Source organism: Myodes glareolus, chromosome 13 (assembly GCF_982192425.1).
Source record: "Myodes glareolus chromosome 13, mMyoGla1.1, whole genome shotgun sequence".
NCBI classification, from domain to species: domain Eukaryota; kingdom Metazoa; phylum Chordata; class Mammalia; order Rodentia; family Cricetidae; genus Myodes; species Myodes glareolus.
In genome coordinates this window covers 42,375,146-42,436,093 of record NC_142038.1, presented here as the reverse complement: position 1 = coordinate 42,436,093, position 60,948 = coordinate 42,375,146, and the positions used below count along the sequence as shown (strand labels likewise).

The following is a 60,948-nucleotide window of genomic DNA, read 5'->3' as shown; positions in this document are numbered from 1 at the left end:
CAGTTGCCCAGGATCCAGGTTTGGTTTCCAGTTCCCTCACGGTTTATGTTACAGTTAAAAGTGATCCAACATACTCTTTGACCTCTGTGGCGTGCACATGGTGAACAGACACATGCAGAGAACACACTCTTGCACAAAAAAGAAAATAAATGAATCTTTAAAAAGTCAGTAGCATATAAATGCAAACCAAAAAGCACTTATCTGATCTACTCCAAATATCTTCTAAAATAGCACATAAACCAGATATAAGAGTGTAGTGCAGTAGCCCTGCTTTACATATTTACCAACTGTTGAAATGCCTAGCTTGGTAGAAGACGTTCTTATATCTTATATCTTCTTTACATGCGTCCTCAGGGAAAACGCCTCTCTCTACATATTAATGGAAATAAGCAAAAAAAAATGATGTTCTGCTCTTATTATTAAGACAGTTTTTGACTTTTTTGGATCCATGCCCCAGAGACCTAACCTCACTTCTCTTGCTGGATTGAAAATGGTTTGGTCATTTGTCTGTGATAGTTGGGGAGAAAAATCTAGATTGGGTTGTCTCTGTGCTCCTTCTACAGAGGTCACCCACTTTTCACATTCCAATTCTTACCCCTCATCTCTGCACAAACCCCTTCACCTTGATATTAGGATAATTCAATATACTTAATTGCTGAGATGAAATTGAGTCCTTTTCTTGGCAGGGGTTATTTTGTTTTTATTTGCATGTTCTTTTATAAACAAAAATTCTAGTTTTCCCACTGTGGATTGAGAGAGTCCTCTTCCTGCATTGTGGCTGATCTCAGATATTGTAACCATCTCCTTTCTTATGCATCTGAAGAATTTGCACTGGAGCACAGGTAGAGTGAGTGAGTGGTCAAGGCTTATTTCAGCAGGCAAGGAGGTCAGACAGTTAGTAAGTACACCTTCCAAAGTGAGGGGTAGGCAAAACTGGCAGAAGCAACAGCAAAGGGCTGCCTCTCATACCTTGACTAATGCTCCCCCATTTCTCCTCTCTTTGCCCACCCATGGGGCTGTCTGGGGTGATCTTTTTTCTTCAATAGATGGAGGTTTTCTTAGAAGCCTACTTTACCCACACTTCAGTAGGTTACAATTAGATGCAAGAGTATGTATAAAAGTGTAACTACCCGAGGCACTGCTGCTGAGACCCTTGTCTGGGTTCATGGCTCTAATGCAGCCCAGCTCTCTGTTGATGTCCACTGATATCACTAAAGGCTGAGAGGATAGGGCTGTAAAGAATTGGCCCTGCCCCTCACTGGTTGCAACACTGGGGAGAATTTTTCCTGTCCTCACCAGCTGAAACACCATTGAGAGAAGGCCCTACACCTCACCTGGGCAGCACAGTAGAGTTGACCCTGTAGACAGGGATGTGGGTGAGCCAGGCCCGAGGGCAAGAGAGAGGCACAGCTGGTACGCCTCCCTTGTGGTGAGGTGGTGGAAGCAAGGGAAAGGTGTACTCCCCCCCCCCCCCCACCTCTAGCTGGCAAGGAAGCTGATCCTCCTTTTATCTGCTACAGCACTCAGGAAAGTGAGCCCTACGTCTTGCCTGGGGCTCATAGCAAAGCTGACCCTATTGACAGGCATGGTGTGTGTGTAGGAGAGATGTACCTCCACCTCTCCCGGCCTGTGGTGGGTGGGAGAGATGACCCCGAGGTCATAAGAGTGGAAGAGTTGTCCCTGTCCCTCACCAACTGTAGCTCTCGGGAGAGTGGCTCCTATGCCATGCTTGGGCAACACAGGAGAGCTGGCCGTGATGGTCCAGGTGTGGGAGAGTCAATTTTGAGGGCATGAAAGCAGGAGAACCCGCCTGCCCCTTGCTGCAAAGGTTGAACAAGCCAGGACAATCAATGCTGGAGAGCTCACCTAGGCGGTGAGGGTGGGGGAGAACTGGTGGACTGACCAACCTGCAACTAATCAGGCCCAGAACCAAGCTTATGAGTTGGCCCACCCCAACATCCACCCCCATCTATGATCTGTGTGAGCACATGAAGGAGTCAGACCTACAGACCCAAAGCTCCAGGATCTCCCCAACACAGGGCAACAGGATATCCAAGAGGAGTCTCAGTGAGGGTCCAGCATCGATAGTGTAACAGAAACCAGAGGTCTCGAACCAGACCAATGGAGCTTGGCAATGAACACTTGCAAGTAAGACATAGGGACAAAGGGGTTTGCTGCATGACTCACTGTGTCACACTATAGCTTCCATGACGACAGTTTTCCTTTTTTTCTCTTAAAATTTATTTTATTTTGGGGGTAGGTGTTGCAAGGGCATAGGGCAAATATGAAGGGACAGGGAAATGAAAGGGACCAAGATGAATGATGTGAAAGACACAAAGAATAAATAAAAAGAAAGTTACAAAATCGGTATGGAGTTATATAATTAGGGGCTAAATTCTGAATCTAGATCTAAAGAAAATAGATTTGCTATATTCTGGCCAACTTGGAGAGTCTTTTCTTTGTCTCTATTAAAAATTGAGCCTTCCCAGAGTGAGAGCCCCAAAGCAGGAAGAGAACTCTTTGGGGTGGGGTGCAGATGGTAGTGCTGGCTCTTTATATATATATATATATATATATATATATATATATATATATATATATATATATATATATATATTTCAAGTACTTCTAGTTGAGAGGGTTCCCCTTATTGTTTTAAACTCAAGTCTGTGGGTATTGAATGGGCACACCTGTGAACAGATTATGACAGCATCCCCGCAGTTAAACAGCTTATGAGCCTGCATAAGGAGACAAATCTTCACAACTCACAAGGGAAAGCAGGATAAAAGAGCTACGCAAGTGGTCCAAGAGCTTTGGGGCGTGAGAGCTGCATGAAGTTCAGAGCAGAGTCAGTGTGATGAGCGACTCAGCGGGGGAGAAATATGTCATTAAAAATAAGTGGATGAAGACAGAAAGGGAAGAACTTCCCAAGCAAGGTGGCAGGCAAGAGCAAAGGGGCTGGATGAAGTCTATTCAGTGAATGAACATTGCTCAAATTGGCAACATCTGTGGGTGAAGGCTACAGGGAGATTGGTTGCGGCCACTACTTCTTAGACTCAAACCCCAATCTTCTACTCAACAACTGCAGTTGCAGGGGGATTAATACTTAGGAAATTTTCAAAGTACAAAGGCAGGTCCGCTACCTCTTTAGCTATCAGTGATATTGATGCTTCCTGTCCGCTCAACACCCTTGGGAGAGACCTCCTCGACCTTCCTTAACCAAGCTGTGTCAATGAGCAAACCCATCACAATCAGGAATTGCTTATACATTATTTAATTTTTTTGGCAGATTTATCGATTTTGTGTGCGAGGTGTTTTGCCTGCATGTGTGTCTGTGTGCCTGTATCCCTCAAGCCCTCAGAGGTCGGAAAGGGTATCAGATGCCCTGGCACCAGAGTTACATACAGTTGTGAGCTACCATGTGGATGGTGGGAGCTGAATCTGGGTCCTCCCAAAGAGTAACAGTTGATCTTAAGGACAAAGACTGAAAAGTCGAGTCTCTAGAATCAAGCTTCGGTTTCTCATAAAAGAAAGAAACTTACCTTGCATGCTTCACCCAAATCCAGAAGGTGGCAGTTTTCATCGTATTTCTTGTAAGTGATCGAAAAAGTATCAGCTGTGGACACCAAGACCAAGCTCTCAGCACAAAGGAGATTTCTTTGCCCAGAGGGACAGAGGGCAGGGAATAAGAGACAAAGACAGGAGATGGAGGATGAAGGAGAAGGGGAAGGGAACAAGGGAGAGGGGGCAGGACAAAGAACTGTCTGGAAAGAGAGGAGACAGACCTAGCATGTAGGAAAATGGTGGTTTATAAAGGTAAAGTGGAAAGCCTGTGTTAGGATGAGTTATTTAATTTTAACTGGGCGTGTTAATTGGGTGAGCCAAATTATGCAGAATGAACATTATCACATTTTATGTTTGCTGTGAGGATAGGAAAGGGGATTTCCAGGGATTAGGGAGAACAGGAAATGTAGGACTTGAGCTGTCTAAATACACGTGGATGACTAACATGGTAACTATAGGTGGTGACCAACAACGCGGAGAGGGAGTGCTGGGCTGATAGCCCTCTGCCGTCTTCTGGTTGGCTGAGAATTGGGGTGATAAGCATGAGCTGCGGGAATTCTCATCTGCTCCAGGAAAGTGCGCTTGTTCTGAACTGTTTTGCAGGCTTGATTGGGAACACAGACGACTGGAGGTTACCACCGCCTTCCGTAACCTCGGGGCTAATGAATAGGACCACAGTTCCAGAGTGGGACATTCTCACATTCCCTTCAAAGAGCCAGACATGGACCTTTGTACTTCAGGGATCAGTCAGTCTGATCACTCTTTCGCAAGGATCAGTGGCCAGAGAGTGCTATATAGGTCAAAGGTCTCCTTCCTGCGGCGCATCTAGGATGGCGGAGTAAGGTCCATTTGCAGAGACAGTCGCTATCTCAGGGAAAATAGGTTTTGAGAGCACAAAATCTGAAAAAGTAAACAGTAGGCAGAAAGCTTCTATTCTTCTCAGGGAGATCCCGAAAACTAGACAATGTGGGGTAGACAGAACATCTATTTATCTCATCATCCAATCTGCCTTAAATAGAAAAGGCTAAAATATTAGTCACCGCAAATCAAAATTACCCACGCTACTTAACAAAGTAAGCGCGTGAGGAAGATGTCCAAAGGCATACAGCTTTTTCGGGCCGGGCTGCATTAGAAGGCAGCCTGAAGAGGGTGCTGCCCCTCCTCCAGCCCAGGGGCTTCCTTTCCATTTTCAAGGCCGTGGATGCTTTCACGGGTTCACTGGGGTCAGGAGCACCTCCTGCAGAAGAGACCTCCTTGCTCTCCTGAAACCCCAGCTCCAAGAACAGGAACCACCTTTACTTCCACAACAATCCAAAATAAAATTTTTTTTTTTTATAGAAATGAGAAGGTTCTTGTGGGATTTCGTTTAAACTCTAAAATAATCCATCCTAATGAATATGCTTATTATGTATGTATTTTTAGTTCCAATATCTTCTTTTCCCGAATCCTAAAATAAATAAAAATACTTCGGATAACAGAATGGTGATGAGTCTCCTTATATAAAGTGGCTATAACTAGAGATTGTTTTCTTTTAAAAAAAAAATGCTGGCAATGTGATATCACTAAAAACATCCCCAGCCTGCAGAGAGTTTGGAGATGACGTGTGAAGTATTAATTCCAACCCGTTGCTTCCCACATGCCATGGAATATTCCTTAAAAATGTTGAAAGCTGAAAAAAAAATAGATGATTATCACTAATGTCAAAATTCTTTTTAGTCATCAAATGTCAATTATGAAATGCTTGTCATGTGTCTCTTGGTAATGTCACCCGAGAAAGATGATTAAGAGCATCAGCCCTCCCCCCACCCCCCAGCACTGTGCTGCTGTGCCTGGTGCAGTGTGCACCAGGGTCACTGGGCTCTTACTCAGGCTCCAGCCTCACCTCCTCGGCATGCTCTGTTTTCTTTTTCTTTATTTTCCACTAGGAGATATATTTTGAGGGGTTCTTTGCCGCTGCCACTCTCATAATTCATCATGGAGTGTAGGAATGCACAGTTAATATGCTTTGTGACCTAAAAACCCATTTTAAAACCGTTTTCTTTTGCTGACAAAGGGTTTGTTTTGTAGCTCAGGCTGCCTTGGAACTCGTGGATAGCCTCCTGCCTCAGCCTTCTGAGTATTGAAATTACAGGTTTTTATCAACATATGTGGCTACTGTTTTCTTTTCAAAAAGAAAAGACCCAAGCCATATTTGTCACATTTACACTGTATGTGGAAAAATGTGAATATGGCTCATTAGAATGACTGCCTTCCCGATTTCATGTTACTATGTCAAGTAATACATGAATAGACAGTTTATGAAAGTTGGTTAAATTAGACAAGATGGGTGCTGAAATAGCATTAGTTCCTAAATGTATGGGAGTCCTAATACCAAAGACTCCATTGTTTTCCTTTTGTTTTGTTTCTCTGCAGCTTTGGAGCCTGTCCTGGAACTCGCCCTGTAAACCCTGCTAGCCTCGAACTCAGAGATCCACCTGTCTCTGCCTCCCAAGTGCTGGGATTAAAGATGTGAGCCACCCCCGCCCAAAGACTTCATTTTAAGAGTTCCTCCCGTCTCACTGACCTGCAGGGTTCTCTGTACTTGAGGACACAAAGCTGTGATTTCAGGAGAGAGTTCTTCTGTGTGGAACAGTAAGGAGAGAATACAGGGGAGTCAGATACTGAGGCCACAGGTTTTCCTTGTGCGCAGTCTGATCTTTAAATAGGAAGAGGCGTTATATTGGCCATGCAGTTATAAGCCTATGCTTCTTTGTCAATGGGGATAGAGGTTTACTATGGTAGTTGTTCTGAACACAGATCTTTGGAGAAATTTTCTGTGGTCAATTCCATTCAGTCACATACAATGGCAAGAGCCGTCCTCAAATTTCACGGTGAAGCTCATAGAACAACATGGTAACTCCTCTAGGGGTGCTGGGGGAATTAGCGTGAGAGGTTCTGCAAAGTGATTTGAAGAAAGCCCATTGGATATAAATGCTAAATAACCCCATGTATTTCTGGGAAGAGGTGTAGAAACTGCAACGAAACTCTTCTCAAGATGAGCCGTCTGCTAACATTCACACTCATGCTTTGTGTTGACGAAGTTACTAGCAAAATTTCTAACCAAGCAAAGAGTCTTTCTTCCTCCCTCTGACAATGAAAATAATTTCCACAAAATCTAGAACACTTCGTGTTTTTGAAAGCGTTATCCAGAGCTTTCCTGAGTAGACACTCGTAAGTTTTTATTGATTTCACTGTAGAGTTCTACTTACGGGCTTTTAAATGCGCCTGAGGGTGCTACCACTAGGTGGCGCTCTATCACCGCAAGGACTGCTGGGCGCTGGCGGGGGACGGGAACGGGGGAGGGGTCGCTAATTTTGTAATTAGCCAACAGTGTAGATAACAGAGGTTTAATTTAAGTAATTTCCCTCTCATTATACTTTACACGAAATCATGACCTTTCAAAATAATGGAGGAGGGACAGGGACCTACTGTATTATTTTATCTTGCAGAAACCAAGTTCAATTTGATTTAATTCTCCCTTTGAAGGAGAGAAGGCCAGACTGCTGGCAGCTCTGCCTCACAGTGTGTGGCATTCCTAATGGGGTATGGCAGCGTTCCTTCTACCACTGTATCGCAGGAGCTGTCAGCGGTGACTTGAGATTTGTAGAAATGAAAGAACCGGGGTTCATCCTCATGACGGGGAGGTGCTTTCTAGTCCTTCCTCCTCTGGAGTCACTGCTTATTTAATTCTCAAATATAAAATAATAAAGTAAAATAAACGCTAAAGTGTTGCTGCTTCTCACGGTCCTTGAAAGTTGCCATAGTGGACTAAAGGACTTTCACTCTTTAAAAACAATTTATAATGATTTAAACTCTGGATGATTTCTAGAACCGTGGGCACCTAAGCCTTGAAGCAATATACTATATAAGAGTCAATTCTAGCAGAAGAGACCACTGACTTTCAATGTGATTTGAATTACTTTTGTGTGGACAGGGAATCGTTCCCCAGCCTTGCACAGATAACAATGTAAAGTGATATAGTATTCCAGCCTGCTAATCTATGGTGTGTTCATCATTCAAAACATTCCAAAGTGACGAGGAGGCTACAGGGAAGGAAATGAGTCCTTGGCCAGGATGTAGACTCCTGGATTATTAGTACCTCTTGTGATGAAGAGATGTTTCCGTCTGTATTTCTTTGCGAGTGCCTTTGCACCTGATCTTTATTAAGACTGTTTCCCTTTGAAAAGAAAGTCTGGGAAGTTACTGGGAAGCACAGAGGAGTTTTGACCTGGGAGAAGGGCAGAAGAGTCCCGTGTGCTGTCCGAGGTTCTTGGCTGTACCGGCATCCCTCTGGTGCGGCAGCACACTTGGGGGTACCCAGGGTGGGCTCTGTTTTCAACGAAAAGAGAGTAACATCTTCCAGAGAGGGAGCCAAATTCTCACGTGATTATTCAACGTTAGATTGTACTATATTTGTTTAGAGAACGTCTACGGGCAAAGTGGAGTTTTGGGACGTTGATGGGGTAAAAAGCAAATATTATGTAAAAATCAGAATGGAATATATTGCCACAAGGATGGAGGAAACCAGTCTGATTCCAATATTGGAGGGATTAGCATGCCTCCTCATCTATAAATAATAAAGTCTAGATAAGAATTCAATTAATGTACGAGTGAGGGAGTCAAGGTCATGACAAGAGAACTAACCTGGGCTCATGGGAGCTCACAGACTCTGGTCTGTTAGCTAGGGGGCCTACACATGAGTGACAGTTGTGTGCCTTGGTCTATTTGTGGGACTCCTAGGAGTGGGATCAGCGCTTGTTCCTAATGCTATGGTTGGTTTTGTGAATTTATCCCTCATATTGACTGGGGTGCCTGACCCAGCCTTAATTCGATGGGAGGAGCTTAGTTCTGCATCAACTTGATGTGCCATACTTTGTTGACACACAGGCATGGAAGGCCTGCCCCTTCCTGAACAGAAACAGAGGAGGAGCGGATGGGGGCGAGCATTGGGCAGGGAAAAAGAATTAAATTAAGTCGGGTTTTCCCCTCAATTTATTTATTTTGTTTTTTCAAATAGCTGCCAAGCTTTTAGGGCTTAAATACCTCTTAGATTTCTTCTAAAAGATGGAATTGTGTTTCTTTTGTCCTAGAGCGATCATAGAAGTTTGGGGACTAGGCGGTCCTCCCATCAGGAGGCGCTGTGACGTCCTGTGAGGAGGGGCAGGTGCATGCTGGTCCGAGAACCACCATTCTCACAGCTCCCTTCTGGACCTTGCTATTCTCAGGGAACTTGACGGCCCGAAATTATCACCTGCAGAAAATCTTTGCTTGTAGCTCGTATAAAGGAGGTGTAAAACCTACACCTCTTTTACACTGTACCCCATTCTCCCTTATGCTCGGTTGCCCTTCCTTATTCCTTTTCCCCTATTATTCATGAAACCATTTAATATACCATAAAACTTTGTTTACTTTTTTGTTACTTGTTTTTTTTCTTCTTCTCTCCAGTCTACTGGTGTCACTGTCCTTAGCTGACTAATAAATATAAATAAGTTTAGAGAAGTGCTTGGTACATGGAGTTCTTAGTAATACTTGCTGAATTAATCAATAATGGCATTTCAAACCTATTAATGTATGTTTTCTTATATAATATACAGAAATAAAATAGTAAAAAAAAACCCCAAACATAGGGTTCTTTCAAGTTTTGGAAATGCTTTGTGATTCACTCATTTTAAATTTAGTTAACGAATTCCTTTTGTTACTAATGTTGTTTAAACAAATCCTTACATATTTATGGTATAGAACAGTCTAGAGATTGTGCCTGATTCCATTCTCGCTTTTCCTAGTTCTCCATTTTTAATTCAAGGCTGCCATGTGTCTAGAGTTATACTTACTAAGTCCTTTTAGTTGCCTTCTATCTGTGTCTAGTATTAGTTCTGTGCAAGGATCGACAAGAATCTCCAGGAATTGAGCTGAAACTATAGCTTTTTTTTTTAAAGTGGGAAAAAGAAAGAAAGGAAGGAAGAAAGGAAGGAAGGAAGGAAGGAAGGAAGGAAGAAACCTAGGCAGAAGTACCATGTCTCTTAGTTCAGGGAACTGCAATCCTTACTAATAAGCCAGAGAGGGATGCTCCTAAAAGTTGACTGTTTCAAAGTAGAGTCCCTGGCTGTTGACAGTATCTTTATTGACTTGGTATATGAGTTTTTCACCGTGCATAGCAAGTTATCACAACTTAGTGGCTTAAAATGACGATGATTGACTTATCACAGTGAGGAGGCTAGGCTCAGGTGATTGCTTAGGACGGCTGGGATGGGGGGGGCAGTGGGGTGAGGAGTGCCATCAGGCATTTGCTCTGCCCTCTTTAGGCCTGGCTGAGGAAGATTCAGTGTCTAAGCTCACTTCACTTGTTAGAATTCTTGTCTCTGTGGTTGAGCAGCTGAGGACCCCAGTCAGCTGGCGGCTATTACTGGGTTCCAGAGCCCACATATAGCTCCCTGGCCTGTGGTCCTCTCCAGAATCAGTTCCTGGCATGGTTGTTGGTTTGGGAAGGTTAGAAAAAGAGTCTCCTGTGTTTGCTAAGGTGGCATCTTAAGTAACATAGCTATGGGTGTGGTATTCTGTCATAAAGCTCACCTGTGCACAAAGATCCTTGATGAGATGTCAACACAGGTAAGTGGAGGTTGTTAGGTCACACCCCATGGCTCACCAGCAGAAAATGAAACACCCATTATTTTCTGTAAAAACCCTATTCCCTGTTTGCTAAGTTATAATTTAAGAGCAACTCTCCTTTCTAGGTTGCATTTTCTCCTCAATGCCATGTTGGTCACTGAAAGGTCATTTGTGCTCTTGACATGACTTCAAAGAAGTCTTTGTATCTGGCTGAGACTTCCGGGCATAGGTGGCCTCAGCCTTCCTTCCCATCTGACACAGGTGGTTTGGTGTGGGACAATTGTCTATAGTCTATCAATTATGCTTTAAATAAATGCTGATTGGCCAGTATCCAGGCAGGAAGTATAGGTGGGACAACTAGACAGGAAGTAGAGGCTGGTCAATGAGAATAGGAGAGTTCTGGGAAGAGGGAAGCTCCCTCTGCAGTCCTGTCCAGCCACAGAAGAAGCAAGATGTTATTGCCCCACTGAAAAAGATACTGAGCTATGTGGCTAACATATACTAGAATAATGGGCGAATATAAGTTGAAAGAGTTAATAAAAAGCCTGAGCTAATGAGCCAATCAGTTTATAACTAATGTAGAACTCTATGTGACTTCTTTGGGACTTAACAATTGTGGGAACCAGACAGGACAGAAAACTCAGACAATAGTGGTTCTTCCTTATATCCTCTGCAGAGAAAATTCTGTACTTAGCAAAAATAAATGAAGACAGAGAGAGAGAGGTTCATGAGCTCCACCCCTAACTGAGGAGCAGTAGTTGATGGCTTGTGGGGCAGGGAGAGTCGGTTTGCTTAAGGCTGTGGTCCCTAGTAGGTTGACCACACTCCAGTGGCCTCATACCCAGAACTATATGGACAGCACAAACTGGAGTTGATGGATTACTAAATTAAACTGAAAAAAAATAACCCCACAAAGTTGTGGGGGCAGAGGGGTAGGGGTGTATATGAAGGAGTTAAGGAGAGAAGTTGGGCTTGACTATGATTAAAACATATGGGAAGAAATTCTTAAAGAATTAATACAGATACTTATTTTAAAGACTTGAGAATACATTGGAGTCTTTAAGGAATTTCTCTTTCTTTCTTGGAAAGTTAGTTGTACTTTCATGGCCCAATAAATTATGATATACTATGCATAGCAAAACATGTTTAGACCTCTCTAGATTACACAGTTCAGTGTAGACATTTTCTTTATCCGAATACAAAGCACACAGCTTTCAGGAACCCTACGGCTTGGCTTTGTTGTATAAAATAAATTGGGAGTGGACTTATTGCTCCTGTAGGGAATGAGATGATGTTCTCTTAGCCTGAAAGAACATTGCAGCAGCAGAAGGGTGTGGTAAGTAGAAAGATGGCCTCTCAGAGAGGGAAACAGAATCTCTAGTGAAAGACACTCATGGTTTTAAGTTGTCCATCTTTCTTTCACTGAAACACAATGGCATTAAATACTGGTAGTCGATACATTTTCAGCAGATTAATAGACACTACTATGTAGCATTAGATAAAGAGCCCAGAAGTTCATTCTTGCTTATATCTGTAACAATGGCTCCAATCTCTTGATAAACATTACTAATTATAAAAGTGAATTATGAAAGTTAAGAAAATAGCAAATACTGGAGTTTAATGTGCCATTTTGGAATTAGTATATGCTTTTTGTAATAAGAAAAATTTAAAGTTATTAGTAAAAAAGTTACCTATCAAAAGACAAGTGGGAGCTATTCAGAGAAAAGTAAAAAAAAAGTCATATTACTAAGTATTATGAGGTAGAATCTAATTGAGGAAGAACACTTGAATTATTTTCAGGACCCAGGAGACTCACAAATCCATGGAAACTGAGGAGTCTCATTTTGCTTTGGTGGAAAGAAAGAGAGCAATGCAAAGCTTTGTTCCTTCCCAGGGCGTGGATTTGCATTTGTTAAGGTGTCAGGAAAGCCTTACTTTTGGTCATCTTGCCCTCTTATGGCTTTTGCTGTGCTGTGGGTCAGCTCAATGACTTCTGAACCCAAGAGCCCACAGTATGGAGACACTCAGGAACACACAGAGCTCAGGATTCAACTATCCTGATGAGCGGACAGTGTTTAAGCACTCCCTGCCTATGCCCTAAGTGCCTTATAGGAAATGGCTTCTGTCTCCTATGGCCTCACAATTCGAGGTAAGGTCGCTCTTGCTCCTTCAGTTGTCCAAATACGAGGTGTCCCTGTACCTACGTGCCGAAGGACTTACGTGCACTTCGCTTTGTGAGCATGTTTGCTTTATTCTCTTATGTTCCGTAAGTTTGATATAGACATCATAGTTTGGGTCAGGTTTTCAAATGCTTCTTAAGGTAGAGATTTCCCGGTGCCCAGACTGAAATTACATCCGAAGGAGGCTTTGGGCTATTCATGGCAGGCAATTAGGGTTTGAGAAGAGACGGAATGATTACAGTTCCAGGGGTCGGGAACCACGTTGAGGCGGCATAGCGTACAGAACAGCCAGGCAGTCTACAGTAGCATTCGAAAACACAAGCCGTTATCAAAATCCCCAGGGAGGCATAGTAGGAGGAAACTTCCTTCCCTAACTTCCAGATTTTGTGTATTTGTATGTGGAACCTGAGGTTTTACATTTCTAACACATTTCCCAGGGGTGCCCATGTATCGTTTGAAGACCACATTTTGAGAAATACTGACATCCAGAACCAAACCACCCCCTGGGTTTGATTAGGAAATGTCTACTTGCCAGAGCAGGTCAAGGAAGCTGAAGGGAATGTCTACAGTGAGCGAGACATCAGGAGACTTGGTGTTTCAAGCAAGCCTGGAGTTGGCAGGGACTTCTATGTCCTAGTCAGTTTCAGCTGTCAGCTTGACATGGTCCAGCATCATCTGAGAGAGTCTCAACTGGGATTGTTGCCCAGATCAGACTGACCTGCGGCCGTGTCTATAAGGAACTTTCTTGATTGATGATTGATGTGAGAAGGTCCGGTCCACTGTGGGCAGCACAATTCCTAGACAGGCAGGCCTATACTATATTAAGAAATCTAGTAGGGGTCTGGAGAGATGGTTAAGAGCACTGAGGGCTCTTCCAGAGGTCCTGAGTTTTAACTCCCAGCAATCACATGGTGGCTCACAACCATCCATAACGAGATCTGGTGTCTTCTTCTGGTGAGCAGGCATACATGGAGGCTGCATACATAATAAATGAATGAATCTTTAAAAAAGAAAGGAAAGAAACATAGTTGAGTAAGGCAGAGAGCTCTCTAGGAGGCTGCACTCCTCCATGGCTTCTGCTTCAGTTGCTGCCCTACTTTTAATTGGTGACGGATGGTGGCCTGGAAGTATAAGCCAGTACAACTTTTCTCCCCAAGCTGTTTTTGTCATGGTGTTTATTACAGCAAAAGAAAGCAGCCTGTGACACTTGGGGACAATCCTTTCCTTTCCCCAAGGCACAGTGGCAGTAGCACAAGAGGGAAACAGTTCTCTTTGACTTGAACACAACTGTTAACTGTTCCACTCTGAACTGCTGGATCAGCAAGGTAGTTCCACAAAGCCAGAACTGCTTCCAGAGAGCTAAAGCCTTAGAACAAGTTTCCTCAAACAGCAGTGAGATAGATGTTCACCTCTTCTCATTTAGGGAATCTCCCAGAGAGTATAATTGTAAACCATCACTCCCTGTGTCCACTTCCAGAAACCATGGTGGTGCGGGAGAATTGTCTGTATTCTGCCAATCATGTTTTAAATAAACACTGATTGGCCAGGCAGGAGGTGTAGGTGGGAAAACCAGACAGGAAGTAGAAATGATGCAAGGAGAGCAGGAGAATTCTGGGGAGGAGGAAGCTGATTCCTCCCACTCCTGCCCAGAGCACCAAAGCAGCAGGATGGGAGCTGCCCCACTGAAAAAGGTACTGAGCCACATGGCTAACATAGATCAGAAAAAATGGGTTAATCAAGATGTGAGAGTTAGCCAATAAGAAGCCTGACCTAACGGGCCAATCAGCTTTATAACTTACAGAGATTTCAGTGTGATTTTTCTTTGGGACTAAACAGCTGGGGTGTGGGCAGGACAGAAATCTGAACAAGCAGGCCCCCTCATGTTACAGAATGGTGCCCAACATGGATAACTGCATCCACAGAAAGCCTGAGAAAGCTTGAGAAAGACTAGAGTAAAGCATTTCAGTTTTCACCCGTAGTAGGAAAAAAGCTGCACTGTTTTAAAATGCCGGCTTTCTGGGCCGTCCTGCCAGGGAAAACTCTGACTCTTTCAAGCAGGCGGTCCTGACTAGGGAAACAATGCTGCAGTTTGCTTTCTGGCAAGGACCTTGAAATGCCATAGGAGCTTTTGAGTGTTGTCTTCTCCATATTCCTTAGCAAATTAAAGACCCACATGGTCAGAAAGAGAGACATACACAGTAAAGAGAGATTCAAAGAAAAAAAAACTTCTAAATGGTTTAAAGTCCTTAGAAATAAAAAAAGAAAGAATGAGAATAGTTGGGTGTGGTGGTACACACCTTTAATCCCAGCACTGGGGAGGCAGAGACAGACGGATCTCTGGGAGTTCAAGAATAGCCTCGTCTACAGAAGGAGTTCCAGGACAAAGATATGCAGAGAACCTGTCTCAAAAAGCCAAAAGTTAAAAGTAAAAATAAAAGAAATAGAGATTAAAGTAAAGTCATGTAAAGATGGAAAATACACAGAGAATCTTGATACTGTATACTATTATGCTCTCTTTGAATTGTTTAAATGCTGAGGAAGGAGCAACAGCTGCTAAAAGATATTTACTTATAAATGCTGCAGAATTAACCCAAGATAGGTATTGGGTTAATACCCAATAGATATTGGGTATTAGATAGAACCTTGGCTTCAAAATTGAAGTCAAAAGGTATGTTACTTTGGAGAAGAGATTTTGCTTTTGTTTCCACAGAAAATGAGAGGCTCTGGATTTATTCTGAGTTAAGAAAAATCCAGTTTGACCAAGGGAGGCCACCTGAAAAATCTCTGACAGGAATAGATGGCCCAGATGTTTGAGTTCTTCATCCAGAACAGGTTCAAGACTGCTGCCTGAGATGATCAAGACTCACAGGATACTTCAGTTAGGACTTTATCATAACTCTAAACTTTCTTTAGGTGCCCATAAGATTATCAGCAGCCCCAACCAGCTGGAAGTAGTCTGGAATACTACGCCCACATTCCCAAAAATCTACTATGGATATTTTCCTTTGTTTTTTTTTTTTTTTTTTTTTTTAAGAAAAAAAAAAGAGGGGGAAGTGGTGCGGGAGAATTGTCTGTATTCTGTCAATCATGTTTTAAATAAACGCTGATTGGCCAGGCAGGAGGTGTAGGTAGGAAAACCAGACAGGAAGTAGAAATGATGCAAGGAGAACAGGAGAATTCTGGGGAGGAGGAAGCTGATTCCTCCTACTCCTGCCCAGATCACCGAAGCAGCAGGATGTGAGCTGCCCCACTGAAAAAGGTACTGAGCCACATGGCTAACATAGATCAGAAAAATGGGTTAATCAATGCTCAAAACTGGGTTATGAGCGTTAGCCAGTGAGAAGCCTGACCTACAGGGCCAATCAGCTTTATAACTTACAGAGATCTCAGTGTGATTTTTCTCTGGGACTAAACAGCTGGGGGGCAGGGTGGGAAAGAAACCCCCAAACAAGCAGGCTCCTCTCATGTTACACCATGGCAGAGGTACACATTACCCTGGTTTGACTATGTAGATGCTCTTTCTGGAGCATGAGGAGGAATGGGTGAGGGAACAATGATGAATGGAGGGTTTCCCTGTGTTGAAGTCGTGGGCCTTGCAGTGACATCTGCAGTGGCAGCAGCATTAGTGGTGGTGACAGCGAGTGTACTGGCAGAATTGCTCTGTACTTTCATCTCCTCTGTGACTTTGTCCAAAGGACCACTTCCTTGGCCACCTTCCCTGGCCATTCTTTTTTTCTTTTTCTTTTTTCTTTTTTAGTGTGAGAAGTCCTTCTACCCATGTTTTGCTTTTATTGGTTAATGAATAAAGCTGTTTTGGCCAGTGGCTTGACAGAATAGAGCTAGGCAGGAAAACTAAACTGAATACTGGGAAAAAGCAGGCAGAGTCAGTGAGAAGCCATGTCGCCACCGGGGACAGACTTTGCTGGTAGGCCAAGATCTGGAGGTGATGCACAGATTAATGAAGATAGTTTAGGATGTAAGAGTTATCCAGAAATACACTTAAGCTATTGACCAACTAGTATTACACATAATATAGTTTCTGGATGATTATTTCATGGTCTGGGCAGCCGGGAATGAACAAGCAGCCTCCCCCAACAGATTGGCATGCCAGTACAGGGCAAGAATGTCCACCTAAAGTCTAAGAAAGCTTTAAGAAAAAGGGGGGTTCTAGACCCACAAAAACATGTGCCAAGCACAGCTTCTTGGTAACAGTATTTTTCCAAATAGGCTCTGTTCACAAGGGAGGTGCAATAAAAACTGCACAGTTTCCTTAAAAAAAAGAAAAACCAATGGCTTCCTGGTTCTGCAGCACAAAGAACTCTGGTTCTTTCGGGGGGCTCCAACTATGGAGCATTTCAGTTGGGTTTGTGAGTAGAGTGCTAAAGCTTGCTTAATGGCAGCTGTGTGCCTGAAAATGGGGCTGTGAGCATGGCTCTCAGAGGCAGCGAACATGTGCCTCTGCCATGTTGGACTGGGCAGAGCCAACAGACGGAACCACGGAGTTGGCCCTAGCCACGCCCACATAGCATTACAAAAAAGCACTTCTGGTCAGAAAATAAATACAGATGCACAATAAAGACAGATTCAGATAAAAAAGACCTATAAATAGGTCATGGTATTGGATAAATGTACATAGGCTTGGGAGAAAGAAGAAAAAGAGTATAGAGAGTTATAAAAAGAAGTAAGTTTTTCAAAAAAAAAACCCAATATCTTTAATGAGACAGAGTACAGTCATAGATTAAAAATAGTACAGAAGAATAAGCCATGTAAACATGGAATATACACAGAGAGTCTGGATTATGTATATTATTGTGTTTTCTTTGAATTTTTGACTATGAAGAATCTAAGTACAGAGAGATATTTCATTGTATAGGCTGCTAAGCTAAACCAGCATGTATATTTTAAAGGTATCTTGACTTCAGAATAGGACTAAGGTTTTGTTGCTTTGGAAAAGAGGTTCTTTTTTTGTTTTACAGAAGATGAGAACCTGTGGATGAATTCCAGACTGATGTGGTTTGATGGACCAAGATCCTCTGAAAAGTCCCCATGAACACCCCCAAAAATTACTTTGCTCAACAAAAAGTAGGAAACAGCTTGGAGAGAACTATGCCCAAATTCCCAAATATTGTATATGAATTGTTTATATTTAAAGGGGGTTATGCTATAGAGTTTTGCATTGGTATGGTTCTTGGTCTATTGATACAAATTTTAGGTCAATTTTGTCATATGTATATTTCTGTTCTTGATTAAGGTATTGTGTTTGTGCAGTTCCTTTTAAAATGTAATGTTTAATTAAGAAACATAGGTTAATAGATAATCATCTCTAACAGTCAAGCTTGTAGTAATGTTAGTTAGATTTTCTAGCTGTACAGAGATATATTTCAGATGGATAGTTATTCTTCAAACATTTCAAAGACTACAGAATATGGCATTTAAAATGTTTTAAGAATTTAGGACTTTTTATGACAGTGAGATACATCTATCTGCTCCTGGCAACACCAACTACTTCAAGAGAATGATGGGCATTGAAGAGGCTCCTCATGGAGTTTGCTAGCCATTTGTGCAAGAAACTGCTCTTGTCTGGACTATTTGATGTTATGCTATATGAACTGGACATGTAGGACCCACAGAAAAAAGGCTGCTGAAGTTACCTGAAGAAGGCGAAACAGTCCTTCAGAATTCCTACTTCATAAAAAGACATTCTGCAGGACACAGAAAAAAAAGTGACTTACAAACTGCCTATATAGATGGAACTGTCTTTGAACTTTCCTGCTTTGCAGAAAAGTTTGGATACTATGGGCCTGTAGGCTGAAGATGGATGCCCCAACGGTACAGAAGAACTTTGTGTGACTGTCTGGGCAGCGAAATGTCTCTGTTCTAGAGTTTTGGAAGTTGCTTACAATGCACTTCCTATTTACTTAGGTAATGTTATATGCTTTTGGAGTCTTTGATGGGGTTTAAGAATAGATAGTTATAGTTGTCCTTAGTTATGATAAAAGATAAAATAGATATAAATATTGTAACTATAATTCTTGCTTGATAACTGTTTTATTATATGTAATTTTACTATGTTAAAGTTAAAACCTTCCTTTTTATTTAAACAGAAAATGGGAAATGGTGTGAGAAGTCCTTCTGTCTATGTTTTGCTTTCATCGGTTAATGAATATAGCTGCTTCAGCAGTGGCTTAGCAGAATAGAGCAAGGCAGGAAAACTAAACTGAATGCTGAGAGAAAGAAGGCAGAGTTGGTGAGAAGCCATTGTGCCACCAGGGACAGACTCCTGTGCTGGAGCTGCAAGCCATGACCTCATGGTGATGCACAGATTAATGGATTAATGGAGATGGGTTAATTTAAGATATAAGCGTTAGTCAGAAATACGCTTAAGTTATTGGCCAAACAGTATTACAAATAATATAATTTCTGAGTGATTATTCTGTGGTCTGGGAAGCTGGTTTCTCTGTAGCTTTAGAGCCTGTCCTGCTGTCCTAGAACTAACTCTTATAGACCAGGCTGGCTTTAAACTCACAGAGATTCGCCTGCCTCTGCCTCCCAAGTGCTGGGATAAAAGGCGTGCACCACCACCATCAGGCTCCCTGACCATTCTTATTTCACAGAGTGCTATTTGCTTCCCTGAATGCAGTCTTCCTTCCTCCTATACTTTGATTTTTTTCTGAAGCATGGCATCTGCTATGGTGTATAGTTTCCTTAGTTGGTTTTGTCTGACTTTCTTGTTAAATAACCAGCATAGGGAAAGAATTTATCTCATGTTCCTCCTGATGCCTAGCATAATACCTGATACAAAAGAACACTTGATAAGTATTTAGTGAATGACCCAACACTGTCAGCCTGCTATATTCATTGCCTTGCGAAATTTTGGACCATAAAATTCTGTTCCCATTCACACAAAGAAATTAACTTAATAATTTGATGTAGAAAAAATATCAAGTGAGGCTATTCTTTACTAAGCAAGTCATTGATGCAAATATTAAGAATATATGTATATTTTTCTTTTTTTATAACTATGAACTTTTGACAAATATTTTGTACCTTGAGAATATTTGGACAAATTTCACTGCTTTGTGAAATTTTGGGTCATGAAATTTTGCACCAGTTTAATATTTTAAAATATCCATTTCATATCCAATAGAAAAAATACACATTTGTCCCCAGGAAGCCTGGGTACACAGCACCCACATCATGAGGGGACTGTCGTGGCTGGAGTTTCTGCTGTGAGGGGACTGTCATGGCTAGAGTCTGACTTGATGTTTCTCTTCCTTCCTACTGTTGCCTGGGAGTTTTCTTTCTTTGAGTATATTGGAGTTTGGGTGGTTAGAGCAAAGGGCAAATGCTTGCCTCCTAGATAAAAATGTATTTCTTCCATCCTGAGCACATCCTCTGCGTGTAACGCCAGTTCTCTGACTGCATGGTGGTCAGTCCCCTGCAGCACAGCTTCAGCCTGCATGACTTCCATGCAGCCCATTTGACCTAGAGGATTCACAGTTACAGGCTGGAGGGTAGACTGGGCACTGCTGCCATTCTTCAGCCAGTCTCCTCCCTGGCACCGACTGCCCTTCACTCTCTGATGAAAACCACACGGAGGGAGAGCAGCACGGTCTCTCTGACTGGGGACCTGGTGTTGATCTTCTTACAGGTACTGCAGACTGACTCCAGCATGTGTAACTCAGCTTCTCTTGAGGAGAAAACCTCTGCCCTGGGTGGAAGTAGAAAAGACATAGAACTTACATGTTCTTCCAGTGTTTCTTTTTAAAAAGTTTCGTCTTTGAACATTTCATGCATGGATGCAATGTATCTTGATAATAGTCATCCATATTTCCTGCCTCCAGCTCCCTCCAGACCCCCTCATTGACTCTCCCTCAAACTTCATGCCTTCTTCCCCCCATTCCCTTCCCTCCTCCCTTCCTACCTCCCTCCCTTCCTTTCTCTCATTTAACCTATTGAGTCCAACTATGTCCCTATGTGTGTGGGTGTGATGTAAAGGAACAGCGGCATCAAACTGTTAGTATTCTTGTTGTGCTACTATTATGTAACTGTTTGTTGTGATAGTGATATCAAATGAACAGGAATCATATCGCTGGTTTTGTTGGATGATTTCTAAGTGTCCAGAATGTGAGCCTTAAGGGGAACGTGCTTCCTGTAATTTTCCAACCCACAGACCAAGTAAAGACTTAGCGTCCATTTCCTCCCGCAGTCGTATCTCTTCCCAGGCTTTTCTCTTTCACACCACACCTGACCATGAGGTGAGCAGACTGTACCACATACTGCTGACATAGTACCTTGTCTCTTGGCAGGTCCCAAATCAGCAGTGTCAACCGATCATGTCCCCAGAGTTTAAACTAAGTTAAATGGATTTTTTTTTCTCTTCATGAGTTCATGGGCCTAGGTATTTGTTGTTACAGTAATAAAAAAAGATAAAAGATAGTGAGATTTTTTTTAAGTTGTTGGAAAAAAGTTCCAAACTAAAAAAGCTCTATTTGTTAGTTTCTTCACACAAGGAAGTGTACTTCCATATTTAGGTATGATGGCTGATCTTGGTTGTCAACTTGACCCACTAGGGTAGAGGAAGCCACAATTGAGGCTTGCTTCTGTCTCATTTGCTTGTGGGCAGGTCTGTAGGGGCATTTTATTGGTTGCTAATTGATATAGGCAGTCATCCCCCGCAATACACATTGTAGGTGATGCTAGCCCAGGGCAGGTGGGTCTGGGCCACATAAGAAAAGTAGCTGGTTTAGTCAGTAGGCAGTGTAATGGTTTAAGTAAAATACTGCCGGTCCCTGAGTGGTAGCAGCGGGCAGCAGGCCATGAAACCATGCCACAGGTCCCTGAGTGGTGGCAGGTAGCAGGCAGCAGGTCCCAAGACCATGGCAAGCCACAAAGGCAGCCAGGTCCCAGGCAGGAAGTTGCATGACAGGTAAGACGGATAGGCATGCCATGCAGAGTGAAGTTGGATATTTATTTAATGGGTTATGGAAGGGGAAGGGGAGAAGGGGGAAGAGCAGAGAGAGAGAGGCAGAAAGAGGTGGGGAGGGGAGGAGAGGGGAGTAGGGAGAGACAGAAGCTACCTCTTAGAGAGAAAGAAAGGAAGGGACCTGGGCTGGAAGCTGAAGATCAGCTTGTCTCAATAGACAGGGGAGGGAGTAGGCATGGCTTGTCTCTTAAAGGAACAGGACAGACCATTGCAAACAGTGTTTCTGCTTCAAACTTCTGCTTTGACTTCCTGCCTTGGCTCTTCTAAATAATGAACTATAATGTGAAAGCCAAATAAACCCTTTCCTGCCCCACGTTGCATTATTTTTCCAGTGTTTTATCACAGCAATAGAAAAGCAAAGTAGGACACTGGCATTCCACCCATGTGAATTTCTTAAGAAAGAGAGCTCCTTGGAGTCCAGTCCTAGAGAGGGAGTAGAGTAACCACAATATGAACAAAGGAGTCAAGATCATGATGAGGAAGCCCACAGAAACAGTTGGCCTAAACTAGTGGGAGCTCACTGACTCTGGACTGATAGCTGGGGAACCTGCATAGGACCGAACTAGGCTCTCGGAATGTGGGTGACAGTTGTGTGGCTTGGGCAGTTTGTGGGGCCACTGACTATGGACCAGTATTTATCCCTAGCACATGAACTGGCTGTTTAGAGTTCATTCCATATGGAATGCTCAACCTAGATACAGGGCCTTGGTCCTGCCTCAAGTGACAGACTTTATTGACTCCCCATGGGAGGCCTTACTCTCTCAGAGGAGTGGATGGGGAGTGGGGTGGGGCAGCAGGAGGAGGGGCAGTAGAGGGAACTGGGATTAGGGAGCTCTTTTGTAAAGTGGATTTGACTTCTGGGCCCATTTGGGTCGATTTGTAGACTGTAGGCCCTTTTTAAAATGGGACTTCCTTTTGCATTTTGTTTAATATGTAATTGTTTTTATCTCTTTCTCCTTTCAGAGAAAGCAGAATTCTGCAACTAAGCTTCTTTTTTCAGTGGCAGAAAGAAACCACAATGTCATGTTTATTTGTTTGAGTCTCTTCTGTTTGTTCTTGGTAATGATTGCTAGGGAACCTCTTTCTTAATTCCCTCAGGGGAGCAGCCCCAAATTCCTGCGATTCCATCTTTCCCATAATTCTGCAGATTTCTTAGCAGACGATGACTATAAGTCGGGGAAATGTTGAGGGGAAACAGATAAATGAATGTGGGGTCTTTCTAGTGAGAGACTTCTGTGTGTACCGATATCGACACAAAACCATCACACATCATCCTGCACCTCTTTGGGTACATCTGTCTTCTGGACGAGGCATAATTAATCTGTAAATGGCAGTGGCCATGCTTGGCAGAGAGGTAGCAGTTAATTACACTTGCCTTCTGTCTGCCTTAAATGACCCTTTGACCAGTGAAATTGGAAAACACTTGGCAACTGATTTTCAGCCATTCTGATCACCGAGTGAGTCATTGCTTTACCTGATGTCCTGGCTTCCGGTCAGGTAGGTTAGCCACCACGAGTGTGGGACAGCTGTCACAAATTGACGGCTCCTGTTTTCCAGCCATCTGCACAGAAAGACCTTTTGCGTCCAAGCCTCACCTTATGTTGGGTTTCTAATGAAACAGACCAGATGATCTCACTTTTGGATAGACCTTGATGATGCTCTCCAGCAGTGAATAGGTGTGTGCAGACTCTTGGGGAGCTTCCGTCTAGCTTTGCTGCTGCGGTGGTTTCCAGGCACTTATGTAGATTCCCTGGTGACTGCACCAGTGAATTCTAAGTTGCATTTCACAGTGGCCTTCTGTCTTTGCTTGAGTTGACGAGGTTTTCTGCCATTTTCAGTGAGTGTGCTTCTAACAGAGAAAAGCCTGACTTTTGTGGCATGGGGAATCCACTTCCTCCTGGAATTCTGCAGCTCCACTCCCATTCCATACCTACCAATTATAATGCTTTCTCTGGTGTTTTGGACATCAGTCTTTTCATGTTTGTGGCTCTCTGTGACTGAGGCTGTGAATGGTTATGAAAGACTCGCCTGTCTTTGTTTACTTTTGTTACTTGGTGGCCTCTTTGTTACTGGCCATGTCAATTTGGGGACACTGAGGCAAGTTCAGCCTTGCACTTTTCCCGTTTCACCCCAGAGTGGTAGGGGTGATGTTTCCGCAGGATATTCATTCCTGGGCATCGGTATAGAATCTCAGCTTCAGGCTTCTGCACCACACATCTTCCACCGACTCATCCACCTGCACTGCCGAGTCTGTCTCTCCACGGACAGAGAATCCCACCCTTGGTTGCAGGCTCCACAGATTCGTCAGTGTGTCTCATGCTCTCCCTTTTGTCGATGCGTGTTTCCAGGAGGGGCAGGCACCTCTCTGGCAAAGACCACTGACCCTGTCTCAGGATAGGCAGCACAGTGTGGCTGGGTGCTGGTTGGTGGTTAACTTGGATGTTTGCTTGTGGAGATCTTACCTAGGCTTAATTTTTTGAGTGTGTGTGTTGTATATCCATGTGGAGTTTAGAAGTCAACCTCGCTTCCTAGTAGAGACTTAAATCAGTACTGGGCACAAGTGCAACAGATTTGTCTTGTCTCAGAGGAAAAATCTGTCCTTGAAGCCACCTGCCAGGGGAAAACATCTATTTACGATCTCATGTGTGTGCATGGCAGGGCGTGCATATGCTTTCCCATTATGCACACACAGACAGATCATCCAGCGTTACGTAATATTCCATCTGCCAATCAGGGTAAAATGCTATCTCATGCCTGTCTCTGGCTAGCAGCTCCTCCACATAAATTCATAAAGTGGCCCCATCCCTGAAGCACTCAGGAAGTCTGAGAAACATGTTTTCTGAAGCCCACTCTCATTCTGCGGACAATACTCTAGGTCTTGTCTAATTCACTGTTTGAGATGCAAAGAATTTGGACACAGTGGTCGTTTGAATGATAATGATCCCCCCACCCCGCCCCCATGGGCTCATATGTTTGAATGTCGGAGTCCCAGTTGGTGGTTATTCAGAAAGGATTAGGAGAGGTGTGGCCTTCTTATTGGAGTTGTGTTGTAGTTTGAATGTGCTTAATCTCACAGTTTCATAAGCAGTGACTCTATTAGGAGGTGTGGCTTTGTTGAAGTGGGTGTGACCTTATTGGAGGAAGCATGTAACTGTGTGGGTGGACTTTGGGGTTTCCAATGATCAGAATACTGATCACTGTCTCAGCTGACTTCCTGTTGCCTGCAAGATATAACATTCTTGGCTCCAGCACCACATCTGTCTGCATGCCATTATGATTCTCATCATGATGATAATGGGCTGAACCTCTGAACTGTAAGCAAGCCACCCCAATTAAATGCCTACTTTATAGCTTAGTTTACAAGAGTTGCTATGGTCATGGTGTCTCTTCACAGCAATAAAAATCCTAACTAAGACAAGGTGGTCTGTCACTGGAGGTGTGTTTGAGGTTTCAAAAGCCCACATCGGACCCAGTTTCTCTCTCTCTCTCTCTCTCTCTCTCTCTCTCTCTCTCTCTCTGCCTACAGCTCTAGTCCTGTGCCTGCCGTGTTCCCTGGCTAGACTAACTCTGGAACTGTAAGCACGTCCCTAATTCTTTTCTAAGTTGCCTTCATCGTGGTGTTTTGTCACAGGAATTAGAACTAAGACAGACATCACATCATGGGACACCCTAGACATCCTCCAGTGATGTAAGCACACATGACCTTGAATATGGCCTTTCTCCTTTCCCAGTAGCTTGTAATTTCTAGGACTCTTACAAGAATACCCACGTAAAGGAAAAGGCATCTTTTAACTACATCAGTAAGCTTCACTACCCCTGGTTTTACCATATCAGATTATAATCCAGTTCAAGGAACCTCCAGAAATAACCTATAATTGCCCTTATTGAGAAAGAGAAAAGAGATTGGGTGGGGGGGGGGCTTGACCCTTAAAAATTCTCTGAGCAACAAAATTCCAGAAGCATCCAAAATCTTGCATGAAGATACTGCTATACAGCTAAGGCACTAAACCCAAGTGCAACTCATTCTACCTTTTTACCCCCCTCTGAGACAGGGTTTCTCTGTAGCTTTGGAGCCTACCCTGGAACTAGTTCTATATAGACCAGGCAGGCCTCGAACTCACAGAGATTCACCTGCCTCTGCCTCCCGAGTGCTGGGATTAAAGACGTGAGTGCTGGGATTAAAGGCGTTTGCCACCACCGCCTGGCCTAGTAAGGCTCTCTTGATAAACTGGTATCTACATTCCTGGGTGTGTCAGCATTTCCCTGTGTACCTTTCTTTCTATTGATCCCCATACATAACTCTGTGTTGAAAAATAGTTTCTTAAAAAAGAAAAACTAGTTCCAATTCTGCTTCATATTGGCTCATCATGGAATTCTTTTCTGTATAGTCAAGAATGACAGTTTCCCTTGGATAGAGTCTCTGAGCAGAGCTCAGGCCGCTGCAGGTAGCAGCAAAACAAAATTTTTTGTTTTGAAGTAGAACAGATATATAAGTAGAACATCATACACACACACACACACACACACACACACACACATATACATACATACATACGTGCTCCTCAATCTGATTTGCTGAGTGGGTGCAGTTCACAGGGAATTAACTCTTCTCCCTATATTTATACATCCATCACAAATCACTTTGACAAAAAAGCAAACAACTAGGAGATCCTTTCAGATTTGGCAGTCTGGAAGTTTGAGGTTACAGAGACACTACTGACAACTAACTGCAAATGCAGATGAATTCAATGGAACAAGATCCTGGAGGAATTAGTTCTTAACAACACACAACAGCTAAACCTATTTTCATTATGCTAGGTTTCAAACCCAGGACAAATGGCTGAGGTGCTTATTTAGCAAGTTAAAGAGGACCCTGGCTGCCAGGCTCTCCCACATGTGTGTAATAAACCATCTCCCGCACCACACCTAGGAGCATTCACGTCCTTTCCTTTCTGTTTCTTTCTTCTTCTTTTTTCTTTCATTCATTTGGTGCTGAAACCCAGGCCCTGCCATGCTCCTTTTTCTTTTTCTTCCTTTTCATTCACCCTAGTGATGCTTGAACATAACCACAATTAAGAACTATTGATATTTTAGCCTAAAAGCTCATGGAAAAACCTTAGCGTTCCTTCCAGAGAGCCACATGTTAAATTGAGAAAGAGGGTTTCTAGTTTGGAAACAAATGCATAACTCTTGCATGGTCTCCAAGGTATTTCTAAAAGCCATACATTTGAAATGGCAGCAGCAGTAGTAGCAATAGCAAAAACAACATACCCTAGAGTTCAATTTCTAGTTCCAGAGATACAAGGAACTAAAAATAGGAAGAGTGGGTTGCCTGTGTGTGTGGTGTGGGGCTGGAGCCTCAAAAAGCTGGAGCAAAGGTCTGGAGCATCATGCCTCTGTTACTGTTATTCCAGGCAATTGCCAGTTTGGATCGATTGTAGATGAATTTGCAGTGTGACCAACTATTAATTCCCTGTGAAGCTGCAGGCCATGAGACTCCGGATGATACATGCATGGAATTGTGAATTTCCTGGAGCTACAGGGAAGGGCTGCAGGGTACCTTGAGCAGTTCTTTCTGGCTCCCCTCCTCTTTGCACAGTTTCCCCCAAGGGGGTTGCAAAACATGGATGCATTAAAAGAGACGTTATAGTAAAGATGTTATAGGAAAGTGGAAGTTGTCTTCCCCTGCAGACACAAGTTTACAGCTTACAGAAGTCCGGGTCACTGACTAGGAAACCAAATAACTGGAGATAAATGAATGGACAAGAGTCAAGAGGCTTCACATAAATGGAATCTCCTCTCATTGCTTCTTCCATGCTGGGGACATTAGGATGTGAACAGAAGCAAATCATAGGCTGGGTTGCCAGGTAACCAGGCTATCCACAGACTTCCACTTTTGTTTTATTTTATTTTGGTTCAGGAAAGTTGTCTCATTTTTGTTGTGGTTGCAAGAAAGTCATTTTGTTTTGTTGCTGTTGTGGTTGTGTGTGTGTGTGTGTGTGTGTGTGTGTGTGTGTGTGTGCGTGCACGCTAATTGAGAAAGAACCCTCCACCTCACCTTCCACCCCCACCTCTCTTTATCTGTTTGGATAAAATGGTCTAAAGAACACAATTGTTTCTAAGAGCTTAAACAGTATTTAAGCTCTTAGAAATCAATGGGAACCTCTGGATGAAAATCCGAGGGTGGTAATTAAAGGGCAGCCTTCTGCATGGGGAATTTAGGCAGCCAGAGGCGAAAACCCCATTGCTTGAGCTAATTAATCCTATAGCTCCAGTCTATCAGGGTCTTCTGCCCCCTGCCAGGTATTTAAGAGTCCTTAGAAAACCTTGGGCTTAGAGGTTCCCTCCAATCTTCCAGTGCCCTCCAAAAGTTTGTTGGCCAACCATCCGTTTCGGAAAGGAAAAGCAGATTTTAAAAAAGTGAATCATTAGAAAAAGAAAGAGAAGAAGAGGGAAAAGAAAAAGAACTAAATAGGATTTTATATTTCTTCCACCACCACCTACCCACCCACATATAAGGATTTAAAGCTTAAAGGCAGGTTGAATAGTCTCAACTAATTGAAAAACACCAAACCGGCCTTGGGTATCCCATGGAGTGAAGTATGGAGGGAAGGCAGAGTATGTCTGCAGCCTCCGTGTGTTTTTTGCTGTTGTCTATGCCTTTAGATGGTACAATTGGTGTCCTGAGTTTTTGTTATGTACAGCCTAAGTAAGCACCCATCTGTTGGTGTACCTGACAGGATGTCCTTAGTGCAAACAGAGGTAGTTTAAGGATTATCAATGGCATGTGATTATTTTTCCTCTAAAGCAGGAACTAGACTGGACAAGATTACAGAGCTCAGCAGTTCTGGTTGCTGAGTGAGATCAATGGCAGAGATCCTTGGTTCATCTTTCACCCTGGATTGAGAGGAAGTTTGCATCTTGAAAGCATGAGCAATTTTCCCAAATGTGGTGAAGGCTAACATCAAATGAGCCTTGGTCTAGCTGACAATAGCTATTAGCATCTTGAATAATTAACCTTGGATGTACCGATGAGCTGAATTCTATCTGGAAAAAAATCTCGACATTCAGAAGGTTCAACTGAAATGCGCATTATGACAGAATCATAGAAACAGGCGCTTAGAAGCTATTTTGGCAAGAAAGTATTGGCTCCTCACCTGGACCCACAAGGTACATAAAAGTAGAACGAGAACCTGATATTACTGCCTCCATTTTGTGTCTCTCTTCTTCAGTTTGGCTGAGGAAACAGAGAAGTCATTGTTCTTAACTCTTCCTTTTCAGTCATCTTGGAGTCTTAGGACAGCCAACCCCCCAGAATACATCAGACTTTAGACCAGTGGTTCTTAACCTTCCTAATGCTGAGACCCTTTAATACAGTTCCTCATGTGTGGTAACCTCCATAGCTATTATTTTGCTAGTGTTATGAATCGTAATGTAAACATCTGTCTGCTCTGATGGTCTTAGCTGACCCCTATGAAAGGATCCTTTAACACCCAGAGGGATGTGACCCACAGGTTGAGAACCACTGCCCTCGAGGAAGCCCGTTATCTGTGAGGACAAAGCTGCTCCATGGAATAAAGATGATCTAGGAACTGGATTGATCCCTGTCAGAACACGGTCTAGGAATGGAGCTGTGTGAGGAGCATTCTGAGTGCTTATGAGAACACCCCAAGAGAACAAGACAAGAGTCTTGTGACCTCAGCTCCTTCCAAACACATGCTTGCTCTTGGAATGTGTTTCCCTGCACCTCCCAGGTGTAGCAGGTTGGAGTGGGGTTGCTTCAGATTATCCATTGAGGCTTGCTGTTGTCATTCAGCATAAACAATAACTGTGGTTAGATAATTAGACTGTTTAAGGCAACAGTTACAAGCTTTGGCTGCCCCATCAGACTAGGCTCTGTTTGTCCCAATCTACCAATTAAAGGTAGAAGTGGTGCTAAAAATAACAAGTGAGGAGATTCATTTGAAGTGGTCACGCTGGGTTGAAGAATAGAGAGGCCCGGTCCTTCTGGGATCTTGTTCTGAACGCCTCTCAACTTCTCATGCCTTGTGATCTCTCTTTGGGGAATTCAGATGAGATGCACAAAGCCCAGTGCAGAAGAGAGTGTGTTGGAGAATAGAGAGAGTGTACGCTCGGGAGCAAGAATGGGGAATCAGAGCAATGCGCCATTCTCAGGAGGTGTGAGTGAATGACGGTCATCCTATAGTTTAGGCAGAGTTCCTATGATTTCCAAAGCCTCTGCAACACACAGCTTTTGCTAAGTAGCATTTTTTTTTGTCTGCAAGATTGACAGGCCCATTTGGATTGATTCTTGCTGTGGGAGACAATGATATGTTGTTACACCCCACCCCTTCCCAAGGCCTTCAGCTAGATAGAAATCTTGTAAGGTTCAGCTAGCTAGCTATTAATAACCTTTTCAACCTGCTAAATGTCTAACTAGTTACCTAACACAATGACCCAAAGTCCATCTTCAGGGTATATGAGATTTAGATTTAGATTTAAATAGAGACAGACAAGAGTTTGTTTACATAATTAAATAGTTCTGGTCTAAGTCGTGTTTGATTAATCACTGCCTTAGCTGTAGTCCTATAAGGTAGTTTGAAGAAATCCTTATTATTTGAGGAGACAAAGTAGTTCTCAGGAGGTGATTACCATTAAATTTCAAATCTAGTACAAACAGCTGAGGTGCCTATTTAACGGAACACGTCAGACCTGGCTGCCAGGTTCTCTCAGTATCCCTCAGTCCCCAGCTTTACAGGATATGGCTGGCATATTCCATCATCGACCGTGAACTCTCCAGCTCAGGGACTGGGCTGCCCTTCCACCAGAGGCTCTTCCCTATGTAATCCAGACATTTTTACTTGGTAGTTTTGTAACTTTGGCCTTCTGGCTGCTGCACCTGGTACCCATCCCCCACCTGACACTCATCTCTCAGCAATGCCCAGCTGAGCTTGGTTATGTCCGCTCCAGACCGTCCCAGGTGTCCCCGCCTCTGGCTATGCTCTCCCACACATCTGTAATAAGCTTTCTCCTCCACCACACCTAGGGACAGTTATGTCCTTTTCTTTCCTTTTTTATTTCTTTTGTCCTCCAATTACCTCTGTTTCAGGGTGAGGCCTGAGCATTATGGTTGCCCTCATCTTGGGAGTATTCCTTTTTTTGCAAGGTTTTGTTCTTGGAATCTACAGTGACTGGAGGCTCACGTTAACGACTTCTTTCTCTTTGCCTTCAGCCTTGCAGGGAGGTAATTGAGACAATATAGTTTTCACAGGCACTCCTTGACTGACTAACATGCTTATAGTTACTTCCTGTTGCTATGATAAAACATCACGGCCAAAGCAACTCGGAAGGAAACAGTTTATTTTATGCTACAAATTGTAGATCAGCATTGGGAGAAGCAGAGGCAGGAACTTAAGGCAGTGGCTGAGTCGCTGGGGTCCTTGACATGGCTGAGACCCTGTCAGTACACACCCACCCAGGGACTTCACTTCTCTCCTTCAAAAGTTCTCTCCACTCTCTCAAGTAAATAGCACCATCATGGGCATAGGCCAAAACTTAGGACTTGGACTGTAATGTTTCCTGACTTTCTCGCCTTGTCTGTTGCAGTCCACATCTTTCTTCTCTCTACTGCTGTCTCTCAATTCACTTCTGGCCCTTTAGCCTTCCTGGGTGGGGCTTCTTAAATCATAAGTCAGATCACTGCCTGCCTTGCTTGGAGCATTCTTATCCATACATCATCAAGGACTAAAGCCCAGTGTGCCTGACACGGTGTAGAAGGCCTCACGCGCCTTTGCTCTTTTCTATCTCTGAGATTTCATTCTCTTGTTGTCTTTCTCACGCCCTCCTTCAGTACAGAAATGCTTGGTTTCCTTGACTCGAGATTGCCACACCCATTCCGGTATCTGTGCCTTTGCACTAATCCTTCCTTTCCTAAAGAAGCCCACCCATCATTTTTTCCACCTGCCATTTAAAAAAAAATGATTGCTCCCTTCTCAATCTGTTGTCAATTAAAATATAGGCATAGGTGTTAACAGAACTGCTCTTATTTATCTGAAATTCTAATTTTTAAAAAAGACGTTAAGTTTTTATTGTTACATTTTATCGTGTGTGTGTGTGTGTGTGTGTGTGTGTGTGTGTCTTACCCTGCATGTATGGAGGTCAGAGGACAACCACTGTGTTTCTTCTTCAGGCATGTGAGTTCCAGAGATCCAGCTCAGCTTGCCGGTCTTGGTGTCAGTTACCTTTGTCCACTGAGCCATCTCACCAGTCCCGAGGTCTTTTCTTGCTATTTTATATTTATAATTTATATGAAGAAAAAGGATACCTTAATTTTATCTTAAAATTTAGCTCTCTGTTTCAATACTGTCTTATTTAGTGATACCACTTTCTGTACTGATTTGAAATAACAGCCAGTACCTTGACCACCTGTGTTAACATTTCCCATCAAAAAAAAAAATTGTTAAATGGATCTAAAAATCCAGGCCCAGGAGGACATGGTAGTGCATATCTTTGATCCCAGCTCTCCAGAGGCAGAGGCAGGTAGATAATCTGCTCTGTATAGTATGTTCCAGGTCAGCCATGGCTACATAATGACACTCTGTCAAAAACAAACAAAGAATGCGGACTCCCAGCACACCAAGAAACCTTTGTGGACTGTGCCTGCTAATCCCACCAAATGAGAATAAAGATCATTGACCTAGGTATTTTTTGATCGAATTAAGCAAGTTTTATTTTCTGTGCACAGCAAAGCCAGTCAGTCTGGTGTCTGCCTTTCCCTAAAATGGGCTTCAAGAGAACAGCTTTCAGTTAACTCCTCAGGACTCTTTTATAAGGAAAACAAACAAACAAACCAACTACGGCTTTTAAGAAGGAATTTTGGTAACAGGAATTTAGTAAAGGAAATACAGAAGCTGTGGCGAGCCTACAAGTATTGTACAACAAAAGTACAGCTGACAAACCATGAGACAAATTTACAAAATATATAATTTTGTGAAGAACGCATTTTGCAGAGCTGTGGGGACACTTGCCTTTTTGATCAGTCACTGGCAATTCTGTAAAAATCTTGTGAACTCATGGCATTTCTCTCTTCTATAGTACCCCAGCAGTGTATCAGACTGACTTTTCCTGTATGACAACCAGATGCCTCCCCTCCACACCATGAAGCCATGATGTGAAAAGGATTCACTCAGTCAAGTCTTTGTTCTCATAGCCAAAATCTACATAAAAATCATCCCCCACAATTCTTTATTGACAGTAATCACTGATATGAAAGGAGCCCTGTATAGGAGGCCATATGTCTGCTCTAACAGCAGACTCAGAAAGGTGTGACCTACTGGCCCTTTGCTGTAATGTAACAAATTACTAATATTCTGTATGTACCCTTCATCTTGGTTTCAACTAACCTAAGATCATAGCCCAGGAAATTAACTGTTTATACAGGAAAAAGGCCTGAGTTGCTAAAACTAGCTTCAGAGAGAAAAATTCTCACCTGAGCACCCTGCTGGAGTCAAAAGACAAGTGTCTCTGCTAAACAGGTTCTTCACAATATTACTTATCTTGTGAATTTTCTAGTGGTTTGTCAGCTGTGCTTTTGCTGTATAATAACTTGTGGGCTCACCATAAGAAGCAAATATCAGTTTATTTGTGTTAAGTTTTTCTGGCCTGACAAACCTCTCTGCTGACTCAGTAATCCAAATTAAACGAAATCCGACCAAACTAGAAGCATCCCAGGTTTAATGGACGTCAGCACTCTTGGACCCCCACCCCCCGGCCGCCGCCTCAGAAAAACCTGGAGAGGGAGATGGAGAACCAGGGAGACCATGTGTTTGTTCTCTGGGGGCAGTGTAAAGAGTCTATGGGAGTGGTCTTGATCCTCCCTGGGGAAGGGTCACTGTTTGATGGGCTTTTTTGGAGGTGGAGTCTGGACTGCGGTCACTCCTGGGGAGGGGGCTTGGAACTTTCCACCAAACAATTTGGCATCATATCTTGTGGTTTTAGAAGGGTTTAGGTCAAGACCTAGTCAGGGTGCAGTCCAAGTTGAATAGTAGGAAGGTTCAAGGTACTCTAAGGTCAAATTCCAAGAAACAGAAACTTAAGTTCACAGTAAACAGAAACAAATGCATTTTGCCCTTATAACATGTTGTATTCAGATCTAAAACAGAGTCAGGCTGGTCCTTTATGCCCGGTATTTATTCTTGGTTGGCTGTAACAGGGCCGCAGACCTTAGTAAGCCCTGAGACCTTAGCACAACTGACTCCATGATGGAAGTACTACCATTCAGGTTGTAAAACTCAATAGGTGGAAAGCACTGCTTGCCAAAACTAAAACAAAGTCCTAATCCATCAAAGTCTGGAAAAGTCTCTAAGTGTACTAACCTTGCTATTTGGCTTCTGGCTAGCTGTTCTTGTTAATTGAAATATGTCAATCTAGGGCATAGTTTTCTTGTGGTTAAAAGCTCAACCTGAGAAAGCGTTGGGGCTACATTGGGATCCTGAACACCCAATCTACTTGCCAACTGGCTAATAAAGACATTTTATTGTTAAACACATGTCTGAGCAGTCTTCTCTGGTGAATATCCCATATTTCTGGAGGTCCCACCAAGATCCCAGAGAGCAGATCTCCAGACTCTGGGTGTTACAGAGCCCCATGGATTGAGGGATTGAGGAATAACATAGGGGTCAGGGGATTCCTAAGGGGTGCACAACACAAGATGTTCCAGGTTCCCAGGGTGCCCTTTGATCAACTGCCATCTAAGGCTTCAAAGGGGTCTGACATCTTCACCTCCAAAAGTAAACAAATTAGAATGTCACCTGGTCTGTCACCTCTGGAGGTAAGTCTGTTTAAGGCAGCTTCTGTTTGGACACATAAGAGAGGTCAGTCATTGATCCAGTGTCCGGGACCCATGTGAGATATCTCTGGATTCTCTCTGTCTATTCAGGTGTATGAATGTGTGGTTACCACCCCTGGTTGTCTTTACTGTGTCTCTTTCTCTCTGTGTGTCTTTCTGTGTGTTTCTGTTTTCCTGTATTGATCACTGGCTTTCTCCAGTGTGAGACTTGTGGCCCCCCTGCTGGAGACTCAAATCCTTTTGGCTCTATTAGGTCACCCAGAGAAACCAAGAAAACTGCCTCTCTGGGAGCAGGAATGCTTGCTTGTTTTGTTGCTTGACTCTTGCTCAGGGTCATGTTGGTCCCTGTGTGGAGGTGGGGAGGGGCTGAGCCTCTCATCCAGAGCCCCCTGACATCTAAGAATGTATGCAGGGAGCAGGAAATGGCTCCCCCAAGCGAGCATTCCCTAGGCTCCATGCCTGCTCTGAGGAGACCTGGGGAAGGGGAAAAAATTCCCCTTGCTGAGCCTAAAAGAAAAGAGGAAGTTCTACTCCTTTCTCTTTCATAATTTATGTCTCCTTTTGAACCAATGATATGTAAACACCACCTTCTTTGAAAAAAGTAGAAACACCACCTTTGGACTGGGCAGGGGCATAGCTCCCAGGCAACACACCTAGACAGAGTAGATTTTCCCTTTGGTCCAACACTGACCAAAGAGACTTTAAACAATTTTCACTAGGTACTTTTTAGAAAGATTAAAGAAACCGTTAAAAAGATCTCCTTTGTTACTCAGTTTGGTCTCAGACATTAAAAAATAAAAAGCTATAAAATTTTAAAAAGTTAAAGATATAAGTAGATTACTGGAGGTAGCTCAAAGGATGTTCAACAACAGAGCTGACTGGGATAAGAACTTTTGCAAAAAACTAAAAGTCGTTGTCACCGTCTCTGATACCGAGATGCAGTTAGACTTACAGATACCCAGCAAAACTTTTGTGTCTTACCCTGTCTGAAAAATGTGTCTTTGTTGAAAGTCCTGCCTCCAATCAGAAGACACAGCTGGACTCTCTCTCAGTGGGCAAAGATTCCTGGCAGGATGGGCAGAAGAAACCAAGCCCCTAAGACTGGCCCAACACCAAGCACCTGTAACACCAACCAGTTCTGCTACTACCTCCACCAAAATTAAACAATACGCTATGGCCCTGGAAACAAAAAGGGAAATTGCATATTTTCTGGCTTGGAGAGACAGGTGTCCTGGTGCCCTGGAGTACATCTCTCCTGCTTGCGGAGAAGCCTGGGAACTCTGATTCTTACGAATCTGATTCTTCCAGAGAAACAGTTTACACTGTCTTGGACCTGAAAGATGCATTCTTCAGCATCTCCTTGGCAGGGGTATGTCAACCCATTTGCTTTTAAATGGACAAACCCAGTGGGAGATTAAAGAGGGCAACATACTGGGACCAGGTTGCCCCAGGATTTAAAGACACTAAATACAGACTTCCTGCCCTTCTGGCAGAGGCATCCTGGAAAAGTAGATTATAAAAGGGTCACTGAGTGACTGCTGTGATCTTTACAAACCTTGGGCTGCAGAATGTTGTCTAAGAAAGTCCAACTTTGGGGAAAGCTACCACCTGTCTTGGCTACAGGTGAAGGGAGGCAAAAGGAGCCCGTCTCAGAGTAGGGTTATTACATTACTCAGATTCCAACTCCAAAGACTAAGAGACCGGTTCAGGAGTTCCTAGCTGCATCTGGGTATGCTGCCTCTGGATACCAATTGGTGGCAATAGCCAGGCTTCTATACACGAGCCCTAAGGGGTTACTAAAATCCTAATCTGGGCTGAGATTAAACAAAGGACAAAAAGAGTTTCAATCCAAACTTTGCGGCCATGGAAACACTCTGTGACACACCTCCCCAACCGACTGGACCCTGTTGCCACAGGATGGCTACTGCAAACTTCATGAAAAAAAATGAGTTAATGCTGGGTCAAGGTCTTCTATTCACAGCACCCATGACACGGGTGAGGCCCTCCTCTGGGGAGCACCAGCACACCAGCTGTCTAATGACTGTGTGATCCAGTACCAGTACGTCTGGCCCATCCTTGAGTACAGTTTGAGAAACCCACTGCCATCGATCAGTCTACCCTTTTGCCTGCTGATGCAGGTGCTCATCCATGCCTGTCACAAGATGAAAGATGAAACCAGGTGTGTGGGAGCTGCAGCAGCTACTTGAACTGATATGACTTGGGCCCAAGCCAAGTACCTCAACCCAGAGAGCAGAACGGATTGATCAGACCCAGGCTCTTAGTTGCAGGAAAGGAAAATCCACCGCCATATACACAGACCCGTAGCTATGCTTTTACTACCGGGCATGGCCACAGTATGATCTATAGAAAAAGAGGCTTCTCGCTGCTGGAAAAAAGACTTTAAAAAAAATTTGGTTGGATGACACCTCTCTCGTGACAACTGGGTCAGGCGCCAATCTGGTCACAGGAGGCAGTCAGTTCAGGCTACTTATCCACTATTGCTAGGAGTCTAACCTAGGGTCCTCCCCATAGACTTCTGGGAGATTCCCCTGTGCCATGCATCTGCCCGGCTTCAAAATGCTCCACCAGAAGTTCTCCTCAGCACTTTCCCCCTCTCTGTCTCCAAACCTGATCACTTATGTTCCCATTCCCACCTGCCCTCATTCCACTCACGAAATCTCTTCTATTTCCCCTTCCTAGGGAGATGCGGATGTTCCCACGTGAACCCTCCTTGTTACCTCATCTCTCTGGGTCTGTGGATTGTAGCATGGTTATCTACTTATGAGCGAGAACATAAAGTAGCATGAGGGCCTGCTGGTTGGGGTTTCTGTCCTGCCCAGTTCCCACAACCGGCAAGCCCCAAAGAAAGTCACACAGAGGACTCCATAAGATTATAAACTGATTGGCCCATTAGTTCAGGCTTCGTATTAGCTTTTGTAGCTTATATTAACCCATTATTTTTATCTATGCTGGCCACATGGCTCAGTACCTTTTTCAGCAGGGCAGGTTACATCTTGTTTCTTCCGTGATCTGGGCAGGACTGGGGAAAGAGCTTCCTTCTTCCCAGAATACTCCTGTTCTCATTGTCCTGACTCTACTTCCTGTCTAGTTTTCCCACCTATACTTCCTGCCTGGCTACCAGCCAATCAGTGTTTATTTAAAATATAATTGACAAAATATAGAATTGTCCCACACCAGCATAACACGTTTGTCTTTCTTGGTCTGGATTACATCACTTAGGATGATTTTTTTTTTTCTAGTTCCATCCATTTGTCTTGAAATTTCCTGGTTTCTTGTTTTTAACAGTTGAATAATACTCCATTGTGCAAGTGTACCACATTTTCTCTATTTCTTTGTAGAGGGACATTGAGGTTGTTTTCAGGTTCTGGCTATTACAAATAAAACTGCTAAGAACATAACTGAGCAAGCATCCTTGTGGTATGATTGAGTATCCTTTGGGTATATGCCCAAGAGTGGTATAGCTGGGTCATGGGGTAGGTTGACTCTCAGTTTTCTGAGAAACCACCACACTAACTTCCAGCATAAGTTATCATTAGTGGGTTTTTTTGTTTGTTTGTTTGTTTGTTTTCCATTCTGACTGGTGTAAGAGAATCTCAAAGTTGTTTTTATTTGTATTTCCCTGTTGGCAACTGATGCTGGAAGATGCAGAGACCAACAGCCAAACATGAGGCAGAATTAGGAATTCTACAGTGGAGGAAGAGAAAGGACTTTCGGAGCCAGAGGGGTCAAAGACCTGGGCTCATAGGAGCTCTCAGAGATTGAACCAACAACCAGGGGGCCTGCATGGGACAGATTAGGCCCTCTGAATATATGTTACAGTGGCATCCCTTGGTCCTCTTTTGGGATTTTAATAGTTGGAACGGGGGCAGTCTCCAACTCTTACTAGCTTCTGGGACCTTACTCCTCATACTGGTTTGCCTTGCCCAGTCTTAATAAATGGGTAGGTGCTTAGTCTCACTACAACTTGATATGTCATATTTTATTGCTACCTATAGTGGCACTTTGTTTCTTACACAGGGCTGGACATATTGTTGATGATAGTGTACCCCAAGAGTATGCTCGACTCATGAAAACTTTATTCTTTTTCTCCTGATTATTGCTAGAATTTTTTTTTGACATTTGGAACCAAAATACAGAATATCAATGTTTGCTCAAAGTCATTTTTCCCAAGAATAGTTATGCTGAATTTGTTTCTTATTTGGACAATTTCCATATGAAGCAACTCAGAATGTTCCCCCTTGTCACTCCTGTTTTGACCTCTAAGAAAAAAAAATCTAAGCATTCAGAATGAAAATAGCAAGCCTATTATGTAGGGAGCGAAGCTGTAGCATAATGCCATATCGATAACAGGAAGCAAGAAAACTTATGAGCAGGGATCTTGGCTCCCTTAGTTTCAGTGCTCAATAAGTAATGTATTCTTCAGAGCAAGCGTCTTTAGACGCAAACCTAATTTTTTGGTAAAGAAGAAAAGCATTTCAACTCTGTGATTGGCCTTTGAATTTTTTCTGTTTTCTTTCTTTTTTTTTTTTCCCAATTCTGAAATTGCAGTCAATTAGGTACTTCTTCGCTTGACAGATTGGAAACCAGAAGGGAGAAATTCAAACAGAAATTGAACTAAAAATGTCTTTACAATACTTCTTTTTCACATTTTTATTTAAAATTTACAGGACACATTTATTTTTGTATATGATTAATTGCGGCATGTTTTAGACTGAGCCTTATGTAAAATTAATAGTGAGTCTGCTTTATCATGAATCCCTACCTCCTTTATGCATTTATTTTAATCTGTTGCATTACACAATTGGTAGAGGGTTGGAATGGACTCCCCATCCCTTCTGATTACCAATTCTGTTTTCTGAAGCTTGATGACTTGTTGATTTGTGATAGCTAAAAGGGTTCTTCTTCAGTTTTTAGCACTACCATCTGGAGTCATTGTAAGCCCATGGCATGAAAACGATACATTTCTTTTTTGTGGCTGAACCTAACTTTTTTGGATTTCTTGTGGGCAAAACTCCCATTTCAATAGCTTTATTTTGAGAAGACATAGAGAACCCAACCGATAGCAATGTGATACAGCAGATCTCATGGTAGAAACTTCTGGAGATGGGGAATTTCATGGATGCTGGAGAACATGAGCTGAGATGGTTCTACCAAAGGTGGGGATCCTGGGAGGTGGAATCGAAGAGTTTCGAAAATTGGATCCCTTCTCAGGGGACTGACATAAGCCCCTGTCACTGGCAGGAGAGAAATCCTTTTCCTTCATGACATTCAGCAGCAGTGAAATTAGTTGTTAGCCCTTATGTGTGGCCCACTGGAATGTACTACAGGTAGAAAGAGATACACTGGCTTGTGAAGAATTACAGCAACAGAAATTCAGGAGCAACAGTGTTTTGGTCCCTGATTAGGTGATTTCATGTCATTTTTTTTCTTTTTTTGAGACAAAATCTTAGTGTGAAGTTCAGGCTAACCTCAGACTCACCATCTTCCTGCCTCAGCCTCCAGAGGGCTGGGATTACACAGCTGGATTTTTTGTGGATGCTGGGGTTGAATTCAGGTTCTTAAGATTGAAGGGGAAACACTCTACCAAATGAGCCATCTCTTTAGTCCCGTTAGTCTTAATTTAGAAGTGGCCTTGCTTTGGAAAGTGTTGAATGCTCAGACAAGTCTCCTGTGATAAGGTCAGCTCCCTTTTAGAATGGAATCTGACCTGTGGCGTGGAGAAAAATGGGTAGATGAGCTCGGGTGCTTGTCTTGCGGTTACCTCAGCTCCCACCAGTGAAATACTGTTACCTGGGAGTGCAATACAAAAACCCTCACCTCCTCTGCTTGGTTTTTGTTAGAATGTTTTATCATAACAACAGAAGGCAAACTCAGACATATTAACATATTTATTGTACCTGTTGATAGTATATATCATACTAATGACAATACAATGGTAAGTTTAAAAAAGTAAAATTTATGAGGAGAAATGAAATAATACTTAACTCTGTGGTAAAAAGTTTTTATATAATAATAATATAAAGATTCACTTTATATTTAATTATAAACAGTCTTGTTAACATATTTGGTGGTTTATGGAAGGGCAATAGGAACTTAAGAGGGTTAAATTATCACCATGTTGGAAATCAATATGGAAGATCTGAAAATTTTCTTAGTAAGTGACCAAATAAAACATTGTTCAGAAATATGAAAGCAAAGACTGGAAAAAAACACCTAAGTTGTTGACTATTCATCCTAGTGAGGCCTATGGACACTTGGGAGAAGTAAAAACAAGTAAGGATTCTTTTGAGCCGTGTCTTTTCAATACTATTTCTGTATTACTTGAATAAAAATATAAGTTCATTTAATCAGTTCTGTGAAGGCATCAAGTAGTTTTGTGATCACCTGAGACTGATTCTTGAAGCTAAATTAATGAAGGTGATCTTGTAGTGAATTATGCCCTAATGCTTCGCAGCACAAGGAAATCTTCTAGATATGTGAATGTGTACCACTAAGGATGGTGAAGCAGACATCTGTTGTAGAATATTATTTGAAGAAGTGTTGTATTTGTTTATGCTGTGGAGCACTTGTTTAATGATACAAAGACCTGTTGCATTCTTCTATGTTGCATTTGTTTAACTTTGTCAAGCTGTGTTACTTTGCCTGTCTAAAACACCTGATTGGTCTAAAAAAGAACTGAATGATCAATAGCTAGGCGGGGAGAGGCGGGGCCATCGGGCAGAGAAAAATAGAGAAGAGAACGAGGTGGGGAGGAGAGAGAAAAAGGAGGAGAGGAGGACACTAGGTGTCAGTCACCTAGCTACACAGCCAGCCATGGAATAAGAGGGAAAGTAGGGTATACAAAACAGAGGAAGGTAAAAGCCAAGAGGCAAGAGGTAGATGGGAAAATTTGTTAAGAAAAGCTGTCTAGAAATAAGACAAGTGAAGGCCAGGCATTCATAAGTAAAAATAAATCTCTGTGTATTTCTTGGGAGCGAGGTGTCAGGCCCCCAAAGAGCAAAGAGTTAAAACAGCAACAACAGCAACAATAAAATAAGTACAGGCTTTCCTGGAGAGTGTCAGCAGAGGACTGTGCGTTTACAGAAGCTTAGGAATTAAGATGACCATTTATGGTGCTCTTCCTATTGTGCAGGTATATTTATCAAAAACATGTATCTATTATACTGTTGGTGTCAAGGTCAATACTGCATCTTCATAGACTTCAGTGTTCAGAAGTTAGTAAGCACCAATATATATGAATTTAACAGATTTGTTATTTGATAAAAGCGGAGAAATAAATTCTAACTTTTGCTTTTATTTTCTCTTCCCAGTGTCACTTTGACCACTTTAAAAATTAATTTAGTTTCTATAATACAACAATATAACATACTTAGGTAATATTATTCAGTTCAATTATAGGAAAGTAATAGAAAAGAAAGAACGTCTTCTCAATAAGTCATGCAGTAGATGCTGGCTCAGCATAAACATGTACCTTAAAAGCACCTGCAAAAGGCGGTTTGCTGTTGTGCTCTTCTGAAATGACACACTCTTCAGTGAGTTCATCACACTTAAAATTCTTACAACAGAGTGCATGGGTACTAACTGCTGAGAGTTCTTATGCATATTTTATAGATGAGGAAATGGAAAGGCAGAACAACACTAATGCCTAACTAAGTGAGGTGATAAGATGACGGGGATCTTGGGAATGAGAGTCAAAGCTGGTCTTGATGCTCCAGACCCTTGCTCTGCCCTCTACTCTGTGTCTTCTTTGAGTTCTTAAGTAATTTACCTCAAAGTTATAGGTTTTTTTTATAGGAAAATTTGGCCACAGGCTCAGTTACCTGTCTTATGTTCTGAGTTGTTTTCTTTTGCAGTTTTTCCATCATCTATTTTCTTTTTCTTTTTCCTGTTATTTTACGACTAGCCAGGACATTTAATTCTTACTTTTCCCCTTTTCAAATTCTAAATAATATAATTTATTCAAGTGTTAGTTGGACTACCAGTTCCCTTTTGCATTAGGTCCAGAGTAATGAAATTACAAAAGAATTGTCAGCCACAGCAGTGGTAAGACATTCGTATTTTGAGAAAGAACAAAGGACATTGGACAGGTGACTGCTTAGACATGGGGTGATGAATTGTGGGGGAGAAGTCAGGCTTGGCAGTCTCTGTGAGAGCAGAAAAGGGAAGAGAAAGCTTCAGTGATAAAGACATGTGGGGAAAGGGGTACCTGGAACCTAGCAGGGGTCATGTGAAAGACCTAAACAGTTCTTTCATTGACACGAAATAAGACTAACCCATGAAGGACTGTCTAACCACAGTCTAGATTGGAAAATGATGTGGGATGTCCTTCTGTATGTGTGTTGCTTTTATTGGTTGATGAATAAAACTGTTTTGGCTAATGGCTTAGCAGAGTAAAGCCAAACGGGAAATCTAAACAGAGAGAGAGAGAGAGAGAGAGAGAGAGAGAGAGAGAGAGAGAGAAAGAGAGAAGGCAGAGTCAGAGAGACATCATGTAGCTGCCGAAGGAGACGGACATGGAAACTTTACCAGGAGACCACAGCCTCGTGGTGATACACAGATTAATGAAAATAGGTTAATTTAAGATGTAAGAGTTAGTAAGAAACCTGAGCTAATAGGCCAAATAGTGCTGTGATTAATATAGTTTCTTTGTGATTATTCAGGTCATATTGGCCGGAAAATGGAAAAGCGGTCTCCATTTACAGAAAGCCCTCAGAACAGTAGCAAGTATGGGTTCTATAAGCAGTGGTAAATGACCTGCTCTAGGAGAAGCCACAGGACAATGAGACAATGAAGTAGAGGAACATCATCTTCAGAGGGGAGGTCTTCGCACTTTCTGTGTGATGACAGTCAAAAGACATGAAGGTTGTAAATTTCTTGATGAATTAAAGATGGATTGTACAGGGAATTTCCTGAACTCCTGTGACCTTTCCTGTCCCAAAGATCTATTATTGATTCTGTGCTATAATAGGCACCAAGTAATTTTGAGTAGAGTTTCTTATGATTAACTTTTCTTTTGTTTTCTTCTGAAGATCTTAGTCTTGGAGTTGGCTAATAGAACCAGAGTCAAATAGTATCATAGGATGCACAGGACCCATTTTATACCCATTGTGATCACATTTTGGTTAAATTCCTATTTTATTGTTATGATTCACCATGCATTCGATATGTATTATGTTCTTAAAGGAAGTCTGACATCATAATAGCTTAATGTAACTTTTTTTAAAAAAGGTATCAGTATTTCTAAATAGAGTAAATAGAGTGTCACAGAGACACCTGAATAGGATTGCTCCTAAGGATTTGCAACTGTGGGAGTAAGAAAGATAAATATAGAATGTCTTCTAACTCCAAAAGTTAACACTGTATTATTTTATAACTGAATTTATTTAGAAGAATATATTATTCATTTATGTTCAAATAAGGAAAAAATGTATGCTATTGAGAAATGTTAGTGAAAAGCAAAAGATACACTCTTTTCAGTAGTTCAAAAAAATTTTGGGAAGAATCCACAGTGCTACATGATGGAAGACTGGAAGATGTGTAAGTAGCCACACTGAGGGAGGCTGTCTTAAGGTTTCCATTGCTGTGAAGAGATATCAAGACCAAGGCAACTCTTATAAAAGAAATTATTTAATTGGGACTTTCAGTTTCAGAGATTTAGTATATTATCATCATGTGTGGAGCATGGTGGCATGCAAGCACACATAGAGATAGAGAAGTAACTGAGAGTTCTATATCCAGATCCACAGGGAGGAAAGAGAGAGAGAGAGAGAGAGAGAGAGAGAGAGAGAGAGAGAGAGAGAGAGAGAGAGCACAAGAGCACCTACATTGAACTTTTGAAACCTCAAAGCCACCTCCAGTGACACACTTCCTCCAACAAGGCTATATCTACTCATCAAGGCCACACCTACTAATTCCTCTCAAGTAGTGCCACTCCCTGATGGCTAAACATTAAAATCTATGGGCCTAAAGGGGCCATTCTCATTCAAACCACCAGAGTGAGTAAGCACTTACTTCCTTAAGGGGATAATGATTCCTATCATTTCCTTAGCATATAAATTCAGGTGAATAAGATTTCTGCTGGGTGGATTCCTAGGCAGTTAATTGACAGTCTCAGCTAGATCAGTCCTTAAGGGAGGAGATAATAACTTTTAAATTTCATAACTTGGCCTTCCCATTTATTAACAAATAACTTACTAATGCACTCCATTGATGTTTTCTTAAATATTTTATTTAAGAAATAATTTAAAGATTTGAAATACTTTTTTCTGTGAAATGCTACCTTTTGGCTAGGATACGGCCATCACAGTGATGCATTTATAACAACTGTGGTAATCTGCATGGGACCCATGCACAATTCACCTGTCCACATTCTCAGCATGGATGGGGTGGATGAGTTTGAGGTCCCACCCCTAGCTGAGGAGATTTGGCAGTGCTTATTTTCTGGAGAAGGGGGATAACTCTTATTGAGGAAGTGGCCATTTGTAGTTTCCTCATGCTCCACACCCATCGCAGATGGCTAGCACGAATTAGACTTGGGGGTAATTGAAAAAGAGAAGAAATACATGGAGTTGGGAGGGGGTCATACGGGGGGACATAGGGTTAGAGGGGGGAAGCAGGAAGTAGATAGAATCATATTGCTTTGTGTGCATGTATGAAATTATCAAAAATAAAAACTTAAAAACCTTAATTATTTTTTATATTTTGGAAGGTAATTCTTTTATTTCCTTGATACTCAAAATCATAAGTCTACTGTATAATTTGTAAATTTGTAGGGTAATTTATTTTAGTGGTTAGAAGCAGTGCTAAAATATGTCTGGTATTTGCATAGATCTATAAATATAGAAAAGAGAGGCAACAAATATTTGAGAATCTATGGTGTACCAGGCATTGTCTGACTAGGAGAGTAAAGGACTTTTCTCATGGTCAATAGAAATCCCAGAATTTAAATCAGAACAGAGCATAAATAAGTGAAATTAAGCACATTGGTAGTTTCAGGGAGACTTCCACACTTGCGTGTCTGTCGTTAATCTGCATGTAGGTACAGTGGCCTGATTTTATCTGCCAGCACTGCAGTTCCTACAGTATCTCTATAGGTGTTCTTTGGCCTGTCTGACTTTCTTACAGTGAAAGGGTTGTTAGACTTTGGTGGACTGATGTGACCCCCCCCCCCACCCTATTTTCTTCTGCACGAGGACTGGTACTGACTCTTTTGGTGAAGTGCAGTGCGTCTCTGTCACAGCTGTGCTTTCCTACTTGCTTCATGTGGTCTTGTAGGTTCTCTGTTGGGGGACGACTTATCTTCCTTTGCCATGCTCATCACAGCTGCTTTCTTTCTACTCTGGATCAGAAGGATGGACCAATTTGCCTTGGATGCCTTCTTGACTTTCCTTTGACTCTTAACATGGCCAGAAGATGATGGGTTGATCCTCAAGTGCTTTTGGTGTGATGACCTCTGGACTGGAATGTGTGAATCCTTACTGAGGGAGCAAAGACCACCACCCCCATCTATGCAGTGCCCACTCACTCAGCACATGTGTGGTGGCTGTGAATTCCCTTTCCTGTCCTTAATATTTCTCTGTGTTATTTCTTCTCTCCAAATTCTCTCTCAATTTTGGAGCTTTCTGCTATTATCATAATCCTGTGTTTATTTTAAGTGAATTATCAGAGTTCAGAGCTCAGAACCAGAATCAACTTTAGAGGTTATCCCACCCTCTAATTTAACCACATGTCATGTATTTTTAATTCAGGAAACTGAGGACAGAATAAACAAAAACAACTATCCAATATAAATGTATTTTGCACTTAAGAAGAACATAGATTTTGGGAAACGGCATGGTTTGAGTGGTTAATCCCACGGTATCAAGTGACTTCTTTTTTTTTGTTGTTTTTTTGATTTTTTTTTTTTTTGTTTTCTACAGGCTGACTCCACAGCCTGATCTTTTTTTTTTTTTTTTTACATTTTAAGATTTATTTATTAAGCATACAATGAACTGCTAACAAGGAGGTTGTGAGTCACCATGTGGTTGCTGGGAATTGAACTCAGGACCTCTGGAAGAGTAGCCTGTGCTCTTACCCTCTGAGCCATCTCTCCAGCCCCCTCAAGTGGCTTCTTTAAGCAATGATTAGACCATGAACGTGCATCCCTCATGGAAGTCTCTATAAAAGAAACTTCACACAACCTTGGCCATAAAAAGCCACAACAAGAAGTCCCCCACCAGACACTAAATTGTTAAGATTTTCTTGAAATGTGAGAAGTATTTCTCAGTTCATTGTGTATTACCCAATCTGTGGTATCCCGCTGTAGCACCACAATGTAGACTACATTATTGTCACCACAATGTGACAATAATGTGAATATTTAAAATTAGTAGTTTTATGTTTGTAATTTCATAAATATAGTATAAGTATTTAATTCTCTTCATTTTTCTTTTAAAATATTTTAATCAAGTGTGCTACCTAGAGTTGTATTATCTATGTTAAGAGTTCCACCAATACAGATACAGTAGAATTTCACTCCTTTTCTCTGCCTACTTCCCCAATCTATTCCATTTTAGACACAATTGCTGCAACTAGTTAGTGTACCTTCTTTCATATCTATTTCTCTGTGTTTATATAGACATAAAGAAAATTTTACATGTAAATCTTCACATAATAAATACTTTGGACTTTTTTTTTCTTTACTGTATCAATCTGTGTGTCAATCATGGTCCAGACAGCAAACAAATACCTGCTACCTTATATAGCCAGGGTATAGGAAATTCACAGTAGTTGAATGGAATACCTTGAAATTAGCAATGGTGAAGACACTATTGCCACTCTAGAGAAGATGCAAGGGGAACAGAAGAGGAGTTCTTGGGAATGGAAATTTCAGAAGAGGAGACAGACACAGAGATGATAAGAGACAGGACAGAAACATTTGGGTGGCATGGGCTGCATGGCAAGGTTGAGACCATCAAGAGTCTGAGTCAATCTCACAAGGACAAGGCCAGGAAAATAAGTCCCTTCTCTCACCTGACTTTTCTCTCTGTCATGGAATGGCCATTTTTATTTCTCCTGTAAATGACACAAAGTCTAGTGTAACCCCCACTTCATTAGTATTTGGAGACAGAGCCTTTGGAAGATCAATAGAGGTAGATGTTGATATAAGGGTTGTGGGCCCTCATGGTGGGAGAATTGCCCTTGTGGGTAGAGAAACCAGACAGAGGTCTTTCTCCCTGATTCATGAACAGAAACAGGCCATGGGATGCCCTGTCTCCAACCCAGGAGAACAGCCCTTCCCAGAAACCAAACCCTGTTAGATTTTGATCCCTCCCACACTATAGAAAAACATTTTTGTTCTTGTTTAAGACCACCCTTATGTTTATATTTTGTTATGGCAAGTGAGAACACCAACATGTCCTTGATCTTGGAGGGAGATGCTCCTTGGTTGAATCGCGCAGGAAGCTGAAGAGCAAGATTATGTGCTTTGTGCTTCTCCGTCAAGGGATCATACAGTCTTGATAGTTTCTTCACTACATCCTCAGTGCTCCCTTATGGTACACACCATAAGGGGCCAGGGAATGAGGGGCCAGGGAATGAGGTTTGAAAAGTCATAGAATCTTGCTCCTTCCTGGTTACTGGTGAAAATAAGAAACTTTTCACATGTTTCTGGCCCATTCATATTCTTCTTTTGTAAGTTGCTTTACCTGTTCATATAATTTAGTGTATTTCTTTTGTGGGGGGCGCGATTTATTGTATTTCAAAGTTATTTTGGAGTGTTCCCTATATACTTTCTGTTATTCTCATTGTAGGTCTGATTCTCTTTGCTTTAATAACTGTTTGCTCAGCCATTAGGTTGCATTTATAATTGGGGCCTCCCAAAGATTAGACATTGTTTGGTGGGGCTCACCTTTGTAAATATGGTGATTCCCTCTTCTATATTATGCGAGCACACAATCTCTCTAAGGCATACTCTCTCCAGTGATTTGAAGGAGATGTGTCTGCGTTTGTTGGTGGAATATATCAATAGCTATTCTCCTAAAAAAATGCAGGCTTCCTGTTTATCCTACGCGTTGCCAGTCGCTTGTCACTCAGACCTTCCTAATACAGCACTTCCTGTGCTCCCTGTCATTGCTCCCGTCAGATGAAAGATGCCTTCTCTGCTGAGGCCGTCATGGAGAGGTAGGAGAGGGACACACTGTCTGGTTGCTTCTGATGAAGTGTGCAAATGGCACTACCAGCTGCAGGGACCCTGTCCTCGCTATACTTGCTCTTCTAAGCTACACAGTTCACTGAAATCACTCCTACCTTCCATGGATATGCTTCTCTTGGCTGTAGTATCGGTGGTAGCTTTCCGTTTCCCCCAATTCCATTTGTCTTGTGTCTCTCTTTTATTTCTTATAACTTTTTTTGACTAAGAAAAGCTCTTTTTTTCTTCATGCTTTTCCCATTTTTTTTAAAAAAAAACAATTCCAATATATTTTTATACCCCAGTTCCCAGAGTCCTAGGCTGATGACCTAATTCTGGAGTATTAACTCTAACCACCTGCTACCTCTACAAGTGGTACTGTTGACAGAAGGCATGGTGAAGCAAGCAAGAAATTTATTTTTGGTTTGGGCAGATCAGGAAGATAGCTAATCCAGAAAACTGTCTTCCTTGTACTGGCAACAGATTTAGGTTTATATTGGGGAAGAACAAAAATGGGGAGCCAAGAGGGATGCATATGCATGCTGTAGGCCTGGTTGCCGGGATGGAAAAAGCAGCTTCGAGAGACCAGACTAGTTGTATGAAGGAGAATGAGTCAGGACAAGGGCTGGATGCCTTGTCAAATGCCCCAGTTATTAAGGAGCCTCTGTTACCAAGTATTTGCTCTCAGAGATGGAAGGCTGGATTCTGTTCTAGACCCAGGGGTTGCCAGGCTTCTTCTGTAAAGGATCAAATAACAAATGTTTTGTGGACAGATGGGTTCTGTAAGAGATGCTCAGCCGTGTTTGTCATACAAAAGCAATCAAAGAGAATAAGCACAGCTGAAGAAGGGACCTGGCTGTCCTCTAACCGACCTGATGTATAAAGTAGGCTGGGTTTGGCCAGCAGATCTAGCTTGCAGACAGACCCCTGACCTCTTTGCTATGTAACAGACAAGATTCTAAGCCCGTCAGAGACTGAGCAACTTTGCTGGAAGAGCCAGTTAAAACCGGCGCTTGCTTCTTACTTGCTGCCTTCCCTCATCTTTATTCTTTGGGCAGCATTAAAGGGAAGAAGCCTAAACGCCAGTCTTCTCAGAGCCTTGGAAACAGGGAAATTAACCCCCCATTTTATTTATTTATTTTTTTATTTTCATCCTGTGACATGAAGGTAACCTAAGTCCATGCCAAACTGCCTAACTGCGAAGCTTCTGGGGATATCAGCGCTGATGACAGTTGGCTGGATTGTTGGCACCTGAGCTGAGGACAGGATGGTGGCTCATAGTCAGCATTTCCTGCTGTAAGCTATTGAGAAATTTGGCAAATTTGAAGATGCATAAAGTATTTGGGCTTTTTAGCAGCAAGGTTCTATGTTTGGAATATGTACTGTTATCCAAGTTCAGCTCACATGTCCCACAAAGAACTACATTTGATGGCATAGCGAAAACCACTTCCTTTTCTGTCTAGCTTTGGAGTCATAGGACAGGGTGGAAGCTTGGGTTGAGACTGAGATTTGAGCCTGTAATTTTGTCACTTACCAACTGTGTGACCTTGAAAAGTCTGCTTAGTTCCTCGTTGGATTTGGTTCATCTTAAAGTGGAAATAATAGTGGCCATCCTTTAGGGGTTTTGAAGACTGAGGATTTTAGAGGTTGAAAAGTCATTGTAGGGGAGATGTCAGCATGTGGGCTGGGAAGAGCCCTAATGCATATACTATCTCCGTGTCGGCTGATGTGGCTTTTAGTTGAAATGCAGAGTGCAGGGATGTAGCAGAAACAGTGCACACCAAGCATGTTAACTAGCAAGCTTGTGTTACATTGAGCAGGATACTAAATGTTAATTTATTTCTGTTTAAATTTTATTGTTCCCAGGGGCTTTATTTCAAGTCAGTGCATCTACTTTTAATCTTCTTACAATTATCTAGGAGGATAAATTAAGCTTTCTTCCCACTGAGGATATTTAAATGAAGCATTCCATTTGAAATCGCATCTGTATGAAACATAGCCTTACCTGCTGTAGGGCTGGGGAATGAAGAAGGGAAGTAGATCTCATCTGTTTGTTTAGTGATTTGGTAAAGCCTGTTTCATGCTTCTTCTTCTCCCTCGGCTTCTCTTCCTCCCTCTTTTTAAAATTTTAATTCAAAAGAGGAAGCAGGGCATCGAGTTCAGAGTGTGGTCTCTGGATCTAGAGACATAGGCTTGAATTCCACCACCTCTACATACTAGCTCTACCATGTTGAGTAAGTTCCTTAATCTCCCAGCCTCTCCCTTTTTCAATCCATAGGTTTTAAATAATAATAACCCACACCTTAAAGTTACGTAAAGGGCTAACATCTCACAGGTTGGCTGTGGTGGTACACACCAGTAATCTCGGTGCTCCGTAGGCTAAGGAAAAAGAAATAAGAGTTTGGGGTAACCCTAAGACACAGAAACACCCGAGTGAAAATAGAACAGATGGTTCCGTGCATGTGAAATACACAGAGTGGTACCTTTTTTTTATGTGCCTGCTGCACAGTACAGTAAGAGCTCGCTCAACGACAGTTAGTAGATATTATTGACAATACCACACTAAGTGCAGCATTAAGAGGCTAACCTTACTAAGAGAGGAAACATGGACAGGCATAGGATTTTAAAAAAGTAATCTACTCCATAGCATCAGGTTTGGAACTGGAGGCACGCAGAGACACGGTGGGCCCGAGGAGCAGGAACAAGAGGTTAACTTCTCTTACCATACTTCTGCAACAAGAACCCTTGGGGCCCGAGTCTGTGGGACTTGCCCTCCGCCAGGTTATCAAGCAATTAGTTCTGCAGCAGACACCCCCTGAGCATCTTCTGCTGTCCTTCTGGTGTCTACCTGGAGATGCTGTGAGTTATGAGTGTGGCTCCCAGACCAACCGTCCTTCAGCTGTCTCCATTGATGAGTTTGCTGCGGTGGATCAGCCAGTTCCAGGAGACACTTAGGTTTCTGTAGGCAGAGGCTGCTCATTCGTTTCCCGGCTGCTCTGACCCGAGTAATCACACTGAAACTTTGTTAATTACAACACTGTTTGGCTAATAGCTTAGACGTATTTCTAGCTAACGCTTACATCTTATTAATCCGTGTATCGCCATGAGGTTGTGGCCTACCGGTTAGGTGCTGATTGGCAGCTGGTGACTGTCTCCTTTGGCAGTTACATGGCGTCATCTCTGACTCCACCTACTTTCTCTCTATGTCTCTGTTTGGATTTTCTGCCTGGCTTTACTCTACTAAGGCATTGGCTGAAACGACTTCTCTAATAACCAATGGTAATAAAACGTATTCATAGAATACAGAGGGGAATCCCACATGAGGCTTACTCATTTATCTCAGAGGATGAAGATGAACCTCCAGGGAGGAGATGCATTAGAACAGGAAACTGGAAGGGTCTGTCTCTAGGAGCGCTATAGCCACCATGTGTGTCGCAACCCAGAAACCCTACCCCAAGTTGAGTTCTGAGGGTTTTTTTCCTGAAGTTTTTCTCATTGAGAGAAAACTTTTCCTACAATACATTTTGATCCTATCCCTTACTCCCACTCAGCTTCTCCCAGATTCTCCCCACTTTTCCACCCCCTACTTCATGTTCTCTCCCTCTGTCTCTCAAAATACAAAACACAAATAGACAATAATTATGTTTTTATGGAAGCATTGTTAGGCAGACATGATTGATTACATCACTGGCTAGCGGTAATCAACAATGAACTTAACCTTCAAGTTACTCTCCCTTCTTGGAGATTAGAGTGGGATTGGAAGTCCCAACCCTATAATCACGTCTTTGTCTTTCTTATAATCAGCCTGCATCTCAAAGCTAGCTAAACTACCAGCTATTTCATCAACACAGAAATGACATTTCTATAACTCTGAAATATTTAAGTTTCAGAGGCTGTGCGTGCGTGCGTGCGTGCGTGCGTGCGTGTGTGTGTGTGTGTGTGTGGATATGGAGAAGACCAAATGTATATTTCACAGCACCACAGTGGGAGAATGCTTAAGCAATAGAGCTGTTGTTCATTTACAAAAGTGTTCTCAGCAAAGAGTCCCGGCCTGCAGTATTGTTTGTGTTTTCCTTCACAGCTAAGAAGGCTCAAGCGGCTACAGTGCTGAGGAGCTGAAAGTGACCTTTGACCTTGGATCTCACCTTCCTTTCTGGTAGACCATCACAAGGCCTGGTCTACCCATGTGATACCCACCAACCCAATGGATGAAAAATGGGTGGTTGCTGCATTCGAAAAGCGTTTTGTTGCTGCTAGGCGCTGGGCAATGCTGCTCTCATGCACTAATACAAATTTGGCGAGTTAAGGACACGCTGTCTTATGATACGCTGAATTTGTATACTGACTCTTCCAAACTGAGACCACTTAAGCAGTGGTAACGTTAGAAAGGACCATTCAGCTCATCCCTTCCTGAAAGCATCAAACCACAAAAATTCTTTTGAGGTGGGTACCATCCCCGCACTAAAGGAAAGAGATAGTTTTGTCCTTTCTATTTTCTTAAAGATTTATTTATTATGTACACAACATTCTACCTCTATATATGCTTGCACATATATAGAGAGCACACCAGAAGAGGGCACCAGATGTCATTACAGATGGTTGTGAGCCATCATATGGTTGCTGGGAATTGAACTCAGGATCTTTGGAAGAGCAGTCAGTGCTCTTAACCTCTGAGCGATCTCTCCAGCCCAGCATATAGGTTTTTAATTTTAAGTTTTTAAAAATATTTTTTGAGATTATCATATAATTACATTATTTCCCCTCCAAACCCTCCTTTCCTTTAATTGTTGTTGTGTTCGTGTATATGTGTATTCCTAAAAATATAAATATGTGCACAGTCCACATAATGCTTTTTATATGCATATGTTTTCAGGGTTGATAATTCTGTATTAGACAACCAATTAGTGTGCTCTTTGAAGACACTGGTGTTTGGGGCTGTTTTGAATCGGCATGCATAAATTTACATCTCTCTCTCTCCTAATAGCTTCAACACTCCCTTCTGCATCTCTTATTGACGTCATTAGAATTGGCCATGTTAGTCCAGGGGTTCATTTGTCTTGTTATTCTTTCATAGATTCTTTGCTCTTTTAAAAAATAAAAAATAAAAAAGCATAAAGCATCTTGTCCTGATTATGTTTTTGAAATTCACTTTCTTTTGAAGATTCTGTGTTCAGGTAAGTTAATAAAATTTGCCTGCTTTCCTCTTGATAATGAAAATTGTATGACTTAGGTCAAGATCTGGCCAAGTGTCTGCTAAGAACTAATAGAAATTGTGATGCTTTTTCCTTTTAGGTTTTAAACCTGACCTTGAACTTCAGTTCACTTAACACACACTAATTAGCTATGCCCTTGGGTGCTGATTCAAATTTGTCTTTCCTACCTGCAGTGTAATTTTTCATGTCCAAAATGAGACAAAACAGTAAATATTCAGTTTTTGACCTTTCTGGACTTTCACTGAAAACACTAAAATTCAGCTACACCTTAGGGTGGAATACAGGAGATGTGAAGGAGTTGAGTTTCTACATACATACACTGCCAAATTTTCATGGACCTTTGAGTCATATGTTTGTTAACTCAATGATAAGATATAAGAAAAGCGATGGTGTTCAACGTGAGCCAACATGGTTCTCACTAATCTGAGTCATCTTTGAACTTGACTCTTTCAGACATTAGTGCCTGGTACTGCATCTGTTCTGAGCTAGATCCTTGCAAGACTCTCCAGTAGGGTTTGGGATATACTAACACAACGTTGTAATTTTTACCTCTGGCAAAAACTCAAGGAAAATGGAAATGACTGTATAAGAAGGCCTGACATATATGGACATTGGGGCTCATCCTGCAATTCTGGCAGTTGGGAGGTAAATACAAGGAGGATCAGGAGTACAAGGCCAGCTTCAGCTACATAGCAAGCCACAGTGAGCAAGCCACTAAGCAGCACTCCTCCGTGGCCTCTGCATCATAAGCTGCTGCCTCCAGGTTCCTGCCCTATTTGAGTTCCTGCCCTTACTTCCCTCAGCAACGGATCATTACCTGGAAGTTAATGCTGAAATAAGCACTTACCTCTCCAAGTGGCTTTGGTCATGGTGTTTCTAAGACAAATTAGTACCAGCATAGTTGGGTGTTACTGTGACAGACCTGACCACATTTTTAGGATTACAGAAGAATTTTGGAATTTTGGGCTAGAAAAGTCATTTAGTGGTAAGGGCTCAATGGGATGTTCTGTGGGAACTGGGAAGACAAGAAAGTTGAGAGCAGTGCAGGGGATGGAGGCCTGGTTTATGAAGCGGGGAGAGACAAGAGGACCTGACTTCAACACTAGGGTGTGTGTGTGTGTGTGTGTGTGTGTGTGTGTGTGTGTGTGTGTAAAACAGGTAGAGCCTAGGTGCCTTGCTGTCCAGTCAGTGTAGCTGAAAAGGTAAGCTCTGGGTTAACTGAGAAACCCTGTCTCAAAAACAATAACAACAAACAACAAAACAAAAACCCACGAAGAGCAATAGAGGAAGGCAGCGTTAATGTCCAGTCACCACACAAAGACACACAAAACTGAACATACCTACTCCCATAACCATGTACATCACCTGCACTCATATGTACACATATGTATCCTGGATCACAGCATTCAGCATGGCTTGGGTGAGGGTTTCAAATGGGTGTTTGGTATCTATGTTCTGGAACCATGCTGTGTTCCCAGAAGACTTGGATGTACCATACATTGTTTGGAGCAGGTGCCCCTGATTCTGAAGACATCATAGCAGGTGCCCCTGATGCTGAAGACATCATAGCAGGTGCCCCTGATTCTGAAGACATCATCAACCATGGGGCAGCTGGTGAGGTCTAGGGAGCAAATAAAAGGCTTAAAGGGCTTCAGGTCCAACCCAACAATGATTGGCTCTTGATATTTATACAGTTATGACCACTAGCATATGTTGAATAACTCTTAGTGGACTTTAAATAAAGCTTTATAATTTTATTTAGATCTAGGACAAATGGTAATTATGTAAGAGTTTACATTTTGCCCATTTTCAAATCATTTTGTTACAGTTAAGTTTTGGGTCACATTTTCTGGGCATTATTGGATCTTTTTTGGATGAACTGTTTACAGGTAAGGTTTTCCCATTGCGTAGCTAATTTCTCTACTCTTGGTTGTTTCTTCTGTAGTTTAGAAGCTACTCAGGTGGGCACATAATTCTATTTTTCTGGTTTTTTTTGACATATTCAAGGTCTTCTTATAAAAAAAAAGATTGCCTTAATCGCTTCTACTTATGTCTGAAAGAGCCCCCCCCTTCTCAGTTTTCATAGTTTTAGGTCTTTCATTTAGGTGTTTCATCTATTTTGAGCTGATTGTTGCAACAGGATGAAAGCTGGAGGTTTCTGGTCATTTTGTGCACGTGGCTGTTTGATGTTCTCAGTATGGTTTATGAACGTACTGTCCCTTCTCCAGTGTGTATTTTTGGTGTCTTTGTTGAGAACCAGTTGGCTGTAGATGTGCAGATTTATTTCTGGAATCTCTATCTGTCCACCAACTTTGGTATCTGTTTTCATGGCAGCACCATGATGCTTTAGTCACCTAGACCTGGGGTATTGGTTCTCAAGTGGTAATGCCTCCAACTCTAGTTTCCTACTGTTTGTTTCTTCTTGGGACTGATTTTGTTTTTGGGGGATCTTTTGCATTCCTATATGAATTTTATTACTTAAAATGTTCCAAAAAATACCATCGACTTGTTGATATAGATTATGTGATTATTTTTATATTGCCAACTTAAAAAATATTCCTTGTCGATAGTTTTGTTTGAATCTTAGCTTGTCGACTTGAGAGTTCTATTTGGATATATCAATCAAACTTTAAGTGTAGTATTTCCCTAGGTTCCCCTCTAGTGTTCTCCTTATCAGAAAAGAGTTAGCTCTGCCTGCTCAGCAGCCATGCTAGGTGTCCAGGAGCTGGCTTCATCTTTGCATCTCCCTTAACCTCAATGACCTGCTGTCATGGCCTCCCACATCTGTCTGGAGCCCACATCCTTCTGTCTTTCTTCTGCCACCATTCCCGTCTATGTTATCATTATCTCCCTTCTATTCTTCTGAAGGGGCTTTTCTGCTACATTTCCCCCCCCCCTTTTAGTAATTTTAACACACTAAAATCAGTTGTCCTCGATGTAGCCAGAGTGGCCAAAATGAAAACATGATCAGATCTCATTTCTATAAGACAGAACCTAATATCCTTGCCAAGGTATGTAGGATGCCCGGCCACTGCCTAGATTCAGCCTCTCTTGCTTATCTGCTAAGTGTTTTCTTTGTTCATTCGTTTGTTTGCAAACCTGCAGTTCCCAGTCTACCCATTATAAAGTGCTTGCTATTTCTAATTTTAAAAGCTACTTCCTTTGAGGAGCCTTTTCCAAGTTAATGGTCTTGGGTGTTCTGGGTATGTACTCTATAACATCTAGCCTGTGTTCACTATCCCAGTCAGAAAGAAGTTCTGAGGGAAAATACTTTTTTAAAAATCACTGCATCCTACGTACCCAGTCTGAGAAGGATTTCTCCCAGTTTTATTTGTATACATATAATACAACTGTTTGGTATCCTTGGACTCATTCCCAACTTTGCTCCCTTCACCAAGGCTCCTCTAACCTCCATTAGGGCTTCAGTGCTTCCACGTGTGCGTTGCATCAACTTAGTTTGATTTGGGTTGACAGCATTTTTCATAGGCTTTAAGCACGGTGCTCCGATGTGTGTCATGTTCTCGGCTCAGAGGGAAGCAGAGCATGGAAAGAAAATTATAGAGCACGTCTCCCTCCCACTGTTGAGTGACTGAGTTGCCACCACTGACTTTTCTTCTAAATGAGGCTTTAAAGAAACATCTGGTCTCAGGACTTTGCCTTAGAAGATTTAGGAATTCAGTTGTTTTCACTGGGGATTAGAACGTTTATCTCAATGTGTGCTTCCATAATGCTTGTGATTCTATCCCGATGGAGCATAATAAGGGGGTAGTGACAATTTGCTGTGGCACAGCATTAATGACAATGTCAATAATGAAATATAGGATGTGTTGATTTTCCTAGGAGCTGTTCCAATCATTTAACACTTATTACCCCATTTAATTCCTATCGAACCATATAAAAGATGCACCATGATTATTTCCCTTTACATATTAGGAAACAGGGGTGAAATAACTTGCCTAAGGTCATCTGATTGCCCTATGGAGACACATAGGTCTCAATTATCTGTGAGGATATAGCAGACTTCCTAGACTATAGGCTTCCACCACAGAACAGAGAAAGATCCAGCCTCTTCCACACATTACTCCAGTCCATCTCCTCATCCCAGGTTAGAATGATCTCTTTGTGCACTCAGTTTCTCATCTTGTCCCCACCACTCCTCCCAATGCCCTGTATTTCCCAATAAGTCTGTTTCAGGATAAAAATAGAGAACTCTGGTCCCGAGAAAGGGCAGCTGGTCTAAGCACAAATTTAGCTTTGAAGGATTTAGGACAGTTTATAAGACCAGTGTGTGCTTAAGTAGGGTTGAACAGGAATCTCCATGAGGTTAAAGGGAGATGTTCTACCCAGGATGGATGGGGTAATGAGAAGAGGTTGGGCAGGATGCATTAGATACTCTGTGTATCTCCACAACAAAATACTTGACAGAGGCAACTTAAGGGTCGTGTTGGCATAGCATTTCAGAAGGTTTTCAGAGCATTACGGGAGAGAAGGCATGGCAGAAGGAGTGCCCTTGTCCTTAGTGGCTATGTAACAGAACTGAGATGGCCAGAGCCAGATATATGCACTCCTTCAAAGTCTAACCATGCCTCTTTTTTTTTACTAGCCATGTTTCACCTTCTGATGACTCTATAGATCTTAAAACTAGTTCCAGAGGTGGACCAAACACTCAGAACATGAACCCATAGGTGACACTACAGATTTAAACATTCCTTGCTGGTCCCCAAAGTTTCATGGTCATCTCATGAGGCAAAATACATTTAATCCACATTCAAAAGTCCTTGTAGTCTTTAGCAGTCCCAAGACTGTTCAAAATTCTAAAGTTCAAAGACTTTCCTGAAATCAAGGCAAGCTCTTAACTGTGAGCTCCCGTATTGAAAAGAATGTTCTTGGTGTCTCACAGAGAAGCCAAAGAACAAAGTTAAGTAATTCAGCAAGGAAACTCTTTTGTAAAAAAAAAAAAAAGGCACACCACTACCCAAACTGGGTTAGCAACTAGCACAGATAGCCAAAGTGGTCTCAGGCTTTTAGTCTCAATATAAGGGGAAGTGTGGTTGTTCCTCACTGACTAAGGTTTAGGCTCACAGTCTATCCCCAGCTGACTAATTTGGAAATTAATACAAAGTAAATGAAGGAAAAAGGTGTGTGTGTGTGTGTGTGTGTGTGTGTGTGTGTGTTTATGTGTGTGTGTAGGGGGTTGGCTGCTCTTGGTCTTCATGTTCTAGGTGGGGAAGGTGGAAAAGATTTGAGATTTAAATTTCCTTTCATGAAAGTTAAATAAGGTCTGGGAGATATATGGAATATTGGTTCTTGGCGAGATAGCCACTTTTGATAGGAAAAAAAGCTGTTTCTCACACTTAAAAGTAAAATGAAGGTCATATACTTTTTAATGTACAGTGCTGCAAACATCCCCATTCCAAAAGGGAGGAATGGTGAAAGACTCTAAATGCATTTGCAAGCCCCCTTAATGGTGAATCAATTCCACACCAGTTATGTTTTAAAGGGGTATTTATTTTGGGGGGTAAAACTTACATATACCATAAACCATCAGGAAGGTTGCCTAGTCGCTGGAGCAGGAGCCGGGAGCAGGAGCCGGAACCAAGCGGCCGAGCCGAGCTTGCCGGTCTTCTTTTAAAGAGAAATATACCACGCCCCAGTGGGCTGGTATTTCAGCAGCTATTGGCTGAAGCAGCGGAAGGTACTCCCACAACACCCCCTCAACCCTAAGACATTTTTCTAAAACCTTATACTCACTCTCTCTTGGAAACGGGACAGTCGCTCCCCCCCCACTGCTTATCCTCCTGTGTCCTTGTGATTAATCTTCAAACATAACTCCATTCTGGGAATTAAGGCAAAGACAACCCACAGATGTTGACTCAGTTCCTGATGTTTGATTTAGTCACTAGAACAAGGTCAGGAAGGCCACAGATGCTCCCCCTTATCTCACCTGACCACGCAGCTATTCTCCTGCCCTGGAATAGACCAATCACTGCTAGTAACCCTTTGAATAAGCCAATCCAATAAGTTGGAAAACAACTTACAGGCTCCCCCTCTTTGTGTGTGTGGCTTTTTGCTTTAAAAGATGGACTGTAACAGCTATGGGATGTCCTTCATATCCCGAACCTGAAGGGCCCTGTCATGACAGAATAAAAATCTTCTTGCTTTTGCATCAATTGTGTTTATGAGAGTGGTGTCTGGAGCAACTCCTCCCTGATGTTTGGACTTCTAGTCCAACAATGGGTGAACAGCAAGGAAAGATTGGGGCAAACCAAGACTGTAACACAGTAGGGAAAACATGAAATCATACAGTTCAAAGTCCGGCATCCGGAGCATGAGGCGTTATGACATGAGCTCCAATAGGTGCAGGCAGCTTCAACTCTGTCCGTTGCAACAGCACGCTTCTTGAGCCAACTCCACTCAGCGCATGCAGGTTTTCTTAGCAGAAGTTCCACACTCCCATATTTGCCCACTGCAACTTAGGCTTCATTTCTGCCCCTTTCAAACCTAACTCATTGTGGGTTGCCTTGCAGGGTATCAGGCCCCCATGCTCATTGCCTGGTCGTGCAGGCTTTTCTCTGAAGCTTTCTTGAGAGATTCCATAACACCACGCTACAAACCTGAAAGGTAGCTGAGTCCCCCTTACCCGTGGCTTCTGCAGACTGAGTGCTCAGATGATTGTACTGAGAAAGTCTCTTCCCTACCCGACCTTTTCCAACAGGGTACCCTGGAAATGGTCTCTTTTTAAGTGCTGTCTCTTTGTTCTTTTAAAGAGTGATTCCCTTTCAGTGAAAGTGCTTTCCTTTCATTTGTATATCCCTGAGACTTCAATGGGTAGGTCTCCCCCTCAGAGCACCTTTCTGACGGTCTCAAGTGCAAAGTTCAATGGCGCAAATTTCTTTAACAGCTGCCCTAGCTTTTTCTGATCTTGCTTCTTCTGCGACTTTCACTCCTGTCTCGGCCAAATAGCATGGTTTTCATTTCTCAAAACCTTACCTCAGCCATTATTTTCACTATAAATCTGGCTAAAAGTAACCAGCAATGATTATACAACCACCTGGATGATATGATCTCTTGAAATTTCCTCTGCCAAATAAATTAGACTTTCATCTTTGAGTTCATCTCCCTTTAAAATTTCATGACCCAGGCGGAATATAAATGCATTCTTTGCTAGGATATGACAGGGATGCTTTCTTGTGCAATTTCTGATTGAGTCCTTGTTTCCATCGGTGGTCTCTGAGCACAACAATTTTGGATAGTCACATTTCTAGTTGCGTTCTGATTTTCTGCTTTCCCATAGAATGACCATTGGGCCCGGCCACAACGTTCTA

The 60,948-nt window shown here is 42.3% G+C and overlaps 1 long non-coding RNA gene across 1 annotated transcript; it reads right to left on the bottom strand.

The window, feature by feature from the left end:
• Window positions 1–19,512: 19,512 nt before the first annotated feature.
• LOC125390157 (uncharacterized) lies at window positions 19,513–31,674 on the bottom strand. The gene is made up of 3 exons (XR_007228678.3): window positions 31,518–31,674; window positions 28,533–28,612; window positions 19,513–20,100 (listed from the first exon to the last, which is right to left on the bottom strand). It is a non-coding gene; the product is annotated as an uncharacterized LOC125390157 (long non-coding RNA).
• Between the last annotated feature and the right edge of the window lie 29,274 nt (window positions 31,675–60,948).